The following is a 72,089-nucleotide window of genomic DNA, read 5'->3' as shown; positions in this document are numbered from 1 at the left end:
TTAACGCGACTTACAAAAAAAAAAGCCCAAAGTCGCGTATTATAAGAGGACTTGACAGCAGCGCGGATTGATAGAAATGGAAAGAAAATAGTGCCGATTAATACTGAGGTATAAATTTTGTGTCCCTGTTTTTTGTGTGGTGAATTATTCAAATTTGAAACGCAAATATTTTTTTCACGTAAAAACGCAGTTTTGAAGCCCCGGGAAGTAACCGGGAGTACTTTCTTGAAAAACTTCCAGCGGCAAGAACTCTGACCAGGGAGGTGATTACAGAGTGGGTCATTGCGCATGCACCACAGTGCTGATAAGGATTGTATACAACTTCATGTCTTAAATGGGCGAACTAACCCTTTAAGAGATGGCAAGACTAATCCATATAAATCAAGCAGTTTAGTCCAAATCATCTGAAAGGACACGATCACTTTATATGATGAACAGATTTAATTTAGGCTTTTATTTACATATGAACATTCATCAATGCACACATCAGATATGGTACATGGAAACTCAAGCATTGCTTGACATGTGAGAACCAATGAGGTTACGCAGCACGATTGAGCTTCTGCAAGAAACAATGAGGTTTGTTCTCGTGAGTCAAGCAAGTTCGGTTGAGCTTCTATTTATATTCGCTGAAAATGTCTATATTTTTATTTAAATGGAATAATAAATGAAATCTCCTCATCAAATAAAGGGATCATGTCTCTTCAGAAGATAAACCGTTTGATTCCTATGGATTTATTTGACAATTTCTTTATCAATGTTTTGAAGCGTCAGAATTTTGGGCGAATAGACTTTCAATGGAGGTCTTTCATTTTATAGATTTCATAAAAAATATCTTCATTTGTGTTTTGAACATGAACCAAGTCTTATGGGTTTGGAAGGGTGAGTGATTGATGACAGAATTTTCATTTTTGGGTGAAATAACCCTTTAACTAATTCCTCTTCAGAATTTGGTAAATTGAGGAATCAATTTAGGTAAACTCAGGTATTATTGGGGGTTCATGAAGGTACTGAGGGGGTCAGTGGACTGATACAGTTTTAATCATTAATTATTTAATGTGTATTTGTAAATGTGGTTCCAAATAATGAAACAACTATGTGAAATGACTAAGTTAAGTACACCAATTTGCAATCTTTGTCAAACTTTTGAATTCAGGAATGCCTCGGTCTGAGAGAGAAAGTGACAAGAGGGTGAGTGGGAGAGAAAATGAACGACAGCCACAACTGAAAGAAGAGCGTGACGCATCGCCCCCTCTGATGAACGAACGTTCTTCACACCAGTGCGTGGAAGATCTTTCATCTGCTGTACGTTCTGTGAGTGAGCTTCATGTTCTGGTACTTTCTGTAACAATGCCTTAAATGAAGACATCCCTTTGCTGGTTGTTTTTATTTAAACTGCTTTTTTCGGAAGATTCCAAATCATTTAGTGTATAGATGTGTTTTAAGTTTTCTTGCTACAGTAGCCTATATGAAATGCAATATATTTCTGATATATTGCAACATTTCTGTAGAATTTTGACCCTCAGACAGTGGGATCAGTCCAGCTCAGCCATAATGTTCCTTCCAACAACTCAACATACTTTAAACATCCACTATGTCAGGTTATTGATGATTAAAAGCTATGAAGCTATCAGAGAATGGCCTTTATTGTGGAGAGTGTGTTGGCGTGATTCTCTGTGTGTTTGTGTTCGTGTGTAGAGAACTGGTGATGAGGAACGGATGCATTTTCTTCAGTTGGTGTTTCAGAACTCTCGAGCTGGCCAGATCAGGCCGTCTGTACTCCGCTCTACGGCTCTCCTGCTTCAGGGTTTGTTCCAATAAATTATTCAAACTTTTTTTTACTTGACAGTCAAAGTAGTGAAATCCACAGAGATTTCATTATATTCCGTACATGTTCTGTCAAGCAACAATGTTTTGAAACACGTAAACTGCTGCATGTAACCTCTTCAAAGCGTTTTGACTCAGACGGTTTCAAAAGAAATAAAACAAACGTTTTCAAACTCTCTCTGAAGGAGGTACTGTATGTTTTATATAATAGCGTTGAGGTCATACCTGTACATACCCCTTGTAGAATATGCAAAATGTAGCTAGATAATTTTTGTTTATTGCATTTCTTTTGTACTACCCTGAATAAGCTGTTTCATAAAACAGATGTTTACATATTGTCCACAAAACAGAATAACAAAATTTCCTCAGATTAAAGGGGCATTCGGCAACTATTTCAACTTAATAAAACCATTTAGAAATCATTTGGATGGTTTAATAACCTGTTCTGGTGAGAATGGTAACTTTCCCCGCTCCCCCCAGCGTTCCTAGGCGTAAAACCAACCTTGCAACATGGGGACTAACGTCCCGGTAAGTTGGAAATAGGAAGTCTCGTGAGAAGCGAGAATGAGCGAGAAACACAACCATTACTACTACTACTAATTATTATAATTATTATTATTATTATTACAAGTCGTAGTATTAGTAGTATAGTGTTATTATTTAAGTTTTAACATTTAATGCAGGGGGTATGTAATCATTTGACCACAAATGTATATAAAATTAAGATATATATGATAGGATAAAATATGAGAATATATTATTCATAATATTTATATGTAATTTTATACACAATATATATATATATATATATATATATATATATATATAATTAGTTTGTCATGTCATATTGCTGTGTACTGAACCTATTCACTGCTCCATCAACGTTTCATGCCAAATCGCTATATTTCCTTGTTTAAAATGTAGGCTACTGCAAGATGCTGTTTCTTTCCAAACCGATAAGTGCCGAACCTATTTTTAGCCTAAAGTTAACGCGATAAATCCTCTAGTCTAGACTAATCAGAATTTGGTGAGCGTTCTACGCAATCCAACACGGCGGCGTTCTGAACAGAGGTTTGTTTATGTTCATTCATTCCTCAAAATGAGTGCTAGTTTTCTAGTCGACTAGTAGTAGGCTAGTTCATATAAGCCATTAGTCTAATCACATATTTATATTGATTTAATTACTTATATGGGAGAGAAACCATAATGAGTGTTTTTTATAGCCTATTCCGCATCTCAACGCACGCATAAAGCTTGCCACAAAGAACCGGCAAAAGTAGGCTAATGATTATGCATGAAACATTTGAATTGTTTATCAATAAACTAGTGTTTTCTGTCAGTGTCAGCTGCAAAGATAAAGTTGACGATGCTGACTCGCCATCTTCGCAGTAGTGAACGCGCCTATAGAAAGAAATGCACACTTAATACGAATTAGCCTACATACGCAGATAGTAGCCCATTTCTTTTCTTTTTTAATTGTTTTGTTTAAAAGTAGACATTTCAAGCCTTCTATAGTTCTCAGGTCTGTGAGGCAAGTATCGCTGTGTTTCGGTTAATTTATGAGACGCGATCCATTTCACGCGCGGGCGCCTCCGTGTCCTAATTGTCTGCTTATATTTTCTTATAATAATAATATTATAATATCAACCTGCTTATAATATTTGCTTCTTATTTATTAATCCAGTCAATTTGTTGATGAAACATTGATTCAAATGAAGATACAATTTATACAAAACGAAATTCACTTTAAAGAAAGGCTTTCCTCAAAACAAAACTTAATAAGTGGTCAAAATCATGTCTGACCCATTCCAAATGTTTTCCCATATATTGGTCATCTTATGATCCTATCTTACTCATCTTATGCGGTTCCCTTTTCATATAGCCTAATCAACATAGATGAAATAAAAAAATATAATTATATTATTAAACATAAAAAAAATAACACTATATTATTAAACATAAATATGAATCGTATGTTTAAGTTTTATTTTTTGTATAAGCGTCACCTTTTGAATATCGTTATCATTATTGAATATTTTTAATAATTCGTTTTTTGTCATGCATGTAGTGGACAAATTGGTCTTACTTGTTACAGGTTTGACACGTAACTAAAAATGACTCTGAGGCTATTACTAAATAACTTGATATCATTACTAGGCATTAAAGGTTCGGCACCAAATGACTATTAGCCTAAATGTGTTACTAAATTTAATTTATATTATGAGCCCCTGATTATATGTTGCATGTTCTCTTGTTTTTTTATTTTTTTAAAAGACAAACCATACATTTTTGGAAAAAATGGATGGATTTATAGCGTTTTGGAAAAATGGATGGATTTACAGCGTTTTGAAAAAAGATAAAAATTAACTTTTAATTTATAATAAACAATATTGTTGTTTGATTTAATAATCATTGTTCAACATGTTCAGACTAAGCCAATAAAACATTTTAACAGGAAAATGGAATATTATTATATAATTTAACAAGGAATATGCACAAAATGTGTGGGTCTAGGTAAAAAAAAATATTTTCCTGAAAACTATTGAAATGGATTTATAGCGTTTTGGAAAAGAACTCCTCATATATAAACAATACATATAAAAACAAAATAATATAAAAAAAAAACTGAAAAAATAATAATTTTGTTAAGTATTCACAGATATGCACTGTTTTGTCTCATTTGTCTCAGCAAATGACAGTCACCCAGCAGCCATGAACAGAAGAAAAGAAACTAGTCACAGCGCACAGATTTCCATACAAGCTGTTGCTGACAGGAAACCTTCTCCCTTACACAATCACAGGTAGGTATCACTGAAAAAGAGAAAACCATTAAGGTAATAAATGTTCATCAATAAGTATATTTACATCCTTCAAGTCCTTCACGTGTCCTCAGCCCTGTCCAGACAGAGATACAGAGATCCAGCTCTCTGTATATAAATGGACAATGTCGCTGGCCAGGCTGTGATAAAGTCTTTGAAGGGTACACACATTTTCTGAGGTAAGTCTGTATTTTATTTCAATATCTGAAATTATGTAAACAAGCTTCCCTTGTTGGAAACTTATCATTTTCAAACTGAAAGATTGCTCTTTTGACTCTCAACCTGTCTAGACATCTGAACCGAGACCACAGCACAGATGAGAAAACTATTGCTCAGTGGCGGGTTCAACAAGACCTGGTACGCCACATGGAGAATCAGGTGAATCGGTGATATGATCTCTGACAAGCAGCACACACTCAGTGCTCCGTACATCATTGATTATCATCAGTCATTATGAATGAGGCGTTGAAAGTGAATCATGGTTTCATTGGTTTTGAGTCACTAAGTGTGAACCCAAGAGAATCACACAAAAGATGTTGGTAAAAGTGGTTTGAGAAGCCACTCAATCTAATGTGCCATATGTGATGACTTCAGCTCATTCAGGAGAAGCAGAAACTTCACGCCATGCAGATCCACCTCCAACTCTTTGACTGCATCTCGACATATACTGTAAGACTCTTCAGAATACTCTATGAGCCATACAGGCACAAGTTTCATGAGAGCATACAGAAATAGTGATTCTCATAGTGAACATGACATTTCCTTTTTGTGATTTCATAAAACGTCAGTAAATCTATACAAGTGCAGTTTGACTCATTTCAAGATGTCTACGACAATCTATAGTTGTGCTTAACGCTGCTCTCATATTAAGCACGGACTTGTGTGTTCTCCATCAGGGAGTTGCTACAGGTCGGTGGAGGCCGCTGGCACTAAATTTGCCCCCGTTGGGGGAGCCAGATGGCAGGACAGAGAGAGCTAGTGAAGCACCGGTACAACAGGACCCCTGGCACATACCCCCACCACACATGCCGCCAGGTAAAAACCTGCTTAAATCCAAAATACACATCTTACTGTGCCCTTAAACACACACATTCTAGCTATAGAGTTTATTTAAACAAGAATAATCTAATCAAGTGGAACTGAAAAGATGAAAAATATACCCATGGATAAAGGTTACCATCCAACACTGTTTACAATGAGAAGGCCACACAGACATGAAAGTTGTTGGTCTACCACTATGACTACAATTGTTGTGATTTAGCTTGTTTCCTATGTTGTCACATTTGGCAGACCTGCAGACCACAAAGGCTGCCTTAGATCTGGACCAAAAGTAGTTTGAGTACACAACCTCAGCTGGAGTTGTTGCTCATAAACCAGCTATTATAAAACCTTGATTTCGCATTTGCTAGGTGCATTGTGCAAGAATGTTATCGAAAATGACTAACTCATTTGCATTACCCGGCAGCAAAACACATAGCGACACATAAAGCACATTGACACATATGGGTGTTTGTGATCAATTTCCAAGAATTATTGTGCGATGTTTTGTTTTACAGTCAGTTGGTTTTCTGCCAATTACAGATTTCGTTAGCAGTGTTGAATACTACAAATATGCCAATATACGACCTCCATATACATATGCTTTTCTAATCAGATGGGTAAGTACAAATATATATATATATATATATATATATATATATAATACATTTTAATGCTCTTTTTAAAATATAAACATGTATAAATAGGATTTATCATTGATTCCTACAGTCAATCGTGGAAGCCCCAGAGAAACAACGGACGTTAAACGAAATCTACAATTGGTTCACAAGAATGTTTTACTATTTCCGTCATAGTTCTCCTACATGGAAGGTACTAAACATGCTGTCGCACCCAACTACCCATCAGTTTGAAACCTCGAAACCTCGTTAAGTTCAAAAACTTAATTTAAGGATTATTTTATTGTTATATATAATATTTTTTAATACTGTGGGAGACTGAAAGGTTTACTTATGTATCTGATTTAATGCCATGTGAATTGGCTAATTTAAAACAAAATAAGCTACAACCTTCAGCAGGTTGATCTCTGATATCCTGAGATTGTCTCAAGCACTTTAGGACATTATATATTTTTGTCCACATGGTGCCGCTGTTGACATGATAAAATAATGTTGAAAAATCTCACGAACACCACTCGATTTTCTGATTTATAACTGCTTTCACTTTTTTTTTCTCAGAATGCTGTGCGACACAATCTTAGTCTCCACAAATGCTTTGTGCGGGTGGACGGAAGGATGGGGGCCGTGTGGACAGTGGATGAGGAAGAGTTTCAGAAGAGGAAAGGTCAAAAAATCAACAGGTCCTCTCAGGTTCTTAGACAAATTACATACACAATGACATGTTCAGGATTAACAAAACAAGAGTATACATTAAGTTCACAAAATATATTCTTTTTTGGAAAGGCTGACAATGCGACAAAGCAACGTCTCATAATTATGTTGTTTTACAGGGACTACACTTTGAATTGGCTGACACCCTTCTCCAATTGTCGATCCCATGAAGCCTCAGATGTATAATAAAAGCCACAGAGTTTCAGTGAAACGTTTTCCAAATGTTTAATGTGGTATTAACAATTTTTTAAGGTCCCTCAAGTTTTATGATTTTAGTTTTAGTCATGATCCTAAAGGATGAGATGGTTTGTTAATAGTCATTAATGTAGCAGCCTATATCTGAAAAATGTCAACTAGTCTTCTTAAAAAAAAAACAATGTTACTTTCTTGCTAAGTCTAAGTAGATAAATATGACAAATAGCCTATTTATGCAGACTGTAAGTTTTCTTTTTAATTCGTAGATAAAAAGTGGTTATAAATGAATGCATGCATTATTTCTGATGAAGCTTTTTATGTTCTGTACTATATTTGATTAAAATGAAATAAAATAAAATAACATAGCATTAGAAAAGGCTATTCAAAATTTCCCTTTGAGAGACCAGACTCCAACCTGACCAGAAGAGGGCATCTGTGTGTGCTCACATGTTTTTGGGTGTGGTAATTCTGTAACAGTGCAGGCAAAGGCAAAAAGCATCATAAAAGCTGCTGGAATGAAAGACAAAGAAATTAACTATCTACACTTCAAAATTGTATTCCGATTATATTTATGCAGTATAATAGGCTAATTCAAAACTGAGTCACTGAACCAGACTTGATTAACGGCAAATTGTATGTTGATTAAAACATGTCTTGATAAATTCCTCGCCATGCTGATTTGAATAACTGTAGAATTCCATCCTTTTCTTCCTCGGATGTGTAAATTGCTGCTTTTGTACCCTATTTTGAACATGCGTGTTATGCTACAGTCCAGAGAGTAAATAAATCTGCTGCATCTGTTCCCCTGTGGTTCTCCGTTTTGTCTTCCAGCTTGATGAACGTATCCATCCCTTATGATGCTTTAGTCTGTGCTTTTGTGCTCCTCTTCCACCACATGCTTTTGTTCACCCTCATATTCCAGTCCCACTATGTGAATTCCCACAATGCTGGTGATGGTTGTTGGGACTAAGGGCACAAGGGAAAATGAATATTTGTTTACTAAATTAGGGACAATGTACAGTAGCCTAAGTCAAACAATCTGCCATTACATGGCTACTTACTAAATAAATACATGGACATGAAAGTATAGGCTACATTAGCGGCCTTGCAACAACATTACAGTAAAATAAAATCGTTATATAATAAAAAAGTTTTTTGAGGTTATTCTCATTAGCCTACAACTGGTGCCTGCAGGAGCGCAAGGTGCATCACCAGCCGCCAGTTAGGCCTGCGTTTGGATGAAACAACAATGGGTGCTTCTCAAACGGAAGGCTGTGTCCAAGTAAGGGGCCGTTCACACAGAATGTGTTTTACCATTCCATTGCGCTATATTTCCATTATTGTTCTATGTAAACACGCCCTAGACTGACGTTCCTGGTTCACACAAAGCATTTTTGCTTTAAAAAACGCGAGACGAGCACAGTGGATGGGGGGAAAACGCAGAGTCTCGAGACGAAAGTTGAACTGAGGGCGCGCCTTCAAGTCATGTCGTGTAGGCCTATTTACGATCGATGCCGCCACAACGTCCTAAATACAAGTGGGAAGCTCAGGATTTTCTTTAAATTGTAACTAAACCCTAAAACAACTTTTTTTACTTAATGATCTTTAGGACTGGGGCTTTTAATTGATTCTAGTACATTTTTTGACATTTGGGTATAAAGTGTTTTAATTCTACTATGGTGTAAAAACGTCTGAGTGCTAGCCTCTTCAGGTTGAACGGTTGCTACTGCAGTTGAATTTTCCTATTGATGTTGTGGTTGTCAGGGTTCTGTGACTCCTGTCTAGTCTATTTCTTGGTTTTGTGACAGAGCCCTGACACTCATGTTTGTCTTGTGTTGTGTAGCACACAGCTTGTGTTTTACTAGCTGTGTGCTATCATGTTGTCATGTTTTGTGTGAACACGTGGCTTATGAGTGTTCTCATTGGCTGTGTGTTCATGACTTGTTTTGTGTTAGCACATGGCTTGTGATTTGTTTTACTGGCCATGTGCTTGTGTTTTAGTCATGTTTTGTGTGAGCACATGGATTTTCATGTATGTTTCCTTGTGCCATGTGCTCTCCTGTTAATTGTCTAGTCCCTCCCATCTTGTTACCTGAGTGATTAATTTGCCCCACCTGTCTCCCTTGTTACCTGATTTATTAATTAATCCCCCCTTGTCCTCCCTCGTTACCTCCTTTGTTTGTTCTCCCTATTTAATCTCCTTGTGTTTTCAGTCCTATGCTGTTTTGTCGTCGTATGTACGTTGAATGTACCCCTCGTGTCGTGTCTTTCCCTTCCCTCTCGGGGTAGTTTTGGTTGTATTTTATTTTTATAAATAAAAAGCCTATTTTTCTGCGCTTGAGTCCTCATCTCCTCTACCCCAAACCCTGACAGTGGTACTGCGTGATGTAAGCAGGCACCAGCTCATCAGCTCACCACACCCTTGCCTACAGAGAGATGCGGGTCTCAGGTGCACGCCATTGTCAAACCGCCAAAAGTCCATTGAACCAATCGGATTGCTCATGGTCCTAAAGGAGACTCGAATCCTGCAGGGACTCGATTTTCATCTCAACGGATCTTATTTTATAGTCTAGAGTTGGCACAGCTTGTCTGAGTTCACTCTGAAATGTAAGACCAATAATGTTTTTGGAGATTAAGGCAGATGTTATCTTTTGGTTTTAATTTTGACACTAAACTACCAATAATGTAATCCACTGGGAGACCACAGACGGTTGTCATCTACTGTATTGTATTATTAGAAGGCCAGTTAATATCATGGTTTTTAATACAATAATTTTTCCAAATTAAGTTTTAATTTTGTTTTCGTGCCGTGGGGGTGGGAACGTGTGACGTAGCCATGCTCTAGACCGTCTCATTCTAGTATTTAATGCTGAGGAGAACCTACACGCCTCCGAGGACTGGACTAAGGACACATCCTCACTAGGGTGCAGTAGGCGATTTCGGAAGCAGCCGAGGTGTGTGGGACTTGAAGCATCGCAGAGCAGACCGACCGGTGTAGGCGATGACATCACAGTAGACGGCTGCTCCTTTCTGATGGCTCCTGGGTAGTTTGATACACCGACTGGTCGTCTGCTTTTTAGAAACTCTGGCTGCGTCTGAAAACTTATAAATGCTCCCTTCGTAGGACGCATCCCAAGGTCATGAGGAATCAAGGCACATCCAAATGCAATTTTGGTTTCACTTCCTGTCTCCTGAGATACCTTCATCTGATCGATTTTTGAAGGCAGCATGGATGTATCCTTCGCTACCTTTGATATCCCACAATCCTGTGCTTTCCATTCTGTGACAGTCGAGCTAGAACAAGATGCCGTCTGAAAGTTGTTTTAAGTTTACAATCATTTTAGTAGACACAATGCCAGGTTTATTAGACAAAATTAGGAAACCAACTAGAGAATAAAAAACAAAACAAAAATTAGTGTGTATGTGTAAGTGCATTGGTTTAAGAGTGTAAGGTCATTAAGTGCTTTCTGAAGAGTTGCTTCTTCAGCTGCTTCTCAAAAGATGTCATGTTCTCAGCAGTTCGGGTGGAGGTTGGCAGCTCATTCCACCAGAGAGGATCAGAGAGAGTGAAGGTTTTGGAGAGTGATTTTTTTTGCCTCGTTGTGAGGGAACAAGAAGACTTTGCTCATTCAGTGACCTGAGCTGGCAGGAGGGAGCATAAATTTTGTAGAAATGGGTAGAGGTAGTGAGCTGTTCCAGTGGAAGTCCTGAAAGCCAGCGTTAGAACTTTAAACTTGATTCTAGCCACAACTGGGAGCCAGTGGACTGGAGTGAGATCAGGAGGGGTGTGATGTGGTGCTCTCGCTGATTGAGGACTAGATGAGCCGCTGCATTTTGGAGGCTTAGTCATGCTGGTTGGAAAGCACGCTAGTAGAGCGTTGCAGTAGTCCAGTCTTGAAATTGCAAACGCTTGGACAAGTAGCTGTGTTGCATATTCTGACAGGAAGGGTCGGATTTTCTTAATGTTGTAGAGTGCAAATCTGCATGACCGGGCCTATGTATCAAAATAGGTCAGACATATTTAACAAAACGATTACAAATGTTTTATGAAAGGGTAATAGATTAAATGTAATCTACAAATCATTAAATACCATATAATTTATGGTCTTTTCATTTCTAGTGCTTGTTTTGTGTAAATAATTGAGAACCAAGTAATCAACTTCAAAAAATAACAAGTGATTATAAAAATAATTTTAGATTCTAAAATGCACTGTTGTTGTGTTTGCGCTGTAAGCTAAAGACAAGAATCTTACACTTGTTTTAGTGCTCACATTTTCCAGCTGTCCCAGTGGGACTCCTCATGCCCGCTGATAATTTTATTGGTTTAGCTATGATCTGACAACATATTTCAAACACTTTTTTCCCCCTTGTTTCCATGGCCTTGAGTCCTGCAGATGTATCATGATGAAAAATAGGCAGTGGACAGCCACAGGCTACAGAGTTAGCTGGACCATAATTACACTTGGAGCATTTCCTTCAGAACACACCTCATTATTGCGGCCTCTGGACAGCTTCACTGTTTCTGACAGCTGCCTCTCTCTGTGTCAGGTGCTTATTACCTGCTCTTCCAGCACCAAACAGGTGTCTCAGCCCCTACATCTAGTGTGTTACACCACTGCTGTTTTCATTACCTGAACCTGCTGTAGATATGCAGTAGAAACAAAGGATGGTATGTCCTTCGGAGACTTTCTGTATAGAGTTTTACAGCCAGAGAAAACATTCAGCATTAATGGACAGTGTCCTTTTATAGCATTTTTCCAGGCAAGATAGTAGAACTTAATAATTATAGCTCTTTCCTGTACACTATATATAGGTGTATTTTGGTTGAAAGTGTGTCATCTCTGAGATTTCTTCCGAATTCAAATGTTATGATATGAATACGCTCTGTAATTTTGGTGTTGAAGTATTGCATTGGAGCGGAGACATCTAATATAATTCACATGCATACATGAATGAAGATAATATGAGCAGATGAAAAATGGTGTTTTGTGGTTAAACATATCATGAAATGGTAGTGAACAAAAAGCACTCCACAAGATAAACTATTTCATCTAGTCATAAAGAACAAGGGTGAATATCTCACACTTCATTAGCCGTCACTCTCTGACAACAAAGACAGATTCAACAAGGAATTGGGCTTGTAGATTTAGTTTCACCTCGTCACTCCCTGACAACTTCCCATCCCTGAGACATGCAAATGCTCGACACGGAGCCAGCAGGCTGGTATGTTTGACAGGCCGGGACAGAGATAAGAAATAGCATAAATGACAACCCTTCAACCAAACCACATCACAGAGGAGCCATAAATCACTCAGCACCTGTACAGCCTGATGCAAGCAGCTGCATTATAAAACTTCATTATTCTGGATAGTTGGGTGAAAATTGCATTGAGAAGCATCTCAAAGGTGTTAATTCCCCCTGTGGTGAAAATCATGTTTTGAATGTTGTTTATATGTCTATGTGGTGTTTTTAACATGCTTTAAGACAAACCATGTGAAAATTCATTCAACACAATTGCTGAGTATTTTCTTCTTAAAACTGCAGTGAACCAAAGACATTATCACAAGCGCGGTTTGAAATCGCTGGTGTTTCTGACGTCACAAACTACCTTGTAACCAATCATGTCAACGTGTGATCGTCAACAAGTGGATCTCTGAGCTGGTGTGAGTGGGTGGAGTGGGGACTAATTTGCATATTCATAGAACCTAATTCTGTATTGAGGCAAGGGTGTAGAGTTACATTCAAGCTATTTTAAGGCATGAAGAATTTTTTGTTTTTTTAAATATGTGATTTTGGTGATCAAAGATGAGTTTTAAGGGATACGATTATTGACTACAGGGGGACTTTAAACTAATTTTCAGCTTTTGGGAACAGAACTGGGCCCGTATCCCTAAAGATTCTGAGAATCCTCTCAGAGAGCTCCTAACTTAACCTAAAAATTCCTTGCCAGGAGTTTTAGCTTAGAAGTGATTCCAGAACATTTTCAGTGAACTCTGAGCAAGGAATGGATGGAAAAACTAATCTTAGTGAGGAGGTGTGGCTGACCTCGTTGCTAGGTATGAGTCATCATTTCAAAAGCCGTGATTGGTTGATCCTACAAGTTTGATGAAAATGAACTTTTGGTGATAATGAGCAAAGGATGTACCCTCAAATCAATAAACATAATTATACACTCTAATCTTATGCAGACTGTAATTGTAAATAATATTTCACATTCAAAAAATATCTGGAAAAAGAATAGTAAGCGGTAGGGGTTATAGCCTCACATTAGAAACTAAAATATGTGAAAACTTAAGCTCATTACACCCTGTTCAAATAATGATTTGTGTCTTATTTGCTCATATTAATATCCTAGCTGGCATTTTTTGTACTTTCACTCCCAAATGGACCCCATTGAAAACAAGATGGCCTATCTCAAGGGGCTGTCCTTAATGAAGTAGAAATTGCAACGTTACAACTCAGTGTGGTCTTAACGAGGGTAACACGGCTCAGCTTTTATCAATGTCTGTAGCGTCTCAATAATTCCCTGTCATCCAGTGTGTGCAGGACATCTCTCCTGCCTCCTCTGTTGTCCATTTTGTGCAGCTGCTTAGGGGAACTCCTAAGCCACTAAAAGTCCTCTTCCCTGCTCTTAGCAGATCTCGCCTTAGGAGCCCTTTTAAGCGCTAGGAATCTTGAGGAATAGCTTTTATATTAACTGGGATTTTTGTGTCACTTTTAGGGGAAATTCTAAGAAAACGTCATGACTCTGAGAATTTTCTTAGAATTTGGCCACTAGGAGCCACTTTTTGCACAAAAATTCTTTAGGGATACGGACCCTGATTTGTGATTGAAAAGTAATGATAAATGTTCCCACTTATTGGGTTTTTAAGAATACTATAGATGTATCCTAAAGATATTTGTTCATTTCCCCTTTACTGTGTCTTTGTTCTCAATTGTGAGGGAGTTTGTACTGGTATGGGCCCCACGTGCTGAGGTACCAACAATCAAGCGTCCATATTCTCTGGGCTCAGCAGGAGGCAGGGATGCACACACAGTGTTTTTCTGGTAAATTCAGGGCTCTCTTTGCATTGTAAGCAGGATTATTAGGCTAAAGGCCTCGCTTCACTCTCAGCCTGTCTGTCTATTCATCTTCCTAAAAATGCTAAATGCTAACAACACAACCGCACCTATATGCAAGGGTGTTTCTTCAGTTAGCATTGAAATCTTGTGGACTTTCAGAAAAGAATGTCATAAACACACTCACACTTGTCCACCATTTTGTAAATATGACCATAGAATGTCTATATCAAAGAATGATGTCATTATATGGTTTCAATAGCAAGGAAATGTAATGTAACTGCTGACACTTTTGTCTTGCTAAGGCTAATTTAACAGTTAGCATGCATTTTATACTATGCACAATTATTTTGAAACTCAAGCCTACTTTTTTCTTTTTCTTAACATATGTCTCATAATTAATTTCAAGAATCCTTTTCACTGATACTTTTGTCTCTTTTGCCAAAAACTTGGATGTGATGGAAATGATAATTGATATAAAACAATTTCACACAATAAATATTGAAAAAGGTTAATGTTTTACTATTTTTAGATGATCAGTTTTTAAAATGTAATTCCTTTTTTTTTCTTTTATGAAGTAGGATTAGTCTTAGTCTCAGATTAACAAACAATTAAATCTTTACATAAAAGGTATTTGAAAGGAAGAGAACATTAAATGATGAAAGCATAAATATATATATAGATAGATAGATAGAAAGATATAGATAGATAGATAGATAGATAGATGGATAGATGGATAGAAAAAAAATAAAACTTGTTATGAAATAAGCTTTAAAAAACTACTTCTGATACATAAAGGGCCCGTATTTAAGAAGTATGCACTGCCTTTTTTTACCGGTAGACTATGGCTACATCCGAAATTCCATACTCTTTTGAGGTACTATTATGAAGAAGTAATTAATTTGAGACCACGAAAAAAGTATGTTCTATATAGTATGAATGTAATCCGGACGTACTACATTCACCATGTTGTCATTATCAGCGTCAATTAGTTGCCATCCACAAATTCTCTCCAATGGCCTCATGGGATAGTAAAGTGTCCATTGTATGCACACTTCAGAATCTCGCCGGAAGTAGGTCATCCAATTACTTTTTGCCCTCTCTTTTATGAGTACTTTGAATTCAGACATACTTCTTATATAGGGAAGTATACGATTTCGGATGCAGCCCATGACTCAGCCTCATTTAATTTTTCAGAAGTATTTTAATGCCTAAGCAGTCCTAAACATAAATCTGATCAAAATGCAAGAACCCCCATCCCATTTTCAGACTAATTGACAAAGTGAACGTGTTACTCAATGTTTTCTGAATATGCCCAGGTCCATTAAGTTCAATTCAATTTACTGTAACCCAAATCCCTATGGTTTTCAATATGCTGAAGATAGAACATTTTCTTGCCCATGTTTTAATACAGTTAGGCTACAGTTAGTCACTGATTTGCTGTCTGTGGGGTTTGATCTGTGTCTACACAGTACTAAGCTTAATTACATGAGTACACAGTTATCTAAATTGCTGCTACTTGTATGACCTTGAAAGAGGAAAATCTTATTTAGCAGAGAGACACATTTTAATAGGCTCTGCTAGACCTCATTAATTTCTCATCAGGAAAGGCCCTGGTCATTCATTCAGGTTTGTGAAACTTCAAAATGGGCTTTTCTCCCAAAACACAGACGTCGGTATCTAAATAGACCATCTAAATTCATTACACCAATCCCCCAAGTGTTTGATATTTTTTACTAACTCTTTGTTCCTTCCAGCATCCCAGTTGCACAGCAGAATTTCCTGCGCCGCATCTGCAATCTCTCTCACCTTGATGTTGTTAGACGTGTTACCTTTGAGAGAATGAAAGGGCGTCTTTCTGCAGGAGAGGATGAAAGGGCGCTGGCCTCCATCTTCGCAGCGCGGAGAGACAATCTCACCGCAGGGCACCGCAGCTCTCTGATGCCTCCTGACAGCTCAGGACTTTCCACAACTTTCAAGTCTTGATACAGTAGTCAAATAGCTCTGGGGGAGAAAGAAGAACCCATAATGGGAGAGGGGAGCGAGAGAGGCAATCTTATCTCCATTTTTTTTTCTTTTTAGCTTAAGTGCTGTGATCTAATTACCTGGGAAGAAATGCCTGGAGATGTGAGAAGATTCTAGAAAGACGGCAAATATGCTCTTGGAAATCTGTATGGACCAATCTCCCCTTTTTGTTTTGACTTTATAATAGTAGACTACCTGGATTATACTGAACAAATCAATCTGCTGCTGTTAATTGAATGCGTACGCACGCACAAACACAGAGAAAGCAGAATGAAGAGGGGATTTTAAGCCTGTTAGATTGGTGATGTGAACACAGGCGCAGACATGTCATGCTTAATTCTGGTCCAGGGATCTCCAATGGGCTTGACTCCGGCAGACTGGTGTTTCTGTTGATGGGACTTTAAATGAGACAGGCTTGTAAAGCAGAGATCATGATATGAACAGCTTCCGTATAAACAATCTTACATGCATGAAAACACACATTCATACTCAGGCACACATGGTGAAATGTGGGAACACACACACATACATGTATGCATATACAGCGAAGTGCAAGGAGAGTGGGAGGGATGGAGAGATTAGGATGAAGAGAGAGAAGATGAATAGCAGGATAATTAGCCTCATCTCCCTGGAACTGACAGAAGTATGTGGTTGAGATGGATGGAGTCCATTGAAAAATAGAGCCTATAGTCTACCCCCTACCCCCCATTCACCCATCCCCCCAATCCTCTTCCCGTCCCACCATTCAAACGGGACTACGGAGCGATGCAGAGCGAGAGAGAAAGAGTTAGAGCATCCCTATTGGGTTGGTTGTCAAAAGCCCCTCGTTACCCAGAAATCCTCTCTGAGAAGTCAGCGAGGAGAGTGTGAAAGAGAAAAACACACGGTTTTAAACCTAGATGACAAAGAAAGGCACAGAAACTCCAGTAAAATTCACCATAGAGCCCTAGCAGGGTATTCTGACTATACCACTGTCAATTTTATAGTTTCCTTTTTAAGTATTTTTTATATAAAAAATATTGGAATACAAAAAAAATCTAATTAGTTCCAACATATAAATAAAATAAATCTTTTTTAAATTGTTAATTAAAATAAATTGTCTAGAATTATTAAGAACAGAAGTTGATCCTGTTGCTATGAGCTTTTCATATAAAGATGCCTTTCATACAAAAGAGATTAGCAGATAACAGAGGCAGAGAAAATCCTTTTACATGTTTTTCTAAAACAAGACCCAATCCCTTTCTTTCCCAGACAAAAAATCTTTGCAGTTGTGTGTATCCTTTAGTAGTAACTGTCTGGTTCGGCGCCAGTATGACTTAAAACTGTAAATTGGCTTTAAAACATACATTTATAAATAACTTCAATCCTCCATCAGTGCTAAAAACAGGTGGGAAGATGTTCGTCCAGTTCTTGTGAACATTGCTATCATTTTATGTCGGGTTCCACACTGACTCTCTTGTGACAGGTTTACCATTTTAGGCTATGCTAGATGTACACAGTCAGATGTAGGCTACTTAAATGATTTCTTACCCATTCAGATGCTAAATGCTAATCCTTAAAACACTATTTATCTCTTTCTTGCTACTTGATGACCTTATTTATTGAAAGAAGCTAACGCCCTGTCTACAGCGGACGCGAGTGGAGTGTTGGGTCTGTCAAACTCCAATAGACTCCATTCCATTATTACATATTACACTCTCTAATGATGCTTTGGGTCTTTCGATTTCTGATGTACTTGAGCTACTTTCGACTGAGGAAAGATTTATTATTGAGGTAATCTTTGCTTTGACGTGTCTAGTTTAAAAGATAGCAGTCACTGCCTGTACACTGAACTCAAAGATCTAAGACTTTTTCTATGTACATAAAAGGCCGATTTCTCACAAAAATTTTCACAAATCTGTCTAAATCTGTGTTAGTGAGCACTTCTCCTTTGCCGAGATAATCCACCAACCTCACAGGTGTAGCATATCAAGTTGCTGATTAGGCAGCATGATTATTGCACAGGTGTCTTTGAGGTGAAGATGCTGGATGTGGAGGTCCTGGGCTGGTGTGGTTACACGTGGTCTGCGGTTGTGAGGCCGGTTGGATTTACTGCCAAATTCTCTGAAACACCTTTGGAGATGGCTTATGGTAGAGAAATGAACATTCAATTCACGGGCTACAGCTCTGGTGGACATTCCTGCCAATTGTATGCTTCCTCAAAACATGGTGACATCTGTGGCATTGTGCTGTGTGATAAAACTGAACATTTTAGAGTGGCCTTTTATTGTGGCCAGCCTAAGGCACACCTGTGCAATAATCATGCTGTCTAATCAGCAATTTGATATGCCACACCTGTGAGGTGGATGGATTATCTCGGTAAAGGAGAAGTGCTCACTAACACAGATTTAGACAGATTTGTGAACAATATTTGAGAGAAATAGGCCTTTTGTGTTCATAGAAAAGTCTTTTCTTAGATCTTTGAGTCCAGCTCATGAAAAATGGGGGCAAAAACAAAAGTGTTGCGTTTATAATTTTGTTCAGTATAAATTGACATGACCGATGTAGACAATTTTTATCACTTAATTGCATGCAAATGCAATCATGCAAAATGGAATGTGTAAATTGGAAGATCAATTAATTAATTTAATCTGGGACTATACTACTACAAGTACTACTAGCCTACTGCTATACTACTATAATATAATAATAAATCTCGAAAATTACTGTTTTATAATTTACTGCATTATTTCACCTTATGATGTGTTTGTCTGAGTAATGTATCAGGGGCATTTCTTTCCTTAAATATGTGGCTGTAATTGGTGTTTGTTTGTTGGATGTTATGGACTCTGCACACCTGGTTAAAAAATCTTGTTTTAACAAGCATTTTTCATGTCCTCTTTTTCTGAGACTATTGCTACTAACTACTAGCTCAGAGCTTGCTATCAATAGCAAAATCTGACAAACAGCATGTCAAAAACAATTACATCAACACAACATTATTAAAATAATGACTTTAACACAATTTTATCTAGCAGACAAAATGAATGTTCCCATTCAAACCCGTTTTGAAATTTTTTCTTTCTTTCTTTCTTTCTTTCTTTCTTTCTTTCTTTCTTTCTTTCTTTCTTTCTTTCTAAAATAAATAGTATGATTTCCCATGTCTTAAGTATCTTTACACAGTGCTCTGGTGTATGAGATATTTAGAAATCAGTATGACGCATGCGGATAACGTTCAACAGTATAGAGAGTGTCTGCCACATCACTTCTCTAAAATTATGTTAGATTAGATATAAGGTATTCGTTTAGACTAAGGCCTCTGTTATGGATTATCAGAGGTTGGGGTTTTATTAGAAACAGAAACTCATATCTCTTTGACCGTAGGTCAAATTCTTGAGAGTTCAACCACTTTTTTGTATTTGTCTTTTAATAAAATAAAAAGGGGTTCCACGATGTTGGAAAAGAGATGGGTTTTTTGTGTGTGCTTTTTCTCACCAAGGACACTAACTAACTTCAGGTGTTTTACATTTTCTTTCTTCAGGTAAATAGTTGATTCCTTGGGTAACTGTCTGAATTTTTGAACTGATGATTTCACATGTTCCCCTCCTAAAGATCAGGGGTTGTGATCTTTATGCATTGACTCTTGGTTATCCCAGCAGAACCAGAATTTCCCGTAACGGATCTCACTGATATAATCAGAGGCTTTCATTGGCCAGAGAGAGAATGGAAAGAGGCTTCTTCGGGGGAAAGCTGACAGTTACAGGTGGATCTTGTTGACTCTCGCTGACCTTTCTTCCTGTTCTCTGTTCTCCTGTTGTCTGATATGGGAAATTGTTCATATCCCTTGGAAAAAACAGACCCTTTCAAAACTCTGTGGGTCATGCGTGATGCATATCCAAAGATACAGAATATGAAGTTCCTTTAATTCACTTGATATTGCTTTAAATTCCCTTCATTCTGTTTTCGAGAGCAAAACAAAATTTTGAGTAATACAGTATATAGTTAAGCTCACACATTCTCAGTGGTATTGTTTGTTTGATTGTGCTCTGGGAACATTCAGAATGCTTTTGCAAAGCCAAGTGATGTCAAAATAAGACATTCTGATTGTAAAATATTATATTCATCTGTGACTGTAGTGCACAATAGGGATGAGAAGACAAAATATTCTTGTAAACATTGGGTCCTGCCATGCTCTTCCTTGCAGGTTTTGAGGATATATTTCCATGATATAGCTGCCAAAGAAAAGCAGGATGCTGGAAACACCACTGGAAAAGTTCAGAACAAATATGTAAGTCTCCTGAGCAAAACGGGAACTATTAGAGTAAGTCTACAACGATATAATCATCACATACTCTCTTTGGAGGAAAAGGGAAAGCAAAAGATGAATGTCATATGTCTTTTGGGGTCTTTTAGATATAAAGACAACCAAAATATGGCCTAAAAAACATTTTAAAACAAGTGACAAAAAGATCCTGTGTGGATGCTGACCAATGTGCATTGTGTTCCAGCTGCATCAGATTGGGTGGTGAGAGGATATCCTATAGTGACAGTGCCCTGAGTGGGAAATTACCCTTCACTCTTTACTGATACTCTCTCATCCTGTTCAACACCAAAGCAAACATAGCACTAGTGCAGTTTCATCTGTTCTGAGACCTGCGTCATGACTCAAACAGTTGTTCTCAGTCACAGTCTGTGTGCAAACATTTTAAGGCAAAAATCATGATTCATCAATATGTTCATGAAAATGCATTCTAAATTAAAACATTTTTTAAAAAACAACTGAAACTACATGGACACACAAAAAAAGTCACATACGGGTACTCCTGATAACCTTTGAAATAAATAAATTGTTAAGTCAATTGTTAAAACAAACATTTTTAGTAATGGAACAAAAGATTCAAAAAACGACTAAGTGTCTCTACAAGAGTATGAATTGTTTTTGAGTAACACAATTTTCATGAAGATAGCATTACCAAATGCAGCCTGCATGGACAAATGGAAATAAGAGGACTGAAAGACTTTGTGTAGTAGTCATTATTTAAAAGCTGTTTGTAGATGTTTAACTGGTTTTCAGAATGATATTATTTTCTTTACTAGAACTTTCTGCGAATGCTCTAAGGCCCCGTTCACACCGCAAATAGTAATGGATGGGTTAGCTATGTGAATACTCTACTAATGATTTAGCAACAACCTGATAAAAACATGATGAATCTTACTTCCAGAGGACTTGCTGGCTGTTGTGCTTCTTCCAGTGGTCTCTGTAATGCCTGCAGCTGATGAGCTTTCTCCAGATGTAGATGGTGCAGAAGACACAGAAGGGAGTGACTCTGTGCTTGTATCATCTGGTGAAAGCAAACATATCATGCTATAATGTGATGTATTCAATGCAAATATTATGAGCTGGTTCACGTTACCAATTTACATAACACCCTCTAGCCCCCCTCCTTATATGTTAGGTTATAATATGGGATTTGGTTCTGCAGAGCCAGCAGTGCACTTCATCAGATCGTAGACCGCGTACATTTCTGAATGACGAGCCCGATCTTATGAAGGTGCGTATCTATTTCAGGAATTAAATGTATCGTGTTATTTATACGACTTGATTTGTTTTTGCGTTTATATGCTACGCATTTTTCGCGTGCATACGCACTTAATTGCGTGTATGCACGCACTCCACACCCCTAATCCTAACCTAGGGATTTACAGTGTGTAGCATATGCACGCAAAAAAAAAACACAAAAAAAAAACAATTTTTTGCGTTTAAATGGTAGCCTACGAGAAATTAAATTTGTGGTATAGATACGCACTTTCATGAGTGTTTTGGAGCGACAGTAAAGGGTACTCTGCTTCTCTGGTGGGTTTTCTGAGTTGTGCAAAGAAAACTGTGCGCAGCTGACTGGCTTGTTTATTCTGTGAACATAATTTTCCTATAACAAACACCTCAACTTTCTAGTCTTTTTCTACAGTATATGCCTAGGCTATGTATGTCAAGACTGAAAACGTACCTGTTTCGACATCTATATCCAGGCTGTCTGCTGAACTCCTCGGAGTTTCAGGCTCCTCTTCACCTGCTTCGTAGCTATCCAGCAGCTCCAACGGCTGACAGCTGGGTTTATCGCCCATAACACGGCTAATCTCGTTGTAAAATGGGCAGGTGATGCGACCACGACCGCTTCGGTTGTTAGAATCATTTGCTTCTTTAAATTTACTCTTAAGACTCTTAACCTTCCTTTGGCACTGCAGCCACGTTCTCCTGTGTCCCCGTTCCTCCATTTCGTGTGCTATCTTTTCAAAAACAGAGCGGTTACGGTAGGACCCTTCTAATTTCGCTTGAATAGAAGTATCTCCCCATATATTAATTAGATCTAACACCTCACTGTCCCTCCACTGACTCGCTCCATCACTGTTCTCCATATCTAGCCAATTTGTTAATACTGTCTGTGTTTGTTGTGTCTGTTGCTAACTCGCCGGCGCATAATTGTGACAAATGTCGACCTAGATTGACGTGAAAGTCGCATCAAATCCGCCTTGATTGTCCACACTGCGGCCGCATTGAAAAAAATCAGATCTGGGTCTGATTCAGGACCACATATGTATGTGTTCTAAATCTGATTTGAAAAAATCAGATCTGGGCTAGATTTGAGTGTTCACACTACCTCTGAAGAAGTCTGACCTGGTCACTTGACCCCAATAAAATCAGATTTGGGCCACTTTTGCCTGCAGTGTGAACGGGGCCTATGTGTGCTCAACAAGCGAGAGAGCTTAAAGGAGAACTCCGATCAATTTTAAGATTGAGTAGTCGATTGTTGTGTGCGCGTGCGCGATCATTGGTAACGGTAATTTACCAATGATCTCGCGCGCGCACTCGACAATCGACTGCTGTGGACTTCGACCGAAATCAGGAAGTAAATACAGGTATATGAGCTAGCTGAATTTAAATCACTTTTATTCATATATTTCACATCTACTGCTGTCAGATTCACCGTGTTCACTCTGAATAAAATCCCTCACATGGCTGTGCACTTGTAATGACACATCAAGGATATTAACAGGCTAAAAGCAGGTTTAAAACTTGCCCCATTTAAGTCAAGAGGGTGCAAATTTTAAAAAGAGGATAAAACAGTGAAGGCAACAACGATTTTTGTCGTTGTTCTCTGTACTGACAGCACTCCAAATTTACAAAAAAGGAGCTCAATATTAAAATTGACCGAAGTTCTCCTTTTTTTAGAGATGATTTGGGTGTTTAATGCAAATTAATAGCTGTGGACACACTTTCCCTAAATTAAAATAATCCGGATTTATCATTAGAACTCAACAATTTGCGCACTTGTCCGAAAGTGATGCATGAAAACTTTTTCTGCCCACACATGTTTAAATAGTACAAAAAAAGTGAATGAGACCCAACATTTATTTCATTTGCTCATCTGAGCCTGTAACTCCAATTAACTCTACCAATTGGATACATACATATACATATATGATGTACATCTATTCAATTTAATTCACATTTAGGCTATTTGTATAGCGCTTTTCACAATACAATTTTTTTTCAATGCAGCTTCACAGAAAATGGTTATTTCAAATATATCATTCAAGAAGCTAGAGGTGACCTTTTCAAGCAAAAAATAATCAGTGATGAGGTATTGGAAAAAAACCTTGAGAGGCTCCGAACTCATCAGTGGGAGCACATCCTCTGTCAAAAGTTGCATATGCTAATATAATATATGCTAATAAGCTAATTTAAGGCTAGGCAAGGTAATACAAGTCATGGTAAGTTAATCTATGAGTAGTGGTCATAAATCAAAGGCTACACATATCAATCTCACAGGAAAGTTCCAAAATGAGAGGAAAGTTTTGAAATCCTTTTAAAAGTGCAACAAATATGCAAAAGAAAATTGTTCTGAAGCCTTGAAACAAACCTAAAACAAATGGCCAATTGTAAAAAACTATTTTGAGATTTGCTGCACGTACAACCTTATTTTCCTATCAAAAAGTCTTCAAAACAACTAGCGGTTTGTCATTGTCGATATGACCTGCCAGTTAACTTCCACACAACTGCCTGCATTCTCTGAACCCCTCAACCCAGATAGCTGCATACCTAGGACGTCCAAAATCATTTTCTCCTTGTGAAAACAAACCAAAGCGATCGATTCATCCTCCCAGCAGGTGGAGGAGCCCTGCAGCAGGCCTGTCAGTAAAATCGTGAGCATACAGGCGTGAGGGATTGAATAGGCTGTGTGAGACGTGTAGGCTTATGAATGACTTGGGGAGGTGAAGGGTCTTGGGCTACATTGGAGAACCGGGTGACCCCCGCAAAAGGACCAAACAGAGACATTGGGTTTGTTTTGGGAGCATACAAGGCAGACACACACACACACATGGACACACAAATGCACGTAGGAGTGGAATTTGAGAATACCATGATGTGAATGCTGTCTTTAATCCTTTTCCTGGTCACCCTGCTCCTTTCGTTGTGGTCCAGCAAAGCTGGATTCTCAGGAATCTCAGGAATTCCCAGATCGCTTTTTACCCTATTCCTGCATGAAGACTCCGGGCACAATGACAACACTGCCCCGTCTGTGTAAAGGGTCAGATCCCCCTCAGTGTCTTTCTCTCTCTCTCTGCCACCTCTTTCCGCTCTCTTACCCCTCAACTGTGATGTGCCAAAAACCTGTTAGCTATTGTGGTTGGATATTGTAAGAACATACATGGAGTAGCACAATCACTGATCTAGAGGGACAGCGCTTACATTTAGATGCGCAGGTAAGAATGTAACTAAGTATTCAATAATGATGGGGAGAAAAAGGGGAAAAAAACATGAATCGACCACTAATTGGAATACTGAGGAGGACGAGTCCCTCTTAACATATACAGGTATTTTCCTGGTGACAGGCTATTTTTAGGGCCCTTAACACGTCTGAATACAAAATACAAGTGCTAGATTGACTAAATATTTCTATTAAAGTAAAATACAAGCAGTGCTGTTATCAGTAACTGAAACTAAGGGAGCTTTACACAACACCATTTTCACGCCGTTTATTTACACGACAACAGCGTTTTGGGTGTCAAAGTGCAAGTTTTGAAAACTATATTATCATTATCATCTCTGTAAACTAAAAAAAATGGTGACATCATGCGCATTCCTATTGTGTGTTCAGTCAATAGGCGCATAGTTTTTCTTTACAAAGTGACGTCGCCAACTACTGGCCTGGCAAACATAATAAAGAATTTTTAGTCGTCCTGGATCCGGTTGAGCAGGGATCATTTTGACAGCGTTGTCATAGGACTACGCGAAAAAAACACAAAAGAAATAGCTTAAGTAGGCCACATTGTTGTAAATGTAGCCTACCCTAAAAATAACTAACATAACAAAATGACTGAATCTTAAACTAAAATTAAAATGAAAACTGAAAAATATAAAAAAATAAAAGCTAATTCAAAATATTGATAAAGAGTACTACTAGTAAATTAATAGGCTACTAAAATAACACTGCATACAAATTTAAGATTGACTAAAATTTTCAACAAGTGCTAGATTGACTACATTTTTCCACCTTTAAAGTCGGCATGAAACTAAGTTGCAATCGTCTTTTCTTATGTTTAAAGGGTCATTCCACCGGTGGAGACATGAATATGCATTGAAAGTGGGTCATATATGTAGTAGAATAGTATCATACATTTCTAATTTGGGACCTTCTTGGCCGATAAAAGGCAGAAAATGACTTTTTAGTGCTTGTGGATTGTAGACAACAATCTCCATAGTGCATTGCAATGCTCAGCTCCGCAGACCACTCCCTCTACAGTAGCTAGCATAAGGCCGTGTGTCCACCAAAGCGTTTTTTCACGCAGCTGGCCTATAATTCCAATTGTTTTCAATGGGAGCGCCGCGTTTTTTAAATGCCATGAGTGTAACGAGGCGCTGAGCGTGTATTTAACGCTCTGGCGCTGAGCGCCCGGCGTTTTTTACTGGTCGCCGAGAGTTAAAACTATTCAACTTTGGGTAAAACGCTGCTCTCAAAACTGTCACTTTTTACACAGTTGTCCAATCACAGTGGAGGAGAGGCGGGACTAATATCACACCGACCAACTGTCACAACATTCATTCTGTACAACGACATCAACCAGCAGAGCTAACCGAACAAAATGGATGACAAATAAATTTTAAGTATGAAACAAATTATCTACGAAATCAGTTACAAGTAAACAGTGCTGCAGATATTCTGTATCATAGCAACGAATCGTCTCAACTGAAAAAACGCAGCGCTGCCAAAACGCTCTCAAGCGCCCACAGCTAGGCGTTTTCAGCAGAGCGTACAGCGTTTTCAGCCCGCTAAAAACGCTTTGGTGGACACACGGCCTAACTCCAAGATATTTGTGCAACGAACCTGCCACGTTAGCGTGTTAACAAAATGAAAATAAACTTACTTTACAGAAAGACGACCATTTGACCCTGTAGGCTTTGGCTAACATTGTCAGTTGACCTTAGGTATTCTAAAGTTGGTCTCCAGGACGCCGCCATCCATATGGGGTGCATAACTCGGGTGAGCAACAACACACACGTCCGTGTCATCCTCCGATTCCGTAATTTCGTCAATTAGAAATTGGCATCGCTGGAATTCTCAGCAGCAGACAGACTCTTGTTCTGTGTCCATTGCGCACAGTGAGAGCACAGGCACCACCAATCTGACCCAGCTCGAGCCATTGTGGGCTCCTCGTCTGCTTGCAGGCAGATCGTCTGCATCGGCTGTGTCGGCAGCAGCTTCAGCCGCCTCCAGTTCCTCCATAGCCCTCAGCTGCTCGTCGCTATGCTGTGGCTCATAAAGGTAGCCACGAACATCCATTTCTACCATAACTTCGCCAAATCCAGAACCTCCATAATGCATCCGTTTGCGTATTCAGTACCTTCGTCCATATTTTCAAAAAGTTTCTGCCGGTGAAATCAAACGCACTGGCACTGATCTGATAGGTCTGTTAGTGCATTAGGTCCAACCCCCTATGGGCGGGTTTGAAAGGGTGGGAACTAGTGCTTGTAGTCTTTAAAGAAATCCCCCCCCCCCCCTTAAATTTCCTCCTACAATGACGTAAAATGACGATTTTTGCGTCATTGTAGGAGGAAGTGAAAAAGGTAAATAGAGGATTTCTCTCGTCTCAGGGGAAAATGAAAGAGTGTTGCACGACCATTCAATAGTATGACTGGATTTCTAACAATGGAAATCTTAATGCAAATGGGTGGAGTGACCCTTTAAAAAAGGCTTCTCGAGCAAGGAAAAAAATGTAGGGCGGTACTTGATTTTGTCCCTCGGGGGTTGATCGGACTTTTGTGGTTTGCTATTGCTAAGATCGTAGGCCTATTTTGCCGCTTTTCCACTGGATGGTACGGCTCGGTACAGCTCAGTACGGTTCGGCGCGGTTCGGCCTCGGTTCGCTTTTCCACTGCATGGTACGACTCGGCTCAGCGCGGCACGGCTCGGTTCTTTTTAGCTCGGTTGCTTTTCCACTGGAGTTAGTACCGCTTCAAAGTGGGTGGGATTATGACTGATCGTTATAGTTTATCCGCTCCTCGGCAACCAACAAGAGGAACGTCTGCACTTCTCGTCCACTGACCACGATTCAGCCATTTCTTTTTTGGAAGTTTTTTTCTTCAAGCAAGTAGTTTTAAAACAGGTGCTACAGCGGTGGCTGTTACTGGCTATTTAAATCTAGCGGGTTTGATGTCTCGCAAATACAATGACGCTGGTAGTGACGATTCTGTCTGACCAATGAGTGATCTACAGTGCCCCCACGTCACATTTTAGTATCGGTACGGTACGCTTGGAACCTCAACAGAGGTGGTACCATTTAAAGCGAGCCGAAGCGAGCCGTACCGTACCGTACCATGCAGTGGAAAAGCGCCACAAGTGAGCCGTGCCGAGCCGAGCCGAGCTGTACCGTACCATGCAGTGGAAAAGCGCCAAAGCGTGCAGTACCGAACCGAACCGTATCGTACCCTGCAGTGGAAAAGCGCCATTTGTCTTGCCCTCGTGCCAATAAACACGTCATATAGAGATGTTTGAAGAGGGAAGGGAAGAATTGTCAATTTTGATATCATGGGACTGGGAACTAATAAAATTAGAAGTTAGGCATTTCAAGAGCAAAACCCCACCTGCTTGAATCTGTTACAATTATGTGACATGATTAAGTGATAATCGCTTACATTTTTGTCCTTAACATCTGTCACCACAACACATTTTGTTGGTTTTGTATTCCTGCAGTTGCACTTGTTATTCCTGCCACAGTACAATCTTATTGGTCTAAAATCAGCTCAGCATGTAGGCTACAAATAAAAACATCTCTGGATCGCTGAGATTGTACCCTACATCACACAGCAAATTCACGTTCATTGTTGACAGACGAATTACTCGAATCACACCAGAAATCAGCACAGCTACGCTGAGATTTTTTTCTCACTGTTCAGCCGATAAGTCTCATGTAAAGCTACAAAAACACCAACATGTAATTACTTTCACAGTCAGAGGTAAAACCACCAATAATGCAGCTTATTCTGTCAGGTTATGTTTTCAAAATAGGCTTCTCCAGTGCGCTATTAGAAACAACAGAATTTATCTTGACATAATTTTAGACCCAAATGACAGGGTAGATGTTAATCTTTTCCGAGTTATATTAATTTCAGCATATCTGCCGTTAGAAGATAAGACTATTAGCCTATCACCAGTAGCCTATGTCAGATCCGCTGACAGAAACCCGCTCTGTTTCAGATCAGAGAGAATTAAATATGAGGCCTCACCAGAGGTTTATTATAACCCGTGCAACCTGACACCAATGGTAATAATTCTAAGTTAATAAGACTCGGTATTGGGAACTCCATGTATCTTATAATTAATGATTCCCTCTTTGTAAGATTAACTAAGAGGCCTGGTTTATTAGCTGGATGACAATCCCTCACTCAGCGCCTCAATCAGGCAGCGGGGGCTCCGTGCAGTGGAGTGCTGGCAGGGAGCTGGTTAACACTGACACGGCTGGCTGGTTTTAATAGGGAGGTAGTGGAGAGAGGGCGAGGTACAGCTCACAGCACAGCCGACACCTGCAAACACTTGACAGGACTCGTACAGAGAGGGAGCGCGTCTGACTCTGGAATATTAACGGATTTGCCCCCTTAAGATATTTTGAAAATGACAGTGCGACTGGAAATGGGAAAGTTTGTTTTTTTGAGCTCCGCGTAATTCTCAAAGGGTAACCGGTTTCTGAACGCTAGCTAGTTTAACTGCGGCGACTAGAAACTTTGGCAACTGAGAAACAACGAAGAAAGAACTTAAAAGACTACAAGCAAATGGACATTGACGCGTTTATGTGTGTGTTGTGACTGTTTTATCCCGCGTATCGGACAGCTGTGTGCCACGGAATGTAACATCTTCCATCTTAAGTTACCTGGACAAGAAGTAAGTGGCTCCTTAAAGAATGAAACATTGACCAGTATGTTTGTTTGACTGTTGCTACGGTATGTTAATTTTTTCATATTAGATTTCTTTGTTTACGTTATGTCACGTGTCTCAAACAGTGAGGTGCCTAACAAGACATCACTTTTAGGGCATCATCACGCGTAGATGATCCCCCAAAAATGCATCTCACACAGAGAACGCATAAACTGTAAAAATGAAAAGATATTTGAGGTTTCAATGTTCAATATACTGAGAGCAGGAACCCCTTTAAAAAAGGATCAGTACCCTGAGTAATTTTCTAAAATCGGACCCATAAGTTGTCAAGTGTCTTCCTATCTTTCATTTTTATACATATTCTTACAGTATCTTGGTTAGCAGCTTACTGCCATTGTCTCAGGCTCAGGGGTCCACAGGGTCCTTCATCTTCAAGATGCCATGAGATTCTCACATCAGCCTTCACTGTCCACTTTACACCCACATGCCAAAGTTGCTCAGGAATTGTCAGTTTTCTGTTAAAACAAACTCAATCAGTAGCAACTTTTGAGGACCATGAGGTGACATTTCTAAATTCACAATATATGTCCACGGCTCAATTTATTATTCATTCGGAGCACTAACTGAAAAAGCAATGCATTATGGATCATAAGGTAAAAGCATAACAGATCTAAAATAATATCAGATATAGTCATCTTAGTCCCTATAGCCTAAATTGCAGATATTTAATACTAAATTTAGCATAGAATAGCATATGGATTGATTTTTTATTTACTACTACAAATAGTTGCTGCTTTTTTTTAGCTTTTTTTGTAGTTGGTACACAGGTCAGGCATTATAAAAAAGGCTAAAACTAATGAATTTGTGGTTTATTTGGACCTTTAATCAGTTCTTTGATTAATTTGTAAAGTTGTCTGTAACTTTATCTGAAATAGTGCCCTGGCTGTTCAACATTTGGGGGTTTCTGGTACGTTGGTTTCAAACGTCAATGCTTGAGATCCAGCGCAAAACATGAAAATGCTCTTAGTGGTTATGATTTTTAAGCTGTTTTGAAATTCATGTTTTTAGCTTGCAGCAGTTGAAATATTATCATTGCTTTGGAAACTTAAGAATGATTTTTTTTATGCTAAGACCGAGATGATGAATAAGGAATTGATTAGTAACTGCACTTTATGTGCTCATGGGTGCAATTAAGTTAGAATCATTAAATGCACCACATGAAGACATTTATGCAAAAAAAAAATTGTTACCTTGACCCTTGTACTTAATGCCTCTTCCATGTTGTTTCTCTGCCATATTTGCATTAAGATGTTTTTGTTATTATTATTTTTTATATCTTGTTATATATCAAGCAGATGACCCTGATATAAAGATGGTCTGTTTTAGTGGTGTAGAATTTTCACCAACCCGTTGAAGTTATTCAAAACCAACCTGCCCCTTGAAAGACCTGACAGTGGAATTCTGGGATCCATGTGGATTGTGTCTCATCAATTATTGAACAGTTATTGAGGGAGATGAGGAAAGAAGGTCTGAAATCGATTGAGAAGCATCTTGCCCTAAGGGGTTCACTAGATCTGCCTTTATTTTGGTATTGTTGACAGGCCTTAATGAAATATTAATCTTGCCAATCGTAGTATACACTGTACACTGGCTTACCTAGAAGCTGTGCAGTCCATACTAAAATCCCTTGCTTGTACCATCTTATAATACAGGCGTTTTTTGTTGTTGTTGTTTTTTTACAGTAAAACCATGTTAATTCAAGGGTTTTAGTTATTGATGTAATTGTGAGGTTTTACATAAGTGCATTTGTTCACTATATAGAGATAAACTGGCCCCAAAACTTATTTGTACACTTATTAGAGATATCAAACCACATGGCATTGCGAAAAGTAGGCTAATGCTTAGCCATATTTGTGATTACTAAACCAAGTGGTGTCAAAATGATTTTTATTAATGTATGATGTCAGTTCTCCTCAAGTTTACACAGGTTTCTTACACAGGGCTCAGACTACCGGAGTTTCATGCCAATTTATGCCTGATTTAGCCCTCCCGACACTCGGGAGATTAGATTATCTGTAAATGCGAGTCGTTTACAGATCAAATCTTAAACCTCCCGATCTGCTTGCAGACGCACCGTGGCCACCCCGACAATATCAAACATGTTTGATATTTAGGATTTTAAATCGGGATGATTATGACTATGATTACCTGCACAATAGCCAATGAGAGACATGTCTACAAGGAGACTGAAGTGACGGGACTTTTGAAATGGCGACCGCGAAACAACAAGCACCTGTATGAGTCCAGTGGACATCGGAGATGAAGGAACGGCTGGTCAAAATGTGACAATACGGCTGTTTTATCTCACTAAGACTAAGTATTGATACATCAAGTTGCTGCGACAGTATCCATTTTGTTTGATCCGCTGCCCCGTGAGATTGCGTGAGGTGTTAAATCTGGCTTTTGGGCCCAATTCTCCCCTTCCGACAATCTTTCGCAAGTAAAGTTCCGATTATCTTGATGGTTCTACAGATTATTTTAACAGATTTTCCTGTGGTGTGATGTGTGTTAAGAGTGATTGAATCTGTTCAGAAGAATATGTTCAGAAGCAACCACACCGAATCTGGTCAGAAGCAACCACACCGATCTCAAATCATAAATATCTAACATGTTGAATTTTATGTTCAAAAATCCTGTTGTGTTGGGAGAACTCTGAGGACAAGCGCATGCACTCTGCAGATTGTCACATGGAACGAAACGATACACAATCAGAAAGAGCTGACGAAAGATGAAAGCATTATATGACTTCATCCAAACCTTTTTCTTTTTTCCCTGCTAATTTTCTGTAAAAAGCAGTCCAAACACTATTGTCGCCATTTCTTTTTGCCCGTCGTTTGCAATTTTTGTTTAATCTAAAGTCACGCTTGACAGTGACTTTTTTTCTTTTTTTCTTTTTTTTTTGATTTCGCGTGTTCACATAGTCAGGACTCTGGTTGTTTTTGAAAGAAATCTGTTAGTGTGTGGTTTGCTGTCTTGGTCTCATCGGTCAAATCTAGGAATTTTTTATTGCTATGTGGTCTGATAAGATTAAAAAAATCTTTTAGTGTGGGCCAGCCTTTAGCTTTATAACCACAGATGCAGTTTTTTTCTTAATTTTAAACAGTATATGTATTGTTTTATAAATTAAAACATGTCAAAATGTTCTCTAAAATAATTCCACTTAGTTTTATGCTTTGTTATTTAATGCAATGGCTGCTATATTTCTCTTACTGACAAGTTTTCAAGATGTTTTGCATCCAAGTTTATCCTTTCTTAATAGTTTTTTTCCTTTTCCTTGTCATGAGGATGAAGAAGATGATAGTAATGTTAAAAGACTGAAGTAAGCATTCTAAATTGGTCACTTTGTTCTATTTTGAGCACTCCTTTAAGACATTATGAGGTCATGTTTGGGAAGAGAGTATGAGAGAACTCGAAGCTGATGTCTTTGTTATTAACACACATTGGACATCAAGAAGGGAATCTTTTTTTATTTAAACAGACCTTTAAAGGCACATAAATATTCACACGGATACTTTTCCAGGCATATTTCAAAGAGCCCAGATATGGATAAGTAATACCTGTACAAACCTGTTGACATAATGTTTTGAGTGTGATGGGGAAAATTTTGTTATGAAAACAGAAATAGTCCTTTCATCACTTATAATTTGCTTGACATCAGTGCTTGTCAATGTTTGACTGCCTTTCTTTAATTTTTTTAAATATCCTATATTTTTTTAATTCATTTCCCCATTTCAAACTTTTCAATTTCAGACCATCCACTCCTTAAGTTTACAGAATTGTTTACTAGTTTAAAAATTTCCCCCAAACACTTTTTAGGGAAGTTATTAAAATGACTATTCTAATTGCTTCCCATAACTTATAAATATTAAGGCTTTTATCCCTCTCCCTGTTTTGTCTTAATTCAGGCAAATGATCTTTACCTCATGTTGTTTTTTTTGTGCATTTTGACATTCATTTAGCTTTTTTTGTTCACTCCGTAAATGACACACTTAAATTCCCATTTGTCACAAGTGTCTCACTCACTCACTCACTCTCTCTCTCTCTCTCTCTCTCTCTCTCTCTCTCTCTCTCTCACTCACTCACTCACTCACTCACTCACTCACTCACTCACTCACTCACTCACTCACTCACTCACTCACTCACTCACTCACTCACTCACTCACATACACATACACACATAGAGAGAGATGCACTCATGTATACACTTCTCACTCTCTACAAATACAACAAGCCTCTTGAGACGGTTGTCATGACAGCGTCAGCGGTGCTGGGGGGTCAGAGTGGGGTCAGACTGGACTCTAGGGTTTGGTGGAAGTGATAATTTAGTGATGTCAAGGTGGAAATGGGAGGCATCCACCTTATGAATGAGAGTATTCTTAATGCAGATTGTAAATTATATCTGTATTGTTTTGAGATAATCGGTCACTCATATGCATGATTTGACACGCCTGTTTACCGATTCCCCAATTTTTTGGTCTTCATATATTTATCATATCCTATATTCTCAATGTTCTTTAATGCATCCGTTCAAGCTTCAAAGCAGAAGCACCTGACATGACTTCAGAATGCTGACCCCCCTATACAGCCCCCGTCAGCAACCCCATCCCAGTCCTGGTGCCACATTTATGGAGAAAGGCACAATGCAGGGGCGTCAATAACAGTGAGCAAGAGTGCCTAATCCCTGCAGCTGTCAGCCCTGGGAGAATTAAGCCTCCATTCTGAAGATTCTTGGGTCTTTGCCAATCAAGTCCGCTGATAACCAAACTATCTATTCTCTGGCTGGAGAGCACGGTGGATACAAAGAAAATGAAGTCATCCCATCAGAAGGGCATGAAAGGCTTTGGGGGAAAAAGATGTGGGGTGTTCGTCAGCCGTTCATCTGGTTCAGTGATGCTACTCAAATGTCACACTGTAGTGTCTGGTTGTTCTCAGACTAGCTGGAAAATGTAATGGCATGACAAAAGAATAAAAATAAATGTTGAGTCAAGTGTTGAATGAGAGATGCCAAAAATAGCAAACGGAAACGTGTTACCTAGAGAATTTAACCCTTTCTTTTCTTTGACTATTGGTCACAGTAAGATGATCTTAAGGTAGTTGTAGAACTGAATGGGGTCACAAAGTTATTACATAATATATTGGTTTCATATCAGCTATTGGTTGATATTACATACATTTTTATTTATTTATTGATTGATATTGGATATTTAATTGTGCATGCTCATTTCTTCTATTTTTGCATTTAAATGACCTTTGTCATCTTACACACAAAATAAATCTAAGACTAATAATTTTAATAATGCTGTTAAATGGAATCTTAAGCAAACATTAATGTGAATATACATTTTAATACTGTACATTATAAAGCTATGATGCATTAATTCACTTTAAATGATTTTGTAATTTTTGTTTTGTTTATCTGCTGTTTTCAGCATTTTGTATTGCTTTCAGTATAGATAGATACATAGAATATGCTGAAAAATGTCTGTGCGGTTCATGTAATATTATTATTATTACATTTTTGTTTACTTTTCTATGATGCTTTGGGTTGTCATTTGATCTCCAATGTAAAATATGGGTCCTTTAAGCAAAGTCAATTCTAAACAAATCAAAATACCATTGAAACCAACCACTAATTGATTAGTCCTGCTTTATTCTTTTGATGCAGTGCATAACAACTTTGCATCCTATCATGAGGTCCGCTGGAAAACAGCTGTGAGCTATGAATAGCAGGAGCCATGCTGGTGGGGTAATTGTAGAGGAATTCAGTGTTTATCATGTAAATAAAAAGAAGAGAGGCCATCAAAACAGGTGATGGTATGCACTGGGAGGGCCATGTGCTGTTCGCCACGCTCTGCGCAAAGTCTCTCTAATGCTTCTGCTCTCAATTTGTAACATTACAACACACAAGCACCACTTTCAGGGATCTGGTTTTGCCAAAGGGGAGGGGAGCATTGTGGTGGGGATTAAACAGAGAGACGGGCAGAGTTCATATGTGCGTATGTATGAGTGTGCGCATGGCTTGGGAATGATGGAGTGCATTAATATTGCATGATATAAAAGCGCCTTTTTTGTTATTTCTGAATTAGTGGCTCATTATTTCCCCATTGGAGATAACCTATAATATGTGCCCTGCTGCTCTTTCTCATTGTGTGAGGAAACGGTTGTTGCTTGGTGACTGAACAACACTGCTGATGTGTGAAGGTGAAAATGTCGCCGTGGTTTGGGTGTAGCGGTCACTTCAAAGACACGCAGATAAGATGTTCAGAGCTTAGCGGCCTTTGAAGACAGGAGCCGAATCCGGTTCTTAAGGGTGGTGAAGCTTAGCCAATGACTCCAAAGCTGTCTGCTCCACCCGGTTTAAATGCACAGTGCCGAACCTTCGTGTAGGGGCAGCCAACATTAGAGCTGGAGAAGGGCCACAATTCCCTCAACAGTGGCATGCACTTAGCTCCTTGACACTAGAGAGCATATGTGTGTTCGTGAAAACCTTCCCTTGCTTGCTAAGCGCACAACATGAACTTACTTTAGACCTGGCCCTGAGAAAGCCAATCTGTTATGCCACTTGCCAGTATACTTTAGGGCTGGCTGTCAGCCATTTTTGCATGACAGGTCCAAAAAACATGCATCAAAGTCTACGATGAGTGTATGAAAAAGCAGAAATACAGCATTAAATGTTTATCTACATTAAATGAAAATTCCGTAAAAAAAGGGCCCAATGTACTGTGTTGATATGAAGGAAATGTTGGTATTTATTTTGGAGGTGTCATGCCTGTATTTTAAATTACACATTGTGTTGTGTTTTAGGGTAAAAGTATGCCCGTAAACTTGACAGATAATGTCATAAATATTATTTCCATTCAAATTTGAAATATGTATTTGAGCACAACTAATTACAAATAAACAGGAAGTAAGGCATTGGGTTTGGCTCTTGTCCGACTGTGAGACCAGTTGGCTGATCAGCTAGACCAGTAAAAACCAGCAAACCAGCTTGGGCTAGTTCAAGCTGTTAATTTTTCAACAGGGAAGGTAGAATTTTACTTTCTACTCGAAAGCTAAACTTAAGTCTGAGATCCTGGTAAATGATTATTGTATTTCTTCTGTGGTGGATGTTGAAACATGACCCTCTTGACCCCTTTATACACTTGTTAGCCCCTGGGGGCTGTTTTCCGAGTCAGTGGCAGCTCTATTGCTGAGCTAATGCGTCACGCTAATGAGCGCTAACATTGACAGCAAACCGCATTAGCCCCACCCAGCCTGCGTTCTGAGAGGTGATCGGGTTGACTGCTTCACCTTTGCTTCTCCACCTCACTGCTTTAATTGCTCAGGCTAAAGCTCTTGTTACTTTTCTCTCCTTTTTTCCCCATCTATCTGTTGTTTGCTCAGATGTACCAACTGAAATGGGGTTGCAAAACCTTCAGAGGCCTTGAGGTAATACAAGGTTTGGTCTGTAGAATATGCTTTTGATTCTCACTTTCTTCACAGGAGAATGAAATGTAGCCTGAGGGTTTGGAGGGGATTTCAGAGATTTTAAGTTTCTAGTTCAGCTTGTCATGTAGCCGTATATCTTGGGTGGGGTAATGTAGAGGGGGTTTTCTACATGCACGCATTACATTTGTTATATTGTTTTACTCTATAGTAGTCTGTTTTCTTTAACCATTTTTATTGGTATTACCAAACAAAAACAAAAATAAAATTAACAAATTTTAATGATTGGCTCTTGAAATTGCAAATTAATTATAGGCTCAAAAAATCATTTTGGTAATCCAACTCCAAAAACGCACTTATACATACAATTCACTGCAGTTTCCAGCTGAAATAAACACTAGAGGCAGTAAAAAAATAAGTTTCTTTTTCACACAAATTATTATTACAGGGGCAGATTATTGATTAATAAAGACTGATTTTTATGCGGTTCCTTGCACAATTCAATATTAATATTTTTTACAATGTAAATTTTGATAGCAGGTATTTTTAATTGACAATTTATCACTTCTCATCTAAGAAGTTTCTATTGTTTGTTTTGCATATTTAGGTTTTCTCTACTGCCCTTTGAAAACTAGACTGCCTGTTTCTTATTCAATCTATTGATAATGCAGAAAAGACCTACATTAGAGCAATAATGAAAGAGAACCCTATAAATTAAGACCTATGTAAGAACACAAATGCATACCACTTCTTAATTTGAAATGCTACATATGATACTTTGGATGATTTTATTTCAGCTCTCTGCTTTTTCTATTGAATTAGAATGAGAAAAAATCAGGGGTAAACCTGATTTCTCTACTAATCTAAACTGCTTCATAAGTTATTAAAGCAGACTGCTGTAAGTCATTTTATTTATAAAATGAAAATGATCAGCACTTCTATTAGTATTTATAACATTGTAAAAATGAACCATAGTTAAAGCATGAAGGTTGCATTGCTTCCTTATCCAGACCATTAATGCATGTAAATCTGAATTCAACATCAACAATCACCATCTTTTTTCTAATTTGAAAGGCTTTTATAGCATATCTGTGACAATAAAACACGGTACAAAAGAGTTATGCAAATACACTGAAAATAATTGCACGTTTGTGTGGGTAGCTAATATTTTTTTTATTGCAAAGCAGTCCAATTATTCATCAAGAGAAATAGGCAGTTTAAAAAGCAAATATTCATCAATGCAACACAATTTGGATACCACATGCACTGGCAACTTACGCTGCTTGACATAAATTGTTAAAAAGGGCTAGAGGTTTTTTTGCCGCTTTGAACTCATCTTGACCTCTCTCTGAATGTTGGATAAAGCGCGGATGTGAGCAAGGGCGTGACATATGAGTTACCGATTGTCATGGGAACATCAGGTCACGTATAGACCATCTTGTCTCTTTGAACTTTAAATCTGAATCTGAACATGCACATTGTCCCATGAAAACCTATTTGAACACACTTGCCCAATGAAAAATATTTGTTTTATTAAAAGTGTGAGGTGTACGTGCGATTTCCAAACTTCCGTGATACACACACAACAACCAGAATCCCGTTTATCTCTTCCGGAGAAAATTTAACTGGAATTTTTTTTTTAAATGAGCCTGTGTTGAGTTAATCGCATAAACAGGTTACTTGATACAGTAGTTGTATTTAGTTTTCATATGGATTGGTTTTATACACTCTTGTCTTGTTTTGTCAAGTAGGCTTATTTATTTAATGACTAGTGCGAACAGTTACAAAATGATTATTCTTTGCAGACACTTACAGCTCCAGGCTAAAATGCAAAAATAGTCTCTGATTGTACCCCTCTGAATGCTCCCCATGGGTCGTTCTCAATCTGCCTCCGGAGATCAGGTGGCCCAGATAAACATATGCAATCTGTCACTGCCCACAGCTGATAGACCAAACAGCCACCTTCATGTTTTCCACCGATTTTGATGCATCATTTACCAGAAATGAAGCATCTAATATCAAAACAAGTTTTATGGATGAAAAAGAGTAATTAATGGAAAATGAGCCACATCATTGAAAAAATAGAGCAAATGTGGTGAACTCAAATGAAAGCTCATCCCTTGATTTTTGAGCAGCTCATGTTTCTGGTTTACTTGACATGCATGATTAAGCCTGATCATCCATCTTTAGCGATGTGGTCTTTGTGTTTTGTGTGTCTTTGGTTAAAGGTTGCTGGTCACTGTGGTTTAAAAGCACAGTGTGAGTCTCAGTTGAAGTTCTTAGTTGTGTGTTTTTGTAGTGAGTTATTGGCTTCTCTTCCGTACATGAGACCACAGTAATCCAACCCACAGAAGTAGAGATGGTTTTCCTGGTTTCATCAATCTAGAAATTTAAGATGGAGTCAGCCATTAGAACCCTTCAATCATTTTCAGGTATCAACAAGGTATACAAATCAAGTAAATGAATACAAGAGAAACAAATGAAGATTATCAGGTTTCGTTATGTAGTTGAGACTTTGAGAACCAAGAAAAAAAGAATGCAATGAACGTACGCAATTAACCTAATCCGAAAATCCGTTTTTTTTCTTGAAAGTCTTGAGAGCACTAAATGGATTACATCAAAGGACAAATATGTCAAAGAGGAAACTGGACAGACATGTAAGGACGAGTCTGCTGTCACTGTGAAGACTGATGAGGACCAACAGGTCTTAGAATTGAGAAATGGCCCGTCTTCTATAGAGGAATGTGTGGCAGAGGGTTATCGGCTCTAGACAATCCCTCAGAGCTCAGAAATGGCCTTCTACTTGATTTTGAATTTTCTCAGATCATTTTTACTGACTAGATGAGCTGTTAGAAATGCACCCTTGAAATTCCAAGCTGTATAGTTTGATTAAAAAAACAACCAATACACAGAGATTTAACATTCTTTTTAATAATGGGGGACACGCAGGCAGGGTGTTGGTCATGTGATCAATCTTGCATTGTCTTTATTCATTGGGGCTCCCCCTGCTAAAATTTCTTTGTTGGAGGCCCATTGAAGAAGTCTGTGTATTTTTCAAATGAATTAATTGACTTACAAACTCTCCTTCATCTTAAGTTATACATTCAAAAATTACCTCTAAATATTGTCTCCCCACTAAAGCATGAGATTCTGTGAATCACGCTTTCTTATTTTTCAATTAGAGCTGCTTTAAAGGGTCCTGTGAGTGAAAATGCAGACATCGGTTAAGCAGGAGGGAGCCACTGCAGTTGAATCATTGAGGGAAAGTCTCCCAGAATCCTTTGTGTCAGGTCGCCCCATGACCTACTGTTTCCACATACCCAGGCTCCTTAATGGTAAATGTGCTGCGCTATTGGTTTTCTGTATTCATGCCTGCTGCATGGAAACTAATTTCCACTTGAAGAGGAGCTCAGCTGGAGAGAGAAAAATATAGTGTGTGTGTGTGTAAGAGAGAAAGAGAGAAAAAAAAGAGAGAGAGAGAGAGAGAGAGAGAGAGAGAGAGACTTTAACAAATTATAGTTTTGTTCTCTTTTCGCTGTTCTACACTATTTTCATTCAAAATAATCTTGCTTGTTTCACAATTGGCCATGTTTAAACCGTATTCATACTGATTAAATGTAATTGTAATTGTTGAACAGATCTATGCAGATCTGAATAAAATAATTTTGAAAATATAATCATTTAGATTAAATTAAATAGATGCAAATGATAATAAACTATAATTTACTGCTGATCCACACCTGTGCTGTTATTTTTTCAGTGGATCACAAATGCAAAATTTTAGAAAAATCCTTATACACAAAAGCATGACACAGTACAGAAAAACCAAAACAAATTACTATTTTCTAAGTCTTCTAAAACCATACATTTATTACTTATTTTAATTTAATTTCAATTGTATTTATTTATGTGTTTTTCTTCTTTATAGTGCTTTTGTTTTCATTTTTGTTTCACTAAAAACCGACATCAGGCTGTGTGAACAATGACATTTATTTTAATTTGTTTAGTTAATTATCACTTGTAAGATTTGTTCAGTAATATTTTGAGCAAGCATGCTTAATACATTTTATATCTACTTTAAATCAATGTCAATCTATTCTTTATAATGTGATTACATTTTCTTTCCCCTTCTTCAGACATCATCCTTTGCTTTTTATCTGTAATTCATCCTCCCTGCTGTCTGTCTCACCCTCTACTGCTCATTTTATTGCCTCACCCTTGTCCTTGACCTCTGCTAATTCTCAGATTTACTCTGCTTTGGGTCCGTTTTATAAGAACCTCATCATTCTGTTGCTCCGTGTGCAGGTGTGGCACACTTATGCAGACACACACACACACGGTGATAATGACATCCCTGTAGCCACTTGAGGCATATAATTAGAGAGCAGACATGTGCTGACTCTTAACGATAGGTATTCTCTAGGCTACAGGGCTCACCCATGACTGCACCCTCACATTTACAGTTCATCTCAAAATAAAAGATGCACTCCCTCAGGTTCAGAAGTAAAAGCATGATGCAGATTGTTTGGAATTGTACTGCAATGTGTACTATAACAAACGGAGTAGTTAAAGCGGTGTATTATTACAGATAATCAGTATTGGGTTGCTAAAAGTAGTGACGCTACTTATTTAACTACAATTTTCAGTAGATGTTTTCAAAATAGGGTCACTGTTCAAGTAACCAAATATTTTCTCAAAGTAGCAAGCTGTATTTTTGTAATATTGTATTGTACTACTGTACGTAAATTTATTCATTCTTGTGTGAACTAAATGTTGACTCTCTTGAAGCATTTGGGAAGTTTGATTCAATTAGTGAGTCGATTCACTTGGTTCATTTAAAATAACCAATTAAAGTCTGCATGAAACGGAATTTACGATAGTCTTTTCTTTCCAAATGTAACGTATATCTGAGTGAAACCACTTCTCGACAAGTAAAAATGTAGGGGGGGGGGCTTGATTTAATTTATATGGTTGTGGTTTGATATTGCTGTGATGTCATGTGAGTGACAGGTTGTCCCGCCCTCGCGCCAGTAAACAAATCAGAGAAGAGAAGTGATTGCAAGAGGAGAGAGGAAGTTCTTTTGATTAAAGATTACGAGGACATATACATTTAAAAAAGAATGATGTGCACAGGCAAATTATTTATAAATACTGTGATATTCCATAAAAAATTGTCCATTTTGATTTCATGGTGACTTTAAAAAATATTAAAATATTTCTTCCAATCATTTTACAAAATTATGCTTTTCATATGTTTTTGACTTATTTATTTTATTGGTGGTATAGTGAATTGAATTGTTCAAATGCTAGTCAGTGCCTTCATCTGTATAGAGATTTATGTTAGATTTATGTATATATTATCTGATTCTTTTTATTAGCTTGGCAAGCTAATTTCAGAGTTGCTTCCCTAACACAGCAGCTAATGATGTTATTATATTTCAGTTTTCATCAATGCTATTTTTTGTAATATTTTAGATAGGCCAATATTTATATGTATTCAAAACAAGTCAGCCAAAAGGAAGCAAATCAGACATACTCTCAGCACTCTGCTTTTTCTGTCTGTCTGGATTGTTGAGATAAATTTGACATGATGACAAAAATGTGTTTGTGCCAGGTTTTAATCTTCACAGACTGGTCATTCCCTCTGGTGCCTTTCAAGGGTAGCAGACAGTGGAGAATTCAGCAGTGCTATTGTTTTATGAATCTCACACATCATTTGTGCCGAACCCGAAAGCTTACGGAAATATCTTTTTTTTTTCTTTATTTATTTTTTTAACTAGGCCAATTGGTCTGCTTCAGATACTAAAATGTCTGTTGATGCATTTTTTCTTCTCCAGATCAAATTCATGATACTTCAGTACATTCGTCATAGACAAAGAGCGCTGTCTGTTGGCTATTGTTCCTCTGTCATTTTTCATCACTGGAAAAGTGTCATTTACCCTGGAAGAGGGCCAAAGTACAGCATTTCATAGCGTGTAACAAAACTACTTCAGCGAAGAGGCAGTTAGTGGTAGAACCACCACAAACCTGTTAAATAACAGCACAGTAAACATCGTATACTTTTGTGGTGACACTAATTATTTTAAAGGATTATTCTGGGTTCAGTCCAAGGAGACACTTACAATGTAAGTGAACTGGGCCAATTCGTAAGTGCTAAAATACAGTTTCAATCAAGACGTAACCAATATAGGGGTTAACATGATGTTAGTGTGAAATAACCCCTTACTAACCTTTTCTGTGTAAAGTAAAGTATCAACTTCAACTTCATTCCCATGATAATGTATATCCGAAACCCCTAAAATGACCGTAAAAATCATAAGAACAACTTTATAGCTCAAATAATACACAAGTTTAAACAAGAAAATGAATGCATATTACCATTAATTTTTTAATGTTTTTTTAAATAGGCTCATTAGTGCTGTATGTTGTCAAAAATACAATAAAACAGTTTTGAAATATTATTATATATGTTAATATATTTTTAAATTGTTATTTATGTATGTAATTGCAAAGCTAAGTTTTCAGCAGTCATTACTCCACTCTTTATGATCCTTCATAAATCATTCTAATATGCTGATTTGGTGCTCTGGAAACACCTCTTATTATCAGTGTTAACAGAAGCAGTTGTGCTGCTCAATATATAAAACTTTTGAACTGTGTAAGCTAATATAAAATATTAAGCTTCATGTGTTTGCTTTTAAATCCCCCCCCCCCCCCCCCAAAAAAAACAAAAAACAAATATGTTTTGCCTCACCGTAAACTCCAGACATTGACATATTGTGTATATATAAATCAGCATTGTTCTGAGCTCAGCGTCTTTGAGCATTTTCATTATAAAACATGCTTGCAAGTGTTTGCATTCCTGTTACGGTTATCCCTCATTAAGCATGTAAATCTGTGTACACAGCTTGCATAGATACGTGCCCGCCATGTTTAGCACCTCAGAACGGGGAGATTTTCTGCAGATACGGAGGCTCACAGTAGGTTTGCCATTCCCTGCCGCCCAGGAGTGAGAGTTTAAGATTTAAAGCAAGGCAGTGTGACATGGATTTGCTGTAGCTGGAAGGATTTGGCAGACATACTTAAGAAACCATTGCTCTCTGACTGCATAGTTTTCTAATCTCTTTTGGGCGCATGTCCCCACTGCAGAAAGACTTGCAGTCCTCTCCCACACAATCTAACACTATTTTTATGGAAAAGGCCAATTGAGTTCATATCTGGGGGGAAAAAAGAAAAAAATCTGAAGGTAAAAACAACACAAGACTGTGTACCTTTGGATAATTTGAGCTGCTGTGTTTACATTCTTCAGCATTGTGATTTAATTGGCCTGTTTAAAGTCCTCACTGTGGATGGTTGTAAATGCTCAGAGAAAGACTGAGAAACTTACAACCCTGTGCTATGTGGAAACATTCAGTCAAATATGAAAAGCCAACCAGACACTTTTTACGCTTTGTTTTCTTTTTTCTTCCGAGCTTCTTTACTAACGGGTGGGACTTTTCTTGTAAACCAGGCCTAAATTTGACGCAGGGCTTTTTGGGGTGGGAGCAAGACAAGAACAGTTGTTGAAATCACTTTTGTTTTATGGGCCACATTTATGGAAACAAATTGAAACGTATCCTTAAATGTATATAATTGCTGTCAGCAAAAGATGAATGAACTTTCTAGTGTTTCACAATGTGTAACTAATTAACTGATTCTGTCTCTCAAACTTGCAGATCTTGGTGGGAAAACTTCTGCCATTATCATGAACATGATGCAAACCCTGCTTCTCATCCTGAGCTTGTGTTTCTGGGGTTGTAATGGCAACGCCCGCACAACACCACGAGTGCACCTGTCATATAAAGGTGAGAAATGTGCCCTGCCCCCCCCCCCCCCTTTTTTTTTAAACATGCATGCACATGTTTATTCTTTTCTGAGTAAACCATAAATTACTGGTGTGATATAACAAAATTTGCAGTATTTAACATACATTTCAACATTGTTGATAATAAAAAACAGCACAGAGGTGATCAGAATCTCATCATTATCTCACTTAAAAGATACAACTATTCAGGCAGAAACGTGAAACATTTAGCGAATGTCTACAGAGATCAGAGGTTTTTATCCTAGATATGTGAGGGTGAATTTTAAGTGTCATTTTTAAACTTGTATGACTTTCGTTCTTCTGTGGAACACAAAAGAAGATATTTTAAAGAATGTTTCAAATGTTTTTGTTCTTCTAATAGAAGTCAGTGGTGTCTAAAACAACCTTGGACCCCATTGACTATTCGTTGTATGGGGGGGGAAAACAGACATTTTTCATAAAATCTTCTTTTGTGAAGAAAGTAGGTCATACAAGTTTGGAATGACATAAGGATTAGTAAAAAATAACATTTTTTTTTTTTTTTTTTTGTGAACCACTGTATCTCTTTAAGAAAATACAATATCTTCTCAAAGGACCCCCTTGAGTTCCTTCTCTGGACCCCGGGTTCAAAACCCTGATCTTAGATGATAACTTTTATGATCAAATTGTCTAAAACATAAAAACATTCACATTTCAAACTTAAATGCATTGCCAAACGATGTGGAATCTCATATTTTCTGGTGTTTATTTTTCATTTAATTTGAAAGGCTTGTTTGAGTTTTCTAGAAAGTCTGCAGAATATAGTTTTCATGCTATCTGAAGCTTCTGAGTGGCTTTTTAATTCCACTTTTCTTACTGTTCCCCATGTCACACTCTCACACTTTCTCACTTCCTGTCTTCCTGTGTATGTTTTGAATCTGGCACCAGCATGCCTCATCTCCCAATTAATGCCCCAGAGAGGGGACTACCCATCATCCCCTCTGCAGGGGGATGTGTCACGGCGGGGCACAAAGAGATGCAAGCAGAGCGAGGCAGATGTTTGAAGTTTAAAAGTCAAATCTCACAAACACAAAAGCATTAGCATTTTTCCCCCCATTCAGCTCGCAAATGGCGGTCAAATACCGGGCTTGAAAAGATATAGTGGTATTGTTGAAGAGATATTGTTTTATATAATGAAAGTCACTAGGCACAGCTGCATGCAGACACATTTATAATATTATTTTGCCCACCCGTCTGACAGAAGCACAGTGGCACAACAGGTCAAAGTCTGACATGAATTCGCTCTCAGTTCTCAGAAACTGTCACACACAAAACCTAGCATGTGTCTCTGCAGTGGAGCCCCATTACTTTGTATAATCCATCAGAAAAAATTCACACACAAATAGAAACACATAAACTCACACACACACAGTCTTACAGTCTTCTCCGCAAGGTATATTTAGTACACAACCTGGTTGCATGTGCCAACCTGTGCCAGTTGAGCTAGCTGAGACATTGTTTCTCATGACACTCTACTGTCAGGATGCTGGGCTTTCCTAACAGTGTCCCGACCAAGCGCGATGCAATCATTTTTCAGGCCACACTGAAATTAAAAATGCTGCGCAACACAACAAACAGCAAATCGACATACCTTTCATGGCTTTCCTTGGGGAAATTGAGGGATTTCCAATGTCTCTGAACTTCCACAGTCAGTCTCTCAGTTTTTGATGTTTAATATACAAACAGTATGACCAAAAACTATTTGGACATTTGGACATAAAAATGTATGAATTTCATTACCGTATGTAAGAAAATATCAAATAATTTTATGTAAAATTATGTAAAATTTATGGTTAATTTCGTCAGTTACGGCTTCAGTTCGTAAGATTCTGTCCGCTTTGAATTAGACACAGAGATAGAGTAGCTCGTAGGATTACATTTATTTGAATGAATGAATTATAGCATTTATTCGAGAGAGAAAGAGAGAAGAGAGATAAGCGATTCATTTTGTTTTATTTTTAAATTATTATTATTTAATTACTTTATAGCTTTTCATTAAACTCAAGAACCTGCAATTATATCATGATACCCAGTCTGGGAAACCCTAACGTAATTTAATATTTAATGCACTTATTATTGTTGATATAAAAAAAAAATTATATATTTTCTTTCTCTTTGTATTTTTATCATTTAAATGAATGTGATAAGTAAGATAGGTCAAAAGTAATCTAAAAAGTAATCAAAAAGTAGTCAGAATACATGACAAAAAGTGTAGTTAGTAATGTAATCTAGATTACTAATTTTAGTAATGTAATTTAGAATCAGTAACTGACTACCATTTGTAAGTAATCTACTCAGAACTGTGAATATGTATACACAGTTCGGAGTAGATTACTGATTCCAAATTACATATTTTGTATGTACATAATACATAATTACAAATTATAGTTAGTAATGTAATCTAGATTACTCATTTTAGGTATTGTTTACTCATTATGATTGTTATTATGATTACATTAAATGTACTAAAATATAGTTCTCTTTTCAACCAAAATATTTCACAAAAGAGGTTTGTTAGGTTGTAAATAATAAACAACAAAAATATCATTCACAATTAAGGGAAAAATTTGACTATAGTCTATTTATTTGTTGTGCATATGTGGTTGGAAAACTTCTACTATTTTTCAGTGTTTTAAAGATTTTGTATAAAAACCCAGCTATGAGTTAGGATTTATGTAAGTCTTTGAAATATAGTATGTGTGTGTGTGTCTGAGTGTGTAAGTGTGAATGTCTGTGCACCCGAGTGTTTGCGAAGGTGATTATGACCCCGGGTTGACTGGGGTTATTATGTGCGTAGGTGACAGTGGGATAGATCCCTGTTCTGAGAAGCAGGATTGGCTTGTGGCGTTTGAGGTTTATTATTAGCTTGTGTGGTTGCTGTGTTTACCTCGGCCAAAGCACAGGGAAGCCCCCCAAAGCATGGCAGGGCTCACTGCCAGCAACCTGCTCCAAAATGCCACAGAGACAACAGGAATGTTTGGGGCTTTAGCCGGTGTCATCCAGCCTGAATCAATCTTCACCCCACAGCAGGGCCACTGGCTTTATCAGAGTCAGGTATGAAGTTTGAGTTATGGTCAGGGTTGGGTTTAAAGATTTGGGACTCCCGTTCAGGGCATCCGAATCTAAATAATTCAGCTACGCTCTTGAACTCATTGTTTGTTTGTCCATTTATCCACTGCTACTCCCATTTCTTCTCAAGAGATGAGTGACTTGAGTGCATTAAGAGTAACACTCAAAAATTCTCTGAGTTCTCTCTGGAACCAGGCCGCTTTCCCAGAGTGCCACTTAGAAACTGACAGCGATGCCTGCTTATTAATGTGGGAAATGTTTTTGGAAAGGGTATGTGGATAAATTAATTCTATAAACCTGAATTATGAGTTAGAAGGTCAGAAACAGAGCCATGGGAGATTATTTCTCCTATTCCCATAGACATTCAGGAGAAAAGCCACATAAGACTAAGAGACTATGATCTACCTTCAGAATTTCACAGAAATTTCCAGAGCCCTACATCACCCATCATTCATGAAATTCTACACGTCCAAGGACCCTTGAGTGTTTGTTATTTTGGCTAATTGATTTTACTTGACTATAACAATAGACATCACAATAAAGTTATTGTTTTTTGGCTTTAAATAAAGTTTTTATGATTCTATCAAAATTTTGTACAAGTGTGTATTTAACCGTGTATTTAAAGTGTGTATTTAACCGTATATATATATATATATATATATATATTTATATTTATTTATTTATTTATTTAATGTTATTCATTTTTGTAATTATACAAAAAAATTATTATAAAAACAACAATATCACAAAAATATTCCAATATCACAAAAAAAAACTCTCGATCTTACTAAAATAACAACAAATTACAAGTATATAGGAAACCTGTCACAAACTGCTCCGAGACAAGAAGGTTGAGGATCCAAATGCAGTATTTATTGAACAGGGTAATCCAAAGATGTAATCCAAAGTACAGACAAGGTCAAACACAGGCAGGCAGCCCATACATACAAACAAACACAACAAGGCAGGGAACACGGACAAAAGAGTAATCCACGGAAAGGGCAAGAAAGCAATAGAAATAAGAAATACTACATAAATAGACTAAAAGTAATGAAATGCATAAAAAAACAATGCATATTCTTCATTGTGAAAATTAAATATACATTAATTCTTATTAAAGTTACAAAATTGGTTCAGTCAAGAGCAGCGAGAGATTAACTTTTTTTGTTTGATTAACCCTTTCGTACGTACGATCAGACTGGTGTGATCAGTCTTGGCTGGTCCCTGAGCGTACGATCACACCGGTGTGATTAAAACGGTCAGTGCATCACGTGATCAACTGCTAAATTCAAACATGCTTTCGCGCGTTGACTGGTGCTGAGCCAGAAAAGGACGCACTCAGTGCTGTCATATATCACAACTATTGAGTGTTTTCAACCACATAATGTTTATTTTAGGTTTCAGACACTTAAATACACATAAGTACTAGCAAAAAAATGATTTTGAGTTTGTAAAATACACACTGATGTCTATGGAAGCGGCGATAATAATCATTTCCATTATAATAAGACAACACTTTTATTCATATCAGATAGATACACATTGTGTAAGTAGCTTTACATTTTACCCTATTCTTCTCCCAGTTCACCGGCCACTTACTTTCATGTATTTCGTGAGAAGTGGAGGAATTGACGTGTTGTAAATCCAACAGATCCGATTCTCTGAACTGTGAAACAAACTGACATGGCGCCGCCCCTCGCGCATACAGCTCAACTAACGCGATCGTTATAAAGGTGTTTAAACAACAAAACACATCCACTAGCACATATTTGACAATCGGAATATCAGTGTTTCATGCTATAGCTAATACATTTGTGTATATTTTTAATAAAAAAGGAAAAATTACATAAAAGCAGATCATCATTCATTCAGCGCTGTGTTGTGGTTGCGCTGTGTCACGTGACAAGCAATGACGCGTCACCATGGAAACATTAAAGTGACAAGTTCTAAATAACGGTCTCCTTGAAAAACTCACGCTGGGGGGGGCAGTTAGAATATTTTAAATTTACGTGTGAAAGGGTTAACATTAAGGACACACTGCAGCAGGTTTATTAGGCTGCTGTCACTTTAAGAGTCAATGAACAAATCCAATATACTGATTCACATGCATTTTCTTTCTCAACTGTTTACGTTCACTTAAGACATAAATGACTGTTTACGAAGATACTTGCAAAGATGCGCATTTTGTACAAGTGTGTATTTAACCGTCCAAGCCCAATTAGGCAGCAAAAAGAACTCCGTTCATTACTCACGGGCACTCTGAGCAGCAGCTTCGTGTGCGTGCGTCTCTCAGACAGCACTCAGAAACCATATCTCTTTGCGTGTATATACCGAAATAAGTTTTCATTAGCTGCTTATTGCTCTTAAATGGCTTAAAATCACTTGTTTTTAAACCACAATGCTTAAAAATGCATGCAAATGATAAACTTTTGTGACCGTGCAGCACAGCAATGTCATGCGAGTGTAACCACGAAAGAGAAGATGGTCAAAAATCTCTAACAGTTAATCGTGTTTACCGGTTTATCACCCACGCCTACAAATTAAACATGTAGTAACAAGCTAGTTTTAGAACAGAAGGTGATGTTACTATAGCTCCTATGTACAAGTTTGTTGTTAATTGAAGGCATTATTGTTCATATCAAAAAAGTATGTCCTGTTATACTGGTGGATTTACAGCATGGGCGCCTTGTGCAATAAAGAGGGTATTTCTTGAACACATCTGTCTTGTAGTGATACAACTATATTGTTCAAGCTTATCTTTGTTGTTGGATCAAAGCCTTGCAAATGAATACAAATGGATTTTTCTGTCATATATGACCATCCAAGTTTCTTGTGCAAAGTGTTTGTTGGCAGATACATTTATAATGAGGTCATGTAGTTTTGCATTTCATCTACAGTCAACATTTCCTTCCCTGGAGAAACACAGAAGAATTCCTCACCAATGAGACACTTTAGCTTGACATCCTTTCCTGTGAAAAATGCTCTGGGTTTTTTCTTCCATGCTGGCCTTAAGCTTGCCTCCCATGTCCAAGTAATGATCTTGGCCTTTTAAAAAATCCCAGGGCAGAGTGGCACAGAGAAACCGATTTAACAACATTATTTAAAGCTAAATCTTTGAGGATTCTCATGATACTCTTTACCCTTTTTTTCCCCAGTTGTTTGACTTTCGGCCTGCAGAGTGATTGGCTTGCAGCCACAAATTAAACACAAAATAATGTTTGAATACTTGTGTTAGAAGATGGGTTAGCATTAAGGAGACACTGTCCACTAATATAAAATCTGTGTTTTAGAAATCAGTAGCTTAGTGTGGCTGTTGAGTACAGTGATCAATTGCTTCTGTTTTCAAACTGTATTTGATAGAATCATATGGAAGTAACACACAGTGGGTCAAACATATTCATAGTCCTTCACAGTGGACAAAAATTATAGGGACTAGTTTGTAAAAATAGCATATGGTTGTGCTCATACAAGATATATGGATGCCAGCTTGATCTAAAACTAGAGTGAGGTTCTGAATCCATCATTGCACCATTGGCAATAGAGGAATAGTTTATTCAAAAATCAATGTTCTGTCATCATTTACTCACCCTCATGTCGAGAGGAGATATTTTGAACAATGTGTCACAACAATGGAATTCAAGGATTTTTACTGGATGGACAAAAAAGAAATTGGTATTTTTCTAAATATCTTCTTTTTTGTATTCCACACAAGACAGAAAGTCATACAAGTTTGGAATGACATGAGGGTGAGCAAATGATGACAGAATGTTCATTTTTGAGTGAACTATCTCTTTAACTTGTATTGACAAATACCTTTAACCAGGTTGCTACTGTAAGACATTTTTGACTATAAGAGCTTCTAAAAATGCAAAGAAAACACATCCTTATGGAAACCTTGTGCATTTAGGTCATGAACTCAATATTTTGATTTCCTAAAAAAAGTCTTTGGCCATATGGTGATAAAATCAGTGAGTTTGAGCAGCGGCAGCTTTTGGAAAGAAGCTGTCAGGGCCGACTCACAGCAGGAGTTTAGACGAGACTCAAACTAGAGACGTCCAAAAGAAATATACAGACGTGGATAGTTCTCTATACTTTTTATACAGTCTGTGTCTATTTTCTGAGCAGACTGAACTGAACTGCTGACACAGGTCGTAACATTTCAGTCTCTTCCTGACTTACCTTTTTAATGAGATGTCCTTTTTCACAGAGGCAGTAAGTGAGGTCCACCTGCCTGCACCGATTGAGCTGTTTCAGACGTGTCTCAGTGAAATCATGACACTCCTTTTAGACATTGTAATCTTAGTTTTGCTACAACATACACAAGAAGTTTTGAAATGTGTGTCTCCTAAGGGATAAATCCAGTTTTCCACTGCACAGTAATTGAGGGGTCTGGCGTCTTATTCCTCCCCACAGCATTGCTTTTTTTCACTTTTTTATATTATTATATATATATTATTTTTATACAGGCAACAGAGGGGTTGTTAATAATCGGGCAGTTTTCCCCAACTCATTGTTCAGCCTGTTCCACAGTTATCGGCTTGTCTGTGGTTGTAACAATCTCAGGCCTAATACATAAAGAGTCTCACAGCGAATCTGTCTTGAGAACTCTCAAGTGCTCTTCTTTACATCTCTAAGACCCTAATGAATCATAATGACCCACTAAATTAAACACAACCTCTCAAACATCTATTGAGCAAATCAGATTTGTGAAAATACTGCTACTCAGTATTTTCAGCCATAGCTGAGCATAAAGACTAAAATAGCACGCAGCCATCTGTGTCTTTTGTTGTACCATTTTGGAGATATTTTACATTTTAACTTCTTTGAAATAAACATCTTCATGACTGATTCTATGACTCTAACCCACAAAACAGATGAGACACTTTTTTTTTCTCCAGTGGCAATGTTATAATTGTTCTGACGTATGTCCATGTGTGAAAGATTAAAAAAATATTGTAATTAATTGAAGAAATATGCTATATTTTCTCATTAAACACATTGTAAAAACTAAGCTGAAACTCTCCCCCTTCTTGTTTCTGACCTGTTCTGCCTGCCGTTGGCACCATCACTGTAGTTAGGTTTGGCACACAAAATGTTTGCAATTGGGACATTGTGAGTGGAAAATCTGACTGTTTTTGTCCTTCTTAAATGATGCCATTGTAAATGTTATTAAACTTGATTTTGACTCGTGGCACAAGCTGGCTAACACACATAGGCCTACACACTCTCACAATAAGAGTCACAACTGTACCAGCCAGTTGGACAACATAGAGGCAGAACTCTTCAAACATACACGTACAAGGATACATGTGCTGTAATATTTGATACAGAGATACACATTTAATGCATAATGTATTATAGAGAGGTTGTATTGTAGTCTTGCTCATAGTTTTAAAGTCGTGTTCAATTAAGGTTGCGTTGTGTTTAGTCATTTGCTGCTTTTTTTAAGGGACTCAAATGCTGTCCGAAATTTCCTATTTTCCTTTCCCTGCATTATGCCACTTGGATCTGCCACAGCTACTATGCTTTTGTCCTTTAATTGTTGATCTATTATTATTAATATTATTATAATGTATTTGTTAATTGTTGTGTCATAATAATAATAATGAAATGTATTTGATATTTTATTGTTGTTTTTATAATATTTTTTTTGTATAATTACAAAAATGAATAACAATACATAAATAAATATATATAACTTATTATTATTATTATTATTATACTTATAAGTAATATAATAAAATATAATAAGTTATTATAATTATTAAAAATAATAAACATTATATGCATTAATTATTGTTATTATTAATGCATATGATGTTTATTATTTTTAACATAATAATAAGAAAAATATCATGTTTTTGATATTTTAGTTATTTTTATAATAAAGATATAAATTGACTTTTATTATGAAACTTTATTTCGAAGCTGTTGTTTTTTTTAACACTGATCATTTTAAATGTCATCACTTCCTCGCTTCCTCTCTCAAGGGATATCACTTCCCATCTTTCAGGTGTGAGTGCTTTAGAACGTTTGTACAGTGGTAAAGGTCAAGGTCTGACCTGACGTTCGCCGGCTGTCAGGTGCCTGCTTACTGAATAAAGCGAGCTGCCCTCCCTTGCCAAAAGATAGTGGATTTTGTAGATGAAGCCTGTTGGACGGGGATGAGAGAGCGTGCTGAGAATAGATCAGTGGCCCCAGTGCGCAGCGAGCGGTCTGGAATCCCAGCCTGCCCCTGTGGATCGAGCCAGGGAGATTCTGTACATGACTGGAGGATCACCCACACAGCTGCCAGAACCACACACACACACACACACACACATACACACACACCAGCACACTTCGCCACCTAGTTAGAGCCCTGAGGAGAACACCTAACACAAACATGTGCAGAAACACACATTGAGAGCATATGTGGCATCTCACCCGTTCTCATGTGTGTTCACATTTACTGTCTGAATGACACTAAATGTTTTTTAGGTCGGACCTTCAGTCAGACCACTGTTTCGTTTCAAACATATATACAAGATAGACAAGAGGTTAATAAGTGTCTTTATTTAATACATTATCTAAAACTCTTTCCACGTACTTTGGTGTGACCTTCCTGTCACCGGCGCCGTTCTATTTCTGTTTATCCAACGTGTAACGCTGGACAGGCGTTTGGACGAGAGCACAGTAATACCTCTGAGATCAAAGCGGTGTGTGGTATGACGCTAACATGGAGTAATTTATAGATTCGGTCTGTGTCAGTTGCGTCGTTCCACTCTGCTAAACTCACGCACTTACTCTCATACTCTCAGAGGGCAACGATGTCAACACGTCCTCATAATCTCAGATTTATGTTTAAAGTCAACTAGCTTCTTCTCATATCCTGGCCCACCCTTCACACTGTTATTGTATGATTATGTTTTTGTCATTTAAAGCTTTCTGAACGTGGATAAAAACACTAAATATTTGTTGTAAACGCTTGGCTTTAATTGGTGGTGTGTCTTGGGGGAAATTAGTGGCTGAATGTGATAGAGACTGGGAACAGACACTTGGTACACTGGAGCACGGCGTGCTCAGACAGCTGAAGCCGTCTCTCGTCTCTGCACCTGCTCTGTTCTCCCTTGTGTCCTCCCTCAGAGAGAGCGAGATGGAAACTACCAGCACCTGCTGTGTGAAGAATATGATAAGAAGCCTGAGTTGATAAATAAAATAAAACATTATTAAAATATTAATCATTATTTTATTAGTAAAATATTATTAAAACATATATATATATATATATATTTTTTTTTTTTTTTTTTTTTTTACTTATAAAGTAATTATTAAATTATTTTATAAAACAATATTTAATTACATTTAAAAGAAAAAAAAGAAAGATTTTTAGAACTAAAAGATCTGCAGGATAAGGAATTTAAACCCCTAAAGAATCAAACAATCTGAAGAATGGATGATTTCACAAGAATTAAAGATTTAATTAAAGCATCCATATATGAACTACCACTACTTGTAGAGAAGAAATTGTTGATGTTAACCGTTTTGACTTTTCTCTGTACTTTAGAGTTACTGGAGACAAAAACCATACGGCCGTTCAGTTTCTCGTTCAACACCAGTGACTACCGAATTCTGCACATGGACCAAGACCAAGGACGGCTCTACCTGGGCAGCCGTGAATATCTGGTCTCTCTAGACATGCAAAATGTCAATAAAGAACCCCTTATTGTAAGACACTAAAGAATTATTGTATTGTGTAATTATTTTCTCTTATTGTAAGAAATGAATACTGAGTTGAATTCTTTACTGTAATTAAACCTTATCCCTTCCAATTGTATGGTAGTTTCATGGTACTTTTGCTACTTTTTTTAGTGAAGTATTTAAAAAGGTTTGTGTTTTTTCAGATTCACTGGCCAGCAACAGCACAGAGAAAAGGGGAATGTAAATTAACAGGCAAAGGTGGACAGGTACAGGCTGTTTTGGTTTGTTGTTGAATAATTTTGACAGGAATACATTCATTGCTAAAACGCCCTTGTTTGTGTGTTCTCAGGGAGAGTGCGCTAACTTTGTGCGTCTGATTGAGCCGTGGAACAGGACTCATCTGTACACCTGCGGCACAGGAGCTTATAAACCCATCTGCACCTTCATCAACAGAGGCTGGAGAGCTGAGGTACACACACAACACAATGTTTACTGTGCAGCAATGAGCATTGTGTAAATTAAATAATGAATCAAATGCTGGCAAAATTTTTTTTGTATTTCATCAGTAATTGCACTGTTGATCATAAATATAATTAAAAAAAAAATTTGTAATGTTTTTTATAGTCTTTTTATCGTTTTTCAACATGTTTGAATAAATTTGTGTGTGGTCTTTAATAGTTGACATTTTGCACTTTATCATCAACTATATAATGTGTAGACTAGAATTATTAGAAGTAGAAGTTCAAAGGACTAAATGACATTTTTTGTCAAAAGATAGATTCTATGACTAGAACAAAACAAAAAATTATGAAAATGAACTCTGCAGTACAGTCACTCTCGTGTGTGTGTGTGTGTGTGTGTGTGTGTGTGTGTGTGTGTGTGTGTGTGTGTGTGTGTGTGTGTGTGTGTGTGTGTGTGTGTGTGTGTGTGTGTGTGTGTGTGTGTGTGTGTGTGTGTGTAGGAATACCTCTTCCGGCTTGTTCCTGGTTATGTGGATTCTGGAAAAGGAAAGTCTCCTTATGATCCCCGGCAGGAGAACGCAGCAGCTCTAATCAGTGAGATCTCTTTCTCTCCTTCTCTCTTTCTCTCTCTCTCTCTCTCTCTCTCCTCCACTCCCTCTGTCTCTCAATACAAAAGCATGTAGTCAATCTCTATGAGATTTTGCTCTAAAATAGCCTATTTTATAAATGTATTAAATGTATTTTACTGTAATTGTGATCAATGTAATGCATCCTTGTTGAATGAAAGTATTTTTTTTTTTTAAAGTTGCCAGTGCCAGCTTTTTTGATCATTTTAACCAAAGTTTCATGGCTCCCAGAATATTTTGTTGTACAAATATCTGAATGTATCAAAAGAAAGAACAGAGTCTCTGCTTTAAAAAAAAAATTATTATAGCTTCATGCGTTCTCTTTTTTTTTTTAACACTTGAATGTGGGTTTCATAAAAAAGCAGCATTTTGAGCAAAACCCTGAAAAAAATCCAGTTTTTGTCAAAGGCTACGTCTGGATCGGACTCAGTGATTAAAATCATAGATTGGGTAGAACAAGTCCACCAACACCGCACAGCACTGTAGCTCATCCTGAGTCGACATTTCATTCAGTAACATTAGGCAGTTTTGATTTATGTTTGTTTAATGTTGATGATTGCGTTATTTTACATATGCATGCTTAAATATACTATCTTTTGTCAGAAGATGTGTAAAGGCCGTATAACAGTGAAAACACAGAAAATCAGAAAATTCCGTCAATGGCGGGGAAGCATTTTCACATAAATGACTAACAATTCCGTCAATGGCGGGGAAGCATTTTCACATAAATGACTAACAATTCCGTCAATGGCGGGGAAAGAGTTAAAAGTACTGCAGTCATGGAAATTAATTTGTCAAAAAGTGTGGGAACTATTCTGTTACTTCTGCACTTCAACTTGTATGAGAATCCTCTAGCAGTAGAAATGGGCAGTATAAATTTAGCCAGTCTTCATCCATCATAAGCTCTCTCTCTTGCCACATTACTCTCATTCTACTGTTTTTTTTTTTTCAGATGGGAACCTGTATGCTGGGGTACATGTGGACTTTATGGGTACAGATCCAGCCATCTTCAGAACCTTGGGAGACCGTCCCGCTGTCAGAACCGAACAGTACGACTCCCGATGGCTGAACGGTACGATACGAGCTAAGGAGTGAAGTGATTCAATTGAAAAGACAGACAGTTGACAAATTTTATCGCTTTACAAATCTTTTTATCTCTCCATCAGAGCCAGTGTTTATAAAAATCCAGAAGATTCCAGACAGTGCAGAGAAGAATGATGATAAGCTTTACTTCTTTTTTCGGGAGAAGAGTTTAGATGCTGCGGGGGGCAGCGCTCCGAGCGTCATCGCGAGAGTTGGCCGAGTCTGTCTGGTGGGAAAATCCAGATGCTAGACAAAAGACCTGTCTACTTAAGCCACTTAATAATCAACTTTTAATCATGATTATTTTTTTGTCATGTAAATCAGATTTGTTTAAAGTCTAATCTTCTATCTGTTTGTGTGCTGTCCCTTCAGAATGATGATGGAGGTCAAAGGTCACTTGTGAATAAGTGGACGACGTTCCTCAAAGCACGACTGGTCTGTTCTGTGATTGGTGCAGACGGTGTTGAGACTTACTTTGATGAACTGAGTATGGCATATGTTTTTCTCTCCTCCTTGATCACAACATGTCCGTGATCTGCTCTCTGTTTGTCTGTCTCTGATGCCTGATATCTGTTTGTTTTAAAGGAGACGTTTTTATCCAGAGGACCCATGATGAACGGAACCCCATCGTGTATGCTGTGTTCTCCACAGCTGGGTGAGATAATCTCTCATGCAAACATATGAAATACTTACAGCACCGTTCAAAGGTTTGGGGTCATTATGTTATGCACTTTTTTGTTGTTGTTGACAGAAATCAATCGTTTTTTCAGCAAGGATGCATTAAATTTATCAAAAAGCGACAGTACAAATTATTACAGTGTTACAAAAAAATTCAGATAAATGTGTTTCTTTTGATCTATTCATCAAAGACTCGTTAAAAAAAAATTCACAACTGTTCTTATTATTGATAATAATAAGAAATGTTTCTTGAGCAGCAAATCAGCATATTAGAATGATTTCTGGAGGATCATGTGACACTGAAGACTGGAGTAATGATGCTGAAAATATAAGCATGAGAGACTTTTTCTTCCCCAAAACCAAATAAAAAATCTTCTCCAGCTCAAACTTTTGAACGGTGGTGTAAGTACACAGGAGCATTTTTGTAGTCTAGACATCTTTTAATTATAGATTTAAATTGACAGTTGACCCCAAAATAAAAAAAAATCTGTAATTTACGCACACTCTATTATTCCAAACTCTTATGACTTCCTTTCTTGCAAGGAACACCCACTTAGTTTTTTTTAGTTTTTTTTTTACAATAAATATTTTCTCCTGTGGACATATTGAAAACTTATTGTGCACAAAGCAAATAAAATTACTTTTCTAGTAATTTTCTATGTTTTTAGAGCTTGACAGTCTCCAGTTTCTTTTGTTGTGTGTAAAAGTTGTGTGCCTTTGACAATGTTATTTGAATGTGAAGCAATACATATTATAAAATTCACAAAAGCAAGTAAAATAGAATTAACCAATATGAATTAAAAGATCAAATATTATTTGAAGAAAAAAAAGTTATATTCCTTCAACTTAGTGTTTATATTGATTATCTTGTTAAGTTATGATGCCAATTCTCTCTGTTCCTCTCCAGCTCCGTTTTTAAAGGCTCTGCTGTGTGTGTTTACTCAATGGCTGACATCAGAAATGTCTTCAATGGACCCTTCTCTCACAAACACGGTCACAACTATCAGTGGACACCCTACACTGGCAAAATCCCTTACCCTCGCCCAGGGACTGTGAGTAGGCTATTGCTTATGAAAACCAGTTTGATATCATATTGTTGATTCTTTGTTGTTATCCAATTCATTTTTGCTCTTTTTGCTTTATTGTTTAGTGTCCTGGAGGAACCTTCACCCCTGATCTCCACACCACTAAGGCCTTCTCTGACGAGGCTGTAAACTTTGTACGCGCCCATCCGCTGATGTATCAACCTATATATCCGATACACAAGCGCCCCCTGGTGGTCAGGACTGGAGTTGATTACCGATTTACCACCATTGCTGTGGACCTGGTGGATGCTGTGGATGGAAGATACGAGGTGCTCTTCCTGGGCACAGGTTAGACATATTTGACCATGTCTGATTCTTCCTATTTTGTTAAATCCTGGAAGATCATGTGAAGGTGCACTGTTGCTACATGAACTGCCTAATTTTCAAAATGTATAAAAAGATGTTGGCCAATCTCACAGCTTTACTTCTGATTCTCTTTGAACTTTAGATCGTGGAACAGTACAGAAGGTGATTGTCTTACCAAAAGACATCAGCACAACAGAAGAGCTCGTTTTGGAAGAAGTTGAGGTTTTTAAGGTACACAAATACAGATTTTTCCAGACTTTTTGCTGTTACATAAACTCGTGGGTGGAAAATACCCTTAAAATACCATAATGCAGGATTTTAAACGATGTTAATTTTTCCTTCTAATTTTTTCAGACTCCAGCAGGTGTCAAAACCCTGAAGATTTCTACTAAAAGGGTAGAAAATTACCTATTTTTAATAATACTACATGCATAAAACCAGTGTTGTTTTAGTAATATTGATAAACTATTATATTTTTTGTTTATATTTTGAATTAGACTTTATTTTATATTTTCAGTTTTATTTTCATTTGTAAAAGTTTTTGTAATATACTTGTCCATTTTATTAGATTTTTGTGCTGTTTCTAAACCTTTTCTCTTACTCACTTGCGGTTTACAGCAACAGTTGTACGTGTCCTCAGAAAGGGGTCTTACCCAGGTGTCCCTGCACAGGTGTGCCGTTTATGGCAAGGCCTGTTCGGACTGCTGTCTGGCCCGAGACCCTTACTGTGCCTGGGATGGAGAACACTGCTCTGCTTTCACCCCGGCTACCAAGAGGTCAGAGTGCATTCATTTACCCTAACAGGTGGTGCATGATCCTAAATGTGTGTGTGTGTGATATCTAGACTTCATTACCGGCCCATTTTTATACTGATCACACTGTCAATTAATGTATGGCAACATTTGGATATTGCTCTTTAACAGAACTACTGAACCATTACAAAATAAAGAGAAAAGTTTATGCCACAGTAAAAATAGTCCATAAGCTTTTAACCATAACCATCTGTGAATGAATCCTTAGGAGAAGCAGAAGGCAAGATATCAAACACGGAGATCCCTTAAGGCAGTGCAGAGGATTCAACGCTAAAGGTTTGTAAACAGCCTTTTATATGATCTTGAGTAACAAAGCTAGAGATCTTTAGAAACTTGAATATGGCCCTTCTCTGACGCTCTCAGTAGAAAAGCGTCTGAGGGAGACGGTCCAGTTTGGGGTTGAGGGGAGCAGCACGTTCCTGGAGTGCCAGCCGCGGTCCCCACAGGCCACCGTCAAATGGCTCTACCAGAAGGACGGCAAGCGAAAAGCAGTAAGACGCTCGTGTTACCATTCTCTCTTTTTAAAGAGATTGTTCAGCCGAAAATGCTAATTCTGACATCATTTACCTGCATTGTACTAAAATTCTGTATAATTTATGGTAAAAAACTAAAATAAAAACTGGCAGCTGTAGTTGCCAGAACTTTAGAAATGTGGCAGCAACATTTTAGGTTATGAATATAACTTGAATTTACAGTACAAAAAAACAACAACATTTTATTAACTGGTGTAATGTTAATATCCCAACCTAATGAAGTACTAAAATCAGTTTTGTACCTTTATAATACACTGACAACCACCAAAAAGCAAAGGTTGCCATGTGTAGAAGTAAATCTCATCATAAGTAGCTTTTCCAGAAGGTGCTCTCACGAGACTCTCATGTCGTTACAAAACTGCATGACTTTATTTCTTTTGTGGAACACAAAAGATGTTTTGAAAAATTTTCTCAGGTTTTTGTTTTTTTGTATTACAATGAAAGTCACTGGGCTCCAATGTTGTTTTGGACCCCATTGACTTGCATTGACAAATTATTTAAAATATCTCCTTTGTGTTTCGCCTCATTAATTTAGAGGACATAAAAGACTCCTTTTCTTTTTCAGCTCAATCGAGACAAAGAGGTCTTGAAGACCGGGCATGGCATCCTGCTGAAATCTCTCGCCCAATCGGATGCTGGCCTTTACCACTGCCTGGCAACTGAGAACAACTTCAAACACACCATGGCACGCATCTCCCTACGTATCCTGGACCGGGAGATTGTGGAGGCGCTGACCGAGTCGGACGTCTCTGTAGAACCAGAGCACCGCCGCCACCATTCCCATCACCACCCTCCGCCCCCTCCCCCTCAGTCCCACCCACCTCAACTCCAGCTCCATCCGCAGCCTGAAGTGCGTCTCATCAACCAGTACTGCCAGTCCTACAGGCAGCAGATACAAAGCCAACCACACAAAGCCAAACGCAACAACCGCAGGCACACAGGAGAACAGGAAGAGGAGGAGCTGCTGGAGCAGTGAATGGTACAGCATCTGGGACCTTGTTGACCTTTTCCAGTCCATGTGCCCCATCATTATGAACTCCCTCCAGGCAAACTCCTATTCAGTCCCTTTAATAAAATGATTCATTAACTTAGATTGATTCAATTGATTCATTAGATGCATCAGACTGTGTCTGAACTAAATAGATTTTCATTTTGAGGTACAGTTTGATGCACTTAGCTCCCCTAACTAATATAAATCTTGCCTTGGTGTGCTCACTTCCATAGTTAGTGTTAAACTACTCTGTTTTTGAAATAAATTCTTTAAAACATTCAGCCGCACCAGCAAAACTACTGCCGTATTATGTAAAATATAAGCTATTCCCTTTTAAGATTCAGTACACAGATGACTGCAGTGCAAATGGTATCAGAAACATTCGAAAATATGTTTTTGCTTTGCATTATTTAGGCATCAAAAGGTTGAATTTAATGATCGCAGATTCAGTCAGGCATCTCTAAACACCCGGAATATTAAATGCAGGATTGGAAATGGAAATATACATACATACATACACTCGCCTAAAGGATTATTAGGAACACCATACTAATACTGTGTTTGACCACCTTTCGCCTTCAGAACTGCCTTAATTCTACGTCGCACTGATTCAACGAGGTGCTGAAAGCATTCTTTAGAAATGTTGGCCCATATTGATAGGATAGCATCTTGCAGTTGATGGAGATTTGTGGGATGCACATCCAGGGCACGAAGCTCCCGTTCCACCACATCCCAAAAATGCTCTATTGGGTTGAGATCTGGTGACTGTGGGAGCCATTTTAGTACAGTGAACTTATTGTCAAGTTCAAGAAACCAATTTGAAATGATTCGAGCTTTGTGACATGGTGCATTATCCTGCTGGAAGTAGCCATCAGAGGATGGGTACATGGTGGCCATAAAGGGATGGACATGGTCAGAAACAATGCTCAGGTAGGCCGTTGCATATAAACGATACCCAATTGGTACTAAGGGGCCTAAAGTGTGCCAAGAAAACATCCCCCACACCATTACACCACCACCACCAGCCTGCACAGTGGTAACAAGGCATGATGGATCCATGTTCTCATTCTGTTTACGCCAAATTCTAACTCTACCATCTGAATGTCTCAACAGAAATCGAGACTCATCAGACCAGGCAACATTTTTCCAGGCTTCAACTGTCCAATTTTGGTGAGCTCTTGCAAATTGTAGCCTCTTTTTTCTATTTGTAGTGGAGATGAGTGGTACCCGGTGGGGTCTTCTGCTGTTGTAGCCCATCCGCCTGAAAATCCCAGTAACTGAGCAGATTGTGAAATACTCAGACTGGCCCATCTGGCACCAACAACCATGCCACGCTCAAAATTGCTTAAATCACCTTTCTTTCCCATTCTGACATTCAGTTTGGAGTTCAGGAGATTGTCTTGACCAGGACCACACCCCTAAATGCATTGAAGCAACTGCCATGTGATTGGTTGATTAGATAATTTCATTAATGAGAAAATGAACAGGTGTTCCTAATAATCCTTTAGGTGAGTGTGTATATATATATATATATATTCTATTTCAAACATAAAAATGGAAAGTGATTTCTTGATCCATGACAGAAATTGAAAGCCTAGAATTGATAAGCAACTTCCACAGAAAGTGATAATTCTGTATCATTTGCATGGTTAAACATGTTGTTTCAGAAAAAAACTTTAGATTGATTGTGAATTAAAAATGATTGAAAATAACAATGTTAGTCATTAGATTAAAAATACATTTAAAAAAATTTTTTTACATTTCAAATATGTGGATTATCAAAATAATTATCTAATACAAAAAATATTATAATATTGTTAAAATTAATATAAAATGTTGTCTTCTTTTTGTTGTGGAACAAGCCGCTCTGATTGGATCATTGCCCTGGAAATTTTTGTGTTTTATTAGGACAATAATGTGGACCAAAATGAAAGTCATGGGATTTGCAAAAATCTAAATGTTTATAGAAATTGTGCATCAGAATCTCCCCCTTGTAATGAATGAAAAAAGAATTGGCTGTAGTGTGAAAAGCCTCGATACGTACTTCACATTGCAGTTGAAATTTTTCATCTTTGAATGTGAAAGCAACCAAAATACAAGTTCGTTATCCTCTTGTTTTGTCTAGTATTGTTCGTCCCCCAACAAACGGAGCTTGCCTGATTTTAACTGCTGTATATAGATACAGTTTTTCAGTCTGGTCTTTTCTATCTTTGACTCTAGACTCTGATGAAATGTAGTCGGACCACTAAAAACATTCTCATTCTCAATCCATAATCAAATCATGTTGTATTCCACGGTTTGTCAATGGTGATATGTGGTCATGTTTTTTGCTCGTGTATAAACACAGTATCTGTGCTTTGTGTTGTGTGACAATGACACATGTACATAGAAAATGTATGTATTTGACTAGTCACTGGTCAGGATTAAAAACTAACCTCCTCTCTTTCCTCATCTCTCCCGTGACCCTCTTTCTCTGTTTCTTTCACCCACACCATACAACATATTTATTGTGAGAGTGTACATATTCATGTGAGTTGTGCTCTTTGGTGGTGGGACAGGGCTGGTTTTGATGGAAGTTGTCATTTTATGTATTGTTTATTAACAGGACCAGGACACATGGAGAGATGCTGATGAGAAAGAGGTAGATGTTTTTGGAGCAATTGTAATTAGTTAATTAGTATTTTAACAATGAAACGCATTTAAATTAACCTTGAGGTTCTCAAGAAAAAAATGGGTAAAAATGGGTAAAAAATCAGGTCATGGTTATGGTTAAAATCAGGTCAGGTCATCAGTTGGCATGAAATGTGAACTGTGGAAATGTACTAAGTTTTGGGGGGCACAAAACACAAACTTGAGTGTTTCAAGCCAGAAATGTCTACCTCTTTTAGCACTTTCTATGGAAAATCACTTAGCACCAAACTAAAGGACAAAGGCAAAGAAAATGTGTTGTATAGTTTTCTTCTGTAAAAATCTACTTTGTCTGGCCCACTAATGTCATTATGTTTTAAAGGATAAGAGACTCTTTCTCTTCATTGGGTGTTTGTGGCATATTTATAATGAAAGCGCTCAATGAAGCGCTCCGTGGTTTTAACCCCAGACATGTTATCTGGTCTCGACGGGTGGAGAACAAACTCTAAAGTCCAAAACCACATTTCGTTCCTCTCCACAGAGATGTTATTGTGCAAAATGACAACCGAGTCTGTCTCTGAGGAACTTTAATGCCACATAGACTTTCTTTGTCCTGTCATGTCTTTCTTTTGGTGTTGGCTGTTGAACTAAAAAGAAATTTCCTAAATATGGTTGCTTCCTGAATATTTCCTCTTTGTATTTACAGATGTTTGTGTAGGTTCATGTTAATGTGATTTTTTTTTTTTTTTTTTTTTTGTGTGATAAATATTATTTTATTATCATGGTATTCTGGGGCTTGGGAGTCCTATAGGTGTTTTTTAAAGCAATAACAATAAACTGCTGTTTTTTGTTTTTATCCAGTTTTTTTCTGTCTGAACACCTGACCTGTTTTTATTTTATATTAATATAATGCATTAACCCCCTGTTTCACAGACAAGGCTTAAGCCTATAGTCCTGGATTAATATGCATGTTTTAACTGAAAGCAATTTGCACTGACTTATTTTAAAATATGTCAGTTCCATTGTTTTGTCTCAAGATGCAGACCAGTGTTTTTTTTTTCTAAGGCACGTTTAAAAAAGCTACATAAAAGTCCTAATTATATTATATGTACAGTATATAATATACAATACTGTACATTATACTTAATTTAATTATATTTCAAAAATGTTTTTAAAACGTTACAAAGATTACAAGAATACTTTTTAAACTGTTAAACTTGTACTTCCAGATTAGTCCTATAGGGGGAGGTGATATATATGGAGATGCTATCCTATGCAGCCATAAAACTTGATATATCTTACCTTGACAAGAATAACATTACTGGGTTTGTGGTTAAGGGAGAGAGATTTGGAAAAAACAGTTGTTGAGTTAAAAGTATGCACAAACCGAAGGAAATATCCAACATAAAGCTGTGGTTAAGCTTGGCGGTCCGACTGTTTGGATGAAACCTAACACCACTCCTGGTTAGGCTCAACTGAAGTTCCTTCTTCCTGAATAAACTCACATTGAACTACTGCTGCACAAAGAAGACAGAACAGTCTTTGAAACGAGTGAGACGAACTGCAAAACGGGCATGAAATCTAGTCATTATCAGAGTTCAGTTTATATTGCTTTATTTGATTTCCAGTAGGCTAGATCCTCAGATCATTCAGTGCGACTTTAATCTGGAATACAAGATTTCCACTGAGCGTCAGAAATGGCAGAAATGTGTGAACCAAGAGCAGAGAGAAGCATTAGTCGTCCCATTCATCCTCTTCCTCTTCGTCACCACCATCTTCTTCTTCATCATCTGAAATAAATTCAAAGAAATATAACATAGTCTACATAAAATAACTACAAGAATCAGTGAATCACTAGCACATGAAAGTAGTGTTAGGGGTAACACATTACAATTAAGTAACGTAATCAGATACTTTTTTCGAGTAACTAAAAAAGTAACACACTACTTATGTATTTTACAACTAAATATCTGAGATACTTATTCAAATGAGTAATGCAAGTCACTTAGTTTTCCCATTTATTGACTGACACCTCTCCTGTTTTTATGTTGAGAGATATCGAGAGTAAGTGCATAGGAGTTGTGTGTGCTGTGCAAACATGATGGATATTGTAGTTCTAGACTAAATGTTATAATAACACACAGACCACAGGGTGAGCACCACCTGCTGGCCTCACAGGTTAGTGTGAGTGTTTAGCTCCTAGTTTTCCCAGGAGGTCTCCTATCCAGGGACTGATCAGGCTTAACCCTGCTTAGCTTCAGTGAGCAACCAGTCTTGAGCTACAGGGGGATATGGCTGCTGGCTATGATGTCAGCTCACACACAGTATTTCAGTATTTCTCAAAATGAATGAAAACAGTGAAATGCAAACTGTTGTATGCTTGGTTTTGGTGGAATAGATCTGATACGCTGCTATTATTGCAGAGCAAGTACGGGACTTGCTACTGCCACGAGTCATTCAATAGGTTATCTTTTATAGGTTGAATGTGTAAAAGTTTATTAAACGAGTTACCTGAGGAATGGATAACTTTACTCCTTTTCTGCATCACCATCATCAGAGCTCCCACAATTCCCTCTGAGGACTCATCTTGAGCTGGATTAGAGTCCGGGGAGTCAGGCACCTATGATAAACACCATATAACTGCTCAAAACGTGGTTATTCACAACAAAGCAGAGTATAATGCTTTTATTGAACAAAATGCATTGCGTTTGTGTGAAAATGTCTCACGTACGTTCTTTAGCAATTTACCACGACGAATTTCCTCCAGTAAAGTTCCTCGTCCTCCACCACCAGAGGGGGGAGGAGGAGGTGGAGCTGAGCTGGCAGGGCTACTGCGGAAGTTAGCGGCTGAAGAAGGTGGGGGTGGAGGAGGTGGTGGGGGCGGAGGTGGTGCACCTCCACCCATAGGTGGAGGAGATGGCTTGTGACTGTGGCTAGGTGGTGGTGGCGGGAGAGAGGATGGCAGTGGGGGTGGAGGCCCAGAACGGCCTCCAGGTGGCGGTGGACCACGATGCGGAGGTCCAGGACTGCGCGCAGGAGGTGGAGGGCGTCCGGGTGGGCCTGGCACTGGAGGAAGCCCACCACGGGGTGGAGGAGGTGCAGGGGCAGAACGAGGACCTCCTGGGTCTGGAGGGAGAGAGCCAGAATGGCCCCGAGAAGCATCAGTGAGGGCAACATTGCCCTAAAGTTGCGATGTAATAAAAGTAATGGACATATCTCTTCCATATTGCATTGTACATTCAAGTGAAACGGATTTTCAAAAATGGGAAAAAAGTAGGGCGAGGTTCTGTGATCTGAATGCGAGTTTGCGGCCGATTGTAAGAAAGGGGCCGGGTATAAGCAGACCAAATGATTGGAGAAGTCCAGCAAACATCACCAGAGAGAAGTCATTTGACTGGAAGATCAAGTTTTAACATTTTGATAATAAAAAATTACAAGCTCAAAATAAAATAAATGAAACATTCATGCATGGATGAATCGCTCACAATAATATCAATAAGGTGCATTTATAAAATGTATTTTTTTCATGCTGACCAAAGTGAAATTTCCAAATCAAACTTTTAAATATTGCACACAGAGAGTTAAAATGGTAAAAAAATAAATATTTTATTTTATTTTAAAATTAGCTTACCCTGTTTCCTCATTTCCTCTTTTACTGCATCCAACCCTCCAGATTGCTCGATGAAGTCATAGATTAGCTTAGATGTTTCTTTATCTGCCAGCTGGGCATCACTGATACCAGCACTGTTGAACAGTTTCTTCAGGTCAGGGTCGAGATTGTTGGTCTGGAGGGGCCAAATTCAGTGTTCATATAAATGCTGCTTTTATAACTTTAGAAATGCTATTTGCTATATCAGAATAAGAACAGTTTATGTGACTAAATTTGCTTTATGCATTAAGGAAAAAGGACAATTCTTACATCAAAACCAGAGTTTGGATCCCACCCAATATGAGTGACGTGTCTAAAAAGGCAGGAGAGGCACAGACAGCATCACTTCAAACAGATTGAACAAAAACACAAGGTGAGTGTCCAACTTATGGTGAAACCTTACTTGAATCCACTAGGTGCTCCAATATCTGCTTTAGTGAGCCTTGGGCCTTTCTTCTTTCCCTTTTTGTCTTTTTTGCTTAGTATGGATACTGAAGCTGGTGCGGGGGTCGGCACTGGGGGAGAGCGGTACCTTGATGCAATAATATCTGGGTTCTGGATGTCCACTGTGGTCATTGCACTTGGCTGTGAAACTGGACCTGATTAACAGACATATAGTTGGTTAAACACTTGTATTTATCACTGCATTCAGACCATGTGAACACTTCAGGATGAATTAAAGGGATAGTTCATGCAAAAATGAAAATTATGTCATTGTTTATTGACCCTCTTGTTGTTCCAAATCTGTTTGACTTACTTTTTTCTGCTGAAAATATTTTGGGTAAAAAAAAAACGCTGGGGTATAAAACAACATTGAACCCCTCTGAATTTCATTATATACATTTATATATATAAAAAAAGTGTGTTCCACAGAAGAAAGTCATACAGGTACAAGATAAATGCCTTTATAAATGTCTTTACAGTTTTTAAAAGTGACTCACCATTTGTTGGAGGGATTTGTTGTAGTGCCCGTTTTTCTGTTAGTAAAAATAGTGTCTTAAAATGCTAATTTATAAATTAATAGCAAGTTTCATTTTAAGCTGAAGACACATACCTTCAGATGGAGCATGCTGTCGTTTTTCTAAATATGCATGTATAAAAAAGGAACAAGAATATACTTATAAAATACTCAGAATTCATATAAATATGAATGAGAATGACAGTAACTGACCCTGGCGGTTGAATCTCAGATTAATCTTCTCCTCAGTGACGTTTCTGAACACTTCGGCTTCTGTCTCACTGGCAAAGTTCAAACCTACTTGGCAGTCCTGAGACACAATTAAATTTAATTTAAATTTGTATTAGATCTCTCAGATTGTGAGATTTTGCAGAGAAAAAAAATCGGACAATTTTAAAATCAATTAAAACCTTAAAGAAGACATTCCTGATGATCCCAGTGTGGTCTAATTCAAGCATTTATTTAGACAGTGATTAAAAATGTTGAGTTTTGGCTTGAATTGAAGAATTATAAAGGAGTCTGTACCCACATCAGCTGAAAAACTGTGGAAGAACCTCAATGGACAGGAATATGTCATCTGATTATATAGCTCCTGCTCCCAGACCATTTTACCTTCCTGACAAAAATAAATAAATGAAATGAAAACACGCATAAATACTTATCAGAGTCTAAATGGTGCTACCACAATGTCTCTTTATGAATGTGTTGAGTTGAGCTGCTGTGACTCAGAACTCAAAGCAGAAGTGAATCTTTTTTTAATTTCAGCCTGTTTGGTCACAGGTCATCTTTGGTCGTGCTAACAGAAGTCAGTATAAATTAATTTATCGAGAGCATCTCTATCTGCATAGATGCAAGATGGTTAAACGTTATGTATATAAATTCTGAGCATGTTTGTTAAGGTATTTTTACACTACAGATTCAAATTTGAATTTCTAACCTTTATGTCATAGAGCCGGATGTAATATGAACGTTTAGGATTGTCCTTAATGAAACACACGACTCCTGTGTGTTGAAGACTCCATTGGGTCGGACTGTTAGGAAGAGCCATGTACAACTGAACAACCGCTGTGGCCGTGCTCTGCGTTCACACACACACACACACACACACACACACACACACACACACACACACACACACACACACACACACACACACACACACACACACACACACACACACACACACACACACACACACACACACACACACACACACACACACAATAAACTTACAGAGATGTACATTAATAAAAGATTAATCAGAGAAGAATTACAATTAAAAGCTTGAGGAAAGACATCGGCATCCTCTACAACAACAGGAAGTGGCCTCATACAACATTTCCTGTCACTCTCCAGTTAAACTTTGTAGTCGCAAACATCAATCATCAATACAAACAGGTTAAGAATGTTGTGAAGTGTACATTTGGAAGAAAACAAATTATGCTTTTATGATATTAGAAAATTTCCTGGGTGAATGTAATTGCAAAATCAAAGCACAGTGGATTAAATAGTTTAGCTGTTTGGCTACAGCAAATTCTGTCACCGGTTGTCCTAGACATGTTTTTTGTACAATCTCTTCATCTTTTTCATTTGGCACACAGGAACGCAACAAAAGAACTTGAAAGGCTGAGTGTTACTTTGACCTTTAACTGACATCAACAGTAACAGCTCTAATCTCATGTGACCTCTGCTCCATGTCTCTCCTTTGAGGACTTTCTCTTTTATAACTGATTGATTTCCATCCACAAAATCCTTTGTGGGACAGAATGCCCATCTATGATTGGCCTTCAGATCAAAGTTACTTCACTCACCACACATCTCCTTCCCAGCAGCTCCAGCAGGCGTTCATTCTCCTGGCTGCTGAGGAGAGAACTGGGCATGTTCTCCTGCCCTTTGGTTTTTCCTCTACTCATCTCTCCTTAATCAAATGGACACTTAGATCCTGAGACTCCACGCCTGGGGCCCCAACTCGGCCCACAGTACCTGTCTGAATCCTTTTTGGGACAGGCAAATGATTCGGAGGAACCGTTGCTTCCGTGTTCTAATCTGATTTAAATGCAGCACAGCAAAAGAGAACAGGAAGAACAAAACCACTGCGCAGATCTGCTCTCAGAATGCTGTGGACAGGCACGTGTTCCTTCGCTCATATAAAGGAGGAGGAGCAACAATAACAATATACACTCACATAAAGTACCTGTGAAATTTTTGGAAACATTACACTTTTTTTATGTTTTTGAAAGAAGTTTCTTATGTTCACCAAGGCTGAATTTATTTGATCAAAAATACACAGTAATATTGCAAAAAAAAATATTACAAATTAAATTACTGTTTTCTATTTTAATATATTTTAAAATGTTATTTATTCCTGTGATGGCGGAGTTGACTTTTCAGCATCTTCAGAATCGCATGATCTTTCAGAAATCATTCTAATATGCTGATTTG

At 37.8% G+C, this 72,089-nt stretch overlaps 3 protein-coding genes across 4 annotated transcripts in view; 2 read left to right on the top strand and 1 right to left on the bottom strand.

The window, feature by feature from the left end:
• The window catches only part of foxp3b (forkhead box P3b), a 12,898-nt gene extending 4,871 nt beyond the window's left edge, over positions 1-8,027 (top strand). The window contains exons 3-13 of the mRNA XM_077224182.1: positions 1,157-1,314; positions 1,699-1,807; positions 4,517-4,628; positions 4,703-4,825; positions 4,937-5,024; positions 5,241-5,315; positions 5,543-5,681; positions 6,228-6,304; positions 6,414-6,515; positions 6,881-7,002; positions 7,153-8,027. Of these exons, the coding sequence (XP_077080297.1) occupies positions 1,159-1,314; positions 1,699-1,807; positions 4,517-4,628; positions 4,703-4,825; positions 4,937-5,024; positions 5,241-5,315; positions 5,543-5,681; positions 6,228-6,304; positions 6,414-6,515; positions 6,881-7,002; positions 7,153-7,219 (1,170 nt within the window). The 5' untranslated portion in view covers positions 1,157-1,158 and the 3' untranslated portion in view covers positions 7,220-8,027. The remainder of the gene's footprint in view (positions 1-1,156; positions 1,315-1,698; positions 1,808-4,516; positions 4,629-4,702; positions 4,826-4,936; positions 5,025-5,240; positions 5,316-5,542; positions 5,682-6,227; positions 6,305-6,413; positions 6,516-6,880; positions 7,003-7,152) is intronic.
• A 21,295-nt stretch (positions 8,028-29,322) lies between these two features.
• Positions 29,323-62,512, top strand: sema3gb (sema domain, immunoglobulin domain (Ig), short basic domain, secreted, (semaphorin) 3Gb). 2 transcript variants are annotated; one of them, XM_077223532.1, is made up of 18 exons: positions 29,323-29,727; positions 44,922-45,050; positions 55,704-55,864; positions 56,041-56,103; positions 56,187-56,306; positions 56,799-56,892; positions 57,877-57,996; positions 58,091-58,236; positions 58,380-58,494; positions 58,593-58,662; positions 59,593-59,737; positions 59,836-60,058; positions 60,219-60,307; positions 60,431-60,472; positions 60,695-60,852; positions 61,097-61,164; positions 61,255-61,379; positions 61,987-62,512. In XM_077223532.1, the coding sequence occupies exons 2-18, from the start codon at positions 44,951-44,953 to the stop codon at positions 62,395-62,397; spliced, it is 2,250 nt and encodes a 749-aa protein (XP_077079647.1). In that variant the 5' UTR covers positions 29,323-29,727; positions 44,922-44,950; the 3' UTR covers positions 62,398-62,512. The 2 variants fall into 2 exon arrangements, with proteins under 2 accessions (XP_077079647.1, XP_077079646.1); XM_077223531.1 differs by having other exon boundaries at positions 29,600-29,727; positions 61,252-61,379.
• A 4,125-nt stretch (positions 62,513-66,637) lies between these two features.
• Positions 66,638-71,768, bottom strand: wasb (WASP actin nucleation promoting factor b). Its single transcript, XM_077223541.1, has 12 exons — positions 71,459-71,768; positions 70,585-70,725; positions 70,177-70,263; positions 69,861-69,957; positions 69,744-69,770; positions 69,631-69,666; positions 69,093-69,288; positions 68,960-69,002; positions 68,672-68,825; positions 67,772-68,166; positions 67,552-67,660; positions 66,638-66,830 (listed from the first exon to the last, which is right to left on the bottom strand). The coding sequence occupies exons 1-12, from the start codon at positions 71,558-71,560 to the stop codon at positions 66,775-66,777; spliced, it is 1,443 nt and encodes a 480-aa protein (XP_077079656.1). The 5' UTR covers positions 71,561-71,768; the 3' UTR covers positions 66,638-66,774.
• Between the last annotated feature and the right edge of the window lie 321 nt (positions 71,769-72,089).

The sequence above is a fragment of the Siphateles boraxobius genome, unplaced genomic scaffold (assembly GCF_051911475.1).
Source record: "Siphateles boraxobius isolate OS27281-9 unplaced genomic scaffold, OSU_SipBor_1 9, whole genome shotgun sequence".
In the NCBI taxonomy this organism is placed as follows: domain Eukaryota; kingdom Metazoa; phylum Chordata; class Actinopteri; order Cypriniformes; family Leuciscidae; genus Siphateles; species Siphateles boraxobius.
This window is presented reverse-complemented; position numbering and strand designations above follow the sequence as displayed.

Excerpts from the sequence above, each read along its gene's own strand:
- sema3gb (XM_077223531.1), top strand. The coding sequence starts at position 44,951 with ATGAACATGATGCAAACCCTGCTTCTCATCCTGAGCTTGTGTTTCTGG. Across the intron at positions 56,104-56,186 it reads TAACAGGCAAAGGTGGACAG|GGAGAGTGCGCTAACTTTGT; the intron begins GTACAGGCTGTT and ends GTGTGTTCTCAG. Across the intron at positions 58,663-59,592 it reads GCTGTGTTCTCCACAGCTGG|CTCCGTTTTTAAAGGCTCTG; the intron begins GTGAGATAATCT and ends GTTCCTCTCCAG.
- wasb (XM_077223541.1), bottom strand. The coding sequence starts at position 71,560 with ATGAGTAGAGGAAAAACCAAAGGGCAGGAGAACATGCCCAGTTCTCTC. Across the intron at positions 69,003-69,092 it reads GGAGCACCTAGTGGATTCAA|ACACGTCACTCATATTGGGT; the intron begins GTAAGGTTTCAC and ends CTGCCTTTTTAG. Across the intron at positions 67,661-67,771 it reads GTGGTAAATTGCTAAAGAAC|GTGCCTGACTCCCCGGACTC; the intron begins GTACGTGAGACA and ends TGTTTATCATAG.